Raw genomic sequence first — 72,089 nt, forward strand, 5'->3', positions numbered from 1 at the left:
TAAATTATGTTCTTCCTGGTATCGTTACTCTACTGGTAACTCCCCAGAAGAATCTGGATTGTGGTGAGGGAACAGAGAAAAAATCTAATTTAGGACCTGCACTTAGGAATGTGGTAGGCAGCTGTATATCAGGGAGTATCCCTTCTGAGAATAAGATCAGCTGGAGAATGTTAAGGTAATTACATCGAGGAAAGGTGAATGTACTGGGAAATCCACCGAAGAATCTGATTTGTGGTTAGGGGAGAGAGATAAAAGCTCATTTAGGAACGAAGTGAACATATACGGTAGTTAGCTGTTTATCAGTAAGTATCTCCACTGAGATTAAGAAAAGCAGTAGCTTAATAAATTAAGTACTTCCTGGTATGGTTACGGTACTGGTAACTACTCAAAAGGATCTGGATTGTGGTGAGGGAACAGAAAAAAAAGCTCATTTAGGACCTGCACTTACGAAGGTGGTAGGCAGCTGTATATCAGGGAGTATCCCTTCTGCGAATAAGAACAGCTGGAGTTTGTTAAGGTAATTACATCGAGGAAAGTTTAATGTACTGGGAACTCCTCAGAAGAATCTGATTTGTGGTGAGGGGCGAGAGATAAAAGCTCATTTAGGAACGACATGAACTTTTTGGGTAGGTAGCAGTTTATCAGTAAATATCTCCACTGAGATTAAGAAAAGCAATAGCTTAATAAATTATGTACTTCCTGGTATGGTTATTGTACTGGTAACTCCCCAAACGAATCTGGATTGTGGTGAGGGAACAGAGAAAAAAGCTCATTTAGGACCTGCTCTTACGAAGGTGGTAGGCAGCTCTATATCAGGGAGTATCCCTTCTGAGAATAAGAACAGCTGGAGCTTGGTAAGGTAATTACATCGAGGAAAGGTTAATGTACTGGGAACTTCTCAGAAGAATCTGATTTGTGGTGAGTGGGCAGAGATAAAAGCTCATTTAGGAACGACATTCACATACTGTGTAGGTAGCTGTTTATCAGTAAATATCTCCACTGAGATTAAGAAAAGCAGTAGCTTAATAAACTAAGTACTTGCTGGTATGGTTAATGTACTGGTAACTCCCCAAAAGAATCTGGATTGTGGTGAGGGAACAGAGAAAAAAGCTCATTTAGGACCTTTTTATCAGTAAATATCTCCACTGTTTCACATCCGCCTCGACCAACAAGGAAGACACAACGCCGGATTCTTCTCTAAGCAGTTTATTCCAGAACCTTGAAACAGTCATTTCTCCCTCTTCCTTTGTCTCCCGGGGGGCTTCTCCCCCCCGCTCGGTGGCTTCCCCCCTTCGGGGGCTTCCCGCCTGGCCTTAAGTGCAAACTGGGTAGCCAATCCCGGTAAGCTACGTGGGGATTACCGATAGGTCCAGGTACGCGGAAGCAAGCCAGAGTCCAAGCTTTAACCTTATTAGGAGTTGTTTATCACAGAGAGCACTCGCTGTCGGGAGGGCAAAGGGCGGAAGCCGGCGCCATTTCAGAAAGCAGCTGCTCGCAGCTCTCTACAGTTCCCCCCTTTTTATTTTCTGAGCGGCAGGCAAGAGTAGAGGTCAGATCTCTGTGAATGTTATTTGAGGGACATTGTTCTGGCCTTCACTTAGGTGGCGCCTTCCCAAGGACTACCAGACCAGTCCGATGCCTTTTTTACAGAGGTGGGGCCTAGGGCCTCTATCCACATGCAATCTAACATGCTCTTCTTGGGGCTCGCGCCGGGATGCGTCTCCCAAGTGCAGTGCGCTAGCCTCGCATCCTGCACTATTTCTTAAGTGTGGCAAGCCACACATGGGGGGACTCTCCGGCCTCCATGGCAGTAAAGGCTTGCACAAGCATGGCTGTATTGCGACACTGGAAGCCTAATTTGGCAAATGCACCACAGGCACACCAGGATGACCATGGCCAGAAGGCCTATAAGGGCCCCCAACCCCGCCCACTCCTTCAGATGGTTCATGGCGTTTAAAATCCAGGAGGACAGCCCGTCCGCCAACCTGGCGTCCACACGAGTTGAATTTACGGTAGTGATGGCGACCCTCAGTTGCTCCATCAGCACATCAAATTTTCCTGTCCAGTTCCCTAAAAGATAACTAGACAATTGTTTAGACAAATTTGCAGCATAGGTGTAATTATCATACTGAATACTTTTCACGCATAGACCAGCGTATTTCCACTGACAGCCAAGCTGGGCAATTTGCCAAAGCGTGTCAATCTGTTCCTGTACCAGGTCCACCCGTTGGTTAAGGACCATCAGTCCCCCTTTCAACTGGGCACCACTCCATTCCCAGCACTCTGCTGGCTAATTAGAGAAAAGTCTCTCACATGGACATTTGTTTGCCCGGGCTGGCTTCGAACCGCAGATTCAGATCAGTGAGTCTTATAAGGGGCCACTTTACTCCAATTATAAGCAACAAGGTGGTCCACACAGAAGTAGTTTTTAAGCATGCTCTCTTACCTGGAACTTATTAAGGATCAGTATTAGATCTCGACAAACTTGTAGGAATAACCTGTGGGCCTGCTGGAAACTGTTACAAAAAAAAACCTGCAAAGAAGCTGGAATGGCAATTAAACATTTTGGTAGCCATAATTCTCCTTTTCTCACTTTGCAATAATTATTTAGGACAATTTTACTTCCAAATTTCTTATCTAGAAATGTATTCTTGATTTCCAAAGCCTTTTTAACACTAACACAACACTTTAGCTTTTATCTGCATCGGAAAAACCAGCTCAAAGGCAATCTGAAAGCAGGTGCTGCCCTTTGCCTACGGGCTGCTTGTTTCAAAAGAGCCTCTTTTTTTTTTTCAGTCCCACTTACTGCATGGCATGAAGACCTTTGAATTTTTCCTTAAACTTAGTTTTGCATCATACTGCAGTCTTGAACATGTTCACACTCACACATGCACACACACATACAATTTCAAAAGATCTTAAAGCGTGCAGAATAAGCATCGGCCATACATTTTAAGACAAAAACCTTTAACAAATGATTTTAGCATTCTCCAGCCTCATTTCCAGGGCTTGATAGTTTTAGTAAAACATTTTAGCGCACCAAACAATTTTCTGCTTAAGAAGGCTGGGTGGGGGTCCCCCTAAGAGTTCTTTTTTGTGAACACTCTCACTGATTGACTGATTGTGGGCTGTCACCTGTACATCTTTCCAGTGAGCGAAAGTCAAGTCCAGGGGAGTGGAAGGAACGTTCCCCATCATCCGTTTCTCAGTCAGGCACAGCGCAAGAAAGAAACACACAAAAATATACTTACAAACAACACAGAGATGACAGCGCGGCATGGTGTGGTCACTCCCTGCCACCTGTCCCCCAGTCTCCCCAGGATACCACGGTGAGGCTCCCCGAAACTGCAAACCAGGGGGCGACTGTGTCACATTCATCCAAAAATCTCTCCAAAGTACTCTTCTTTATGTTTAACTTCTTCGAGTGCAACAGCTCGTTATGAGCCAAATAATTGGGTGCGAGGCGCCCATAATTATAAGGTTTTGCTTTTGCTTTAGCCCGTTCCTCTTAACCTCTTTCCCTTGCCACCCAAGGGTTCCTGCTCCTCCTTTATCTACAGTGAGGAGCCTATTTTCTTTTCCCGCTCTCGTCGCGGATCCCCTTCTTTTCCGGGGACTTACCGGTGCACTACCCTGGCTGCAGAGAGTTCTGAATCCTTATAGAAACGGTGTTCCCCGTACGGGCCACCACTTGGCGCGTCCGCCTCGGCCAGCAAGGAAGACACAACGCCGGATTCTTCTCTAAGCAGTTTATTCCAGAACCTTGAAACTGTCTTTTCTCCCACTTCCTTTCTCTCCTGGGGGGATTCCCCCCCGCCCCGGGGGCTTCCCCCCCTCATGGGCTTCCCGTTTGGCCTTAAGTGCAAACTGGGTAGCCAATCCCAGTAAGCTACGTGGGGATTACCGATAGGTCCAGGTACGAGGAAGCAAGCCAGATTCCAAGAATTAACCATATTAGGAGTTGTTTATCACAGAGAGCACTCGCCGTCGAGAGGGCAGAGGGCGGAAGCCGGCGCCATTTCAGGGCTCAGCTGCTCGAAGCTCTCTACACCACTGAGATTAAGAAAAGCAGTAGCTTAATAAATTAAGTACTTCCTGGTATGGTTACTGTACTGGTTACTCCCCAAAAGAATCTGGATTGAGGTGAGGGAACAGAGAAAAGAGCTCATTTAGGACCTGCACTTACGAAGGTGTTAGGCACCTGTATATCAGGGAGTATCCCTTCGGAGAATAAGAACAGCTGGAGATTGTTAAGGTAATTACATCGAGGAAAGGTTAATGTACTGGGAACTCCTCAGAAGAATCTGATTTGTGGTGAGTGGAGAGAGATAAAAGCTCCCTTAGGAAGGACATGAACATACTGGGTAGGTAGCTGTTTATCAGTAAATATCTCCACTGTGTCACATCTGCCTCGGCCAGCAAGGAAGACACAACGCCGGATTCTTCTCTAAGCAGTTTATTCCAGAAACTTGAAACAGTCTTTTCTCCCTCTTCCTTTCTCTCCCGGGGGGTTCCCCCCGCTCGTGTGCTTCCCCCCCTCGGGGGCTTCCCGCTTGGCCTTAAGTGCAAACTGGGTAGCCAATACCGGTAAGCTACGTGGGGATTACCGATAGGTCCAGGTACGAGGAAGCAAGCCAGAGTCCAAGAATTAAACATATTAGGAGTTGTTTATCACAGAGAGCACTCGCCGTCGGGAGGGCGGAGGGCAGAAACCGGAGCCATTTCAGGGCGCAGCTGCTCGCAGCTCTCTACACCACTGAGATTAAGAAAAGCAGTAGCTTAATAAAAATGTACTTCCTGGTATGGTTACTGTACTGGTTACTCCCCAAAAGAATCTGGATTGAGGTGAAGGAACAGAGAAAAGAGCTCATTTAGGACCTGCACTTACGAAGGTGGTAGGCAGCTGTATATCAGGGAGTACCCCTTCTGAGAATAAGAACAGCTGGAATTGGTTAAGGTAATTACATCGAGGAAAGGTTAATGTACTGGGAACGCCTCAGAAGAATCTGATTTGTGGTGAGGGGAGAGAGATAAAAGCTCATTTAGAAACGACATGAACATACTGGGTAGGTACCTCTTTATCAGAAAATATCTCCAATGACATTCAGAAAAGCAGTAGCTTAATAAATTAAGTACTTCCTGGTATGGTTACTGTCCTGGTAACTCCCCAAATGAATCTGGATTGTGGTGAGGGAACACAGATAAAAGGTCATTTAGGACCTGCACTTACGAAGGTGTTAGGCAGCTGTATATCAGGGAGTATCCCTTCTGAGTATAAGAACAGCCACAGCTTGTTAAGGTAATTACATCGAGGAAAGGGTAATGTACTGGGAACTCATCACAAGAATCTGATTTTTGGAGAGGGGGGGGGATAAATGCTCGTTTGGAACGACATGAACAGACTGGGTAGGTAGCTGCTTATAAATAAATATCACCACTGAGAATAAGAAAAGCAGTAGCTTAATAAATTTTGGTGAGGGAACAGAGAAAATAGCTCATTTAGGAACGACATGAACATACTGGGTAGGTAGCTGTTTGTCAGTAAATAACTCCACTGAGATGAAGAAAAGCCATAGCCTCATAAATTTAGTACTTCCTGGTATGGTTACTGTACTGGTAACGCCCCAAAAGAATCTGGACTGTGGTGAGGGACCAGAGAAAAAAGGTCATTTTTGACCTGCACTTACGAAGGTGGTAGGTAGCTGTATATCAGGGAGTATCACTTCTGAGAATAAGAACAGCTGGAGCTTGTTAAGGTAATTACATCGAGGAAAGGTTAATGTACTGGGATCTCCTCAGAAGAATCTGATTTGTGGTGAGGGGAGAGATAAAATCTCATTTAGGAACGACATGAACATACTAGGTAGGTAGCTGTTTATCAATAAATATCTCCACTGAGATTAAGAAAAGCAGTAGCGTAATAAATTAAGTACTTCCTGGTATGGTTACTGTACTGGTAACTCCCCAAAAGAATATGGACTGTTGTGTGGGAACAGAGAAAAAAGCTCATTTAGGACCTGCACTTACGAAGTAGGTAGGGAGCTGTATATCAGGAAGTATCCCTTCTGAGAATAAGAACAGCAGGAGCTTGTTAAGGAAATTACATCGAGGAAAGGTTAATATGTTGGGAACTCCTCAGAAGAATCTGATTTGTGGTGAGGAGAGAGAGATAAAATCTCATTTAGGAACGACATGAACATACTGGGTAGGTAGCTGTTTATCAGTAAATATCTCCACTGAGATTAAGAAAAGCAGTAGCTTAATAAGTTAAGTACTTCCTGGTATGGTTACTGTCCTGGTAACTCCCCAAATAATCTGGATTGTTTTGAGGGAACACAGAAAAAAGGTCATTTAGGACCTGCACTTACGAAGGTGTTAGGCAGCTGTATATCAGGGAGTATCCCTTCTGCGAATAAGAACAGCTGGAGTTTGTTAAGGTAATTACATCGAGGAAAGTTTAATGTACTGGGAACTCCTCAGAAGAATCTGATATGTGGTGAGGGGCGAGAGATAAAAGCTCATTTAGGAACGACATGAACTTTTTGGGTAGGTAGCAGTTTATCAGTAAATATCTCCACTGAGATTAAGAAAAGCAGTAGCTTAATAAATTATGTACTTCCTGGTATGGTTATTGTACTGGTAACTCCCCAAACGAATCTGGATTGTGGTGAGGGAACAGAGAAAAAAGCTCATTTAGGACCTGCACTTACGAAGGTGGTAGGCTGCTGTCTATCAGGGAGTATCCCTTCTGAGAATAAGAACAGCTGGAGCTTTTTAAGGTAATTAAATTGAGGACAAGTTAATGTACTGGGAACTCCTCAGAAGATTCTGATTTACGGTGAGGGGAGAGAGATAAAAGCTCATTTAGGAACCACATGAACATCCTGGGTAGGTTGCTGTTTATCAGTAAATATCTCCACTGATATTAAGAAAAGCAGTAGCTTCATCAATTAAGTACTTCCTCGTATGCGTACTGTACTGGTAATTCCCCAAAAGAATCTGGATTGTGGTGGGGGACAGAGAAAAAAGCTCATATAGGACCTGCACTTACGAAGGTGGTAGGCAGCTGTATATCAGGGAGTATCCCTTCTGAGAATAAGAACAGCTGGAGTTTGTTAAGGTAATTACATCGAGGAAAGTTTAATGTACTGGGAACTCCTCAGAAGAATCTGATTTGTGGTGAGGGGCGAGAGATAAAAGCTCATTTAGGAACGACATGAACTTACTGGGTAGGTAGCAGTTTATCAGTAAATATCTCCACTGAGATTAAGAAAAGCAGTAGCTTAATAAATTATGTACTTCCTGGTATGGTTATTGTACTGGTAACTCCCCAAATGAATCTGGATTGTGGTAAGGAAACAGAGAAAAAAGCTCATTTAGGACCTGCACTTACGAAGGTGGTAGGCAGCTCTATATCAGGGATTATCCCTTCTGAGAATAAGAACAGCTGGAGCTTGGTAAGGTAATTACATCGAGGAAAGGTTAATGTACTGGGAACTTCTCAGAAGAATCTGATTTGTGGTGAGTGGACAGAGATAAAAGCTCATTTAAGAACGACATGAACATACTGGATAGGTAGCTGTTTATCATTAAATATCTCCACTGAGATTAAGAAAAGCAGTAGCTTAATAAACTAAGTACTTGCTGGTATGGTTAATGTACTGGTAACTCCCCAAAAGAATCTGGATTGTGGTGAGGGAACAGAGAAAAAAGCTCATTTAGGACCTGTTTATCAGTAAATTTCTCCACTGTGTCACATCCGCCTCGGCCAGCAAGGAAGACACAGCGCCAGATTCTTCTCTATGCAGTTTATTCCAGAACCTTGAAACAGTCTTTTTTCCCTCTTCCTTTCTCTCCCGGTGGGCTTCTCCCCCCCTTCGGGGGCTTCCCCCCTTCGGGGGCTTCCCGCCTGGCCTTAAGTTCAAACTGGGTAGCCAATCCCGGTAAGCTACGTGGGGATTACCGATAGGTCCAGGTACACGGAAGCAAGCCAGAGTCCAAGCTTTAACCTTATTAGGAGTTGTTTATCACAGAGAGCACTCGCTTTCGGGAGGGCGAAGGGCGGAAGCCGGCGCCATTTCAGAAAGCAGCTGCTCGCAGCTCTCTACAGTTCCCCCCTTTTTATTTTCTGAGCGGCAGGCAAGAGTAGAGGTCAGATCTCTGTGAATGTTATTTGAGGGACATTGTTCTGGCCTTCACTTAGGTGGCGCCTTCCCAAGGACTACCAGACCAGTCCGATGCCTTTTTTACAGAGGTGGGGCCTAGGGCCTCTATCCACATGCAATCTAACATGCTCTTCTTGGGGCTCGCGCCGGGATGCGTCTCCCAAGTGCAGTGCGCTAGCCTCGCATCCTGCACTATTTCTTAAGTGTGGCAAGCCACACATGGGGGGACTCTCCGGCCTCCATGGCAGTAAAGGCTTGCACAAGCATGGCTGTATTGCGACACTGGAAGCCTAATTTGGCAAATGCACCACAGGCACACCAGGATGACCATGGCCAGAAGGCCTATAAGGGCCCCCAACCCCGCCCACTCCTTCAGATGGTTCATGGCGTTTAAAATCCAGGAGGACAGCCCGTCCGCCAACCTGGCGTCCACACGAGTTGAATTTACGGTAGTGATGGCGACCCTCAGTTGCTCCATCAGCACATCAAATTCTCCTGTCCAGTTCCCTAAAAGATAACTAGACAATTGTTTAGACAAATTTGCAGCATAGGTGTAATTATCATACTGAATACTTTTCACGCATAGACCAGCGTATTTCCACTGACAGCCAAGCTGGGCAATTTGCCAAAGCGTGTCAATCTGTTCCTGTACCAGGTCCACCCGTTGGTTAAGGACCATCAGTCCCCCTTTCAACTGGGCACCACTCCATTCCCAGCACTCTGCTGGCTAATTAGAGAAAAGTCTCTCACAGGGACATTTGTTTGCCTGGGCTGGCTTCGAACCGCAGATTCAGATCAGTGAGTCTTATAAGGGGCCACTTTACTCCAATTATAAGCAACAAGGTGGTCCACACAGAAGTAGTTTTTAAGCATGCTCTCTTACCTGGAACTTATTAAGGATCAGTATTAGATCTCGACAAACTTGTAGGAATCACCTGTGCTTCTCTGTGGGCCTGCTGGAAACTGTTACAAAAAAAAAAAACCTGCAAAGAAGCTGGAATGGCAATTAAACATTTTGGTAGCCATAATTCTCCTTTTCTCAATTTGCAATAATTATTTAGGACAATTTTACTTCCAAATTTCTTATCTAGAAATGTATTCTTGATTTCCAAAGCCTTTTTAACACTAACACAACACTTTAGCTTTTATCTGCATCGGAAAAACCAGCTCACAGGCAATCTGAAACCAGGTGCTGCCCTTTGCCTACGGGCTGCTTGTTTCAAAAGAGCTTCTTTTTTTTTTTTCCAGTCCCACTTACTGCATGGCATGAAGACCTTTGAATTTTTTCCTTAAACTTAGTGTTGCATCATACTGCAGTCTTGAACATGTTCACACTCACACATGCACACACACATACAATTTCAAAAGATCTTAAAGCATGCAGAATAAGCATCGGCCATACATTTTAAGACAAAAACCTTTAACAAATGATTCTAGCATTCTCCAGCCTCATTTTCCAGGGCTTGATAGTTTTAGTAAAACATTTTAGCGCACCAAACAATTTTCTGCTTAAGAAGGCTGGGTGGGGGTCCCCCTAAGAGTTCTTTTTTGCGGACACTCTCACTGATTGACTGATTGTGGGCTGTCACCTGTACATCTTTCCAGTGAGCGAAAGTCAAGTCCAGGGGAGTGGAAGGAACGTTCCCCATCATCCGTTTCTCAGTCAGGCACAGCTCAAGAAAGAAACACAAAAAATAGACAAACAAACAACACAGAGATGACAGCGCGGCATGGTGTGGTCACTCCCTGCCACCTGTCCCCCAGTCTCCCCAGGATACCACGGTGAGGCTCCCCGAAACTGCAAACCAGGGGGCGACTGTGTCACCTTCATCCAAAAATCTCTCCAAAGTACTCTTCCTTATGTTTAACTTCTTCGAGTGCAACAGCTCGTTAAGAGCCAAAAAAATTGGGTGCGAGGCACCCATAATTATAAGGTTTTGCTTTTGCTTTAGCCCGTTCCTTTAAACCTCTTTCCCTTGCCACCCAAGGGTTCCTGCTCTTCCTTTATCTACAGTGAGGAGCCTATTTTCTTTTCCCTCTCTTGTCGCGGATCCCCTTCTTTTCCGGGGACTTACCGGTGCACCACCCTGGCTGCAGAGAGTTCTGAATCCTTATAGAAACGGTGTTCCCCATACGGGCCACCACTTGGCGCGTCCGCCTCGGCCAGCAAGGAAGACACAACGCCGGATTCTTCTCTAAGCAGTTTATTCCAGAACCTTGAAACAGTCTTTTCTCCCTCTTCCTTTCTCTCCCGGGGGGCTTCCCCCGTGCTCGTGTGCTTCCCCCTCAAGGGGGCTTCCCGCTTGGCCTTAAGTGCAACCTGGGTAGCCAATCCCGGTAAGCTACGTGGGGATTACTGATAGGTCCAGGTACGAGGAAGCAAACCAGAGTCCAAGAATTAAACATATTAGGAGTTGTTTATCACAGAGAGCACTCGCCGTCGGGAGGGCGGAGGGCGGAAGCCGGAGCCATTTCAGGGCGCAACTGCTCGCAGCTCTCTACAACACTGAGATTAAGAAAAGCACTAGCTTAATAAATAAGTACTTCCTGGTATGGTTACTGTACTGGTTACTCCCCAAAAGAATCTGGATTGAGGTGAGGGAACAGAGAAAAGAGCTCATTTAGGACCTGGACTTACGAAGGTGGTAGGCAGCTGTATATCAGGGAGTATCCCTTCGGAGAATAAGAACAGCTGGAGTTTGTTAAGGTAATTACATCGAGGAAAGGTTAATGTACTGGGAACTCCTCAGAAGAATCTGATTTGTGGTGAGGGGAGAGAGATAAAAGCTCATTTAGAAACGACATGAACATACTGGGTAGGTAGCAGTTTATCAGTAAATATCTCCACTGAGATTAAGAAAAGCAGTAGCTTAATAAATTATGTACTTCCTGGTATGGTTATTGTACTGGTAACTCCCCAAATGAATCTGGATTATGGTGAGGGAACAGAGAAAAAAGCTCATTTAGGACCTGCACTTACGAAGGTGGTAGGCAGCTCTATATCAGGGATTATCCCTTCTGATATTAAGAACAGCAGGAGCTTGGTAAGGTAATTACATCGAGGAAAGGTTAATGTACTGGGAACTTCTCAGAAGAATCTGATTTGTGGTGAGTGGACAGAGATAAAAGCTCATTTAGGAACGACATTCACATACTGTGTAGGTAGCTGTTTATCAGTAAATATCTCCACTGAGATTAAGAAAAGCAGTAGCTTAATAAACTAAGTACTTGCTGGTATGGTTAATGTACTGGTAACTCCCCAAAAGAATCTGGATTGTGGTGAGGGAACAGAGAAAAAAGCTCATTTAGGACCTGTTTATCAGTAAATTTCTCCACTGTGTCACATCCGCCTCGGCCAGCAAGGAAGACACAGCGCCAGATTCTTCTCTAAGCAGTTTATTCCAGAACCTTGAAACAGTCTTTTTTCCCTCTTCCTTTCTCTCCCGGGGGGCTTCTCCCACCCCTCGGGGGCTTCCCCCCTTCGGGGGCTTCCCGCCTGGCCTTAAGTGCAAACTGGGTAGCCAATCCCGGTAAGCTACGTGGGGATTACCGATAGGTCCAGGTACGCGGAAGCAAGCCAGAGTCCAAGCTTTAACCTTATTAGGAGTTGTTTATCACAGAGAGCACTCGCTGTCGGGAGGGCAAAGGGCGGAAGCCGGCGCCATTTCAGAAAGCAGCTGCTCGCAGCTCTCTACAGTTCCCCCCTTTTTATTTTCTGAGCGGCAGGCAAGAGTAGAGGTCAGATCTCTGTGAATGTTATTTGAGGGACATTGTTCTGGCCTTCACTTAGGTGGCGCCTTCCCAAGGACTACCAGACCAGTCCGATGCCTTTTTTACAGAGGTGGGGCCTAGGGCCTCTATCCACATGCAATCTAACATGCTCTTCTTGGGGCTCGCGCCGGGATGCGTCTCCCAAGTGCAGTGCGCTAGCCTCGCATCCTGCACTATTTCTTAAGTGTGGCAAGCCACACATGGGGGGACTCTCCGGCCTCCATGGCAGTAAAGGCTTGCACAAGCATGGCTGTATTGCGACACTGGAAGCCTAATTTGGCAAATGCACCACAGGCACACCAGGATGACCATGGCCAGAAGGCCTATAAGGGCCCCCAACCCCGCCCACTCCTTCAGATGGTTCATGGCGTTTAAAATCCAGGAGGACAGCCCGTCCGCCAACCTGGCGTCCACACGAGTTGAATTTACGGTAGTGATGGCGACCCTCAGTTGCTCCATCAGCACATCAAATTCTCCTGTCCAGTTCCCTAAAAGATAACTAGACAATTGTTTAGACAAATTTGCAGCATAGGTGTAATTATCATACTGAATACTTTTCACGCATAGACCAGCGTATTTCCACTGACAGCCAAGCTGGGCAATTTGCCAAAGCGTGTCAATCTGTTCCTGTACCAGGTCCACCCGTTGGTTAAGGACCATCAGTCCCCCTTTCAACTGGGCACCACTCCATTCCCAGCACTCTGCTGGCTAATTAGAGAAAAGTCTCTCACATGGACATTTGTTTGCCCGGGCTGGCTTCGAACCGCAGATTCAGATCAGTGAGTCTTATAAGGGGCCACTTTACTCCAATTATAAGCAACAAGGTGGTCCACACAGAAGTAGTTTTTAAGCATGCTCTCTTACCTGGAACTTATTAAGGATCAGTATTAGATCTCGACAAACTTGTAGGAATCACCTGTGCTTCTCTGTGGGCCTGCTGGAAACTGTTACAAAAAAAAAAACCTGCAAAGAAGCTGGAATGGCAATTAAACATTTTGGTAGCCATAATTCTCCTTTTCTCACTTTGCAATAATTATTTAGGACAATTTTACTTCCAAATTTCTTATCTAGAAATGTATTCTTGATTTCCGAAGCCTTTTTAACACTAACACAACACTTTAGCTTTTATCTGCATCGGAAAAACCAGCTCACAGGCAATCTGAAACCAGGTGCTGCCCTTTGCCTACGGGCTGCTTGTTTCAAAAGAGCCTCTTTTTTTTTTCCAGTCCCACTTACTGCATGGCATGAAGACCTTTGAATTTTTCCTTAAACTTAGTTTTGCATCATACTGCAGTCTTGAACATGTTCACACTCACACATGCACACACACATACAATTTCAAAAGATCTTAAAGCATGCAGAATAAGCATCGGCCATACATTTTAAGATAAAAACCTTTAACAAATGATTTTAGCATTCTCCAGCCTCATTTTCCAGGGCTTGATAGTTTTAGTAAAACATTTTAGCGCACCAAACAATTTTCTGCTTAAGAAGGCTGGGTGGGGGTCCCCCTAAGAGTTCTTTTTTGCGGACACTCTCACTGATTGACTGATTGTGGGCTGTCACCTGTACATCTTTCCAGTGAGCGAAAGTCAAGTCCAGGGGAGTGGAAGGAACGTTCCCCATCATCCGTTTGTCAGTCAGGCACAGCTCAAGAAAGAAACACAAAAAAATAGACAAACAAACAACACAGAGATGACAGCGCGGCATGGTGTGGTCACTCCCTGCCACCTGTCCCCCAGTCTCCCCAGGATACCACGGTGAGGCTCCCGAAACTGCAAACCAGGGGGCGACTGTGTCACCTTCATCCAAAAATCTCTCCAAAGTACTCTTCCTTATGTTTAACTTCTTCGAGTGCAACAGCTCGTTAAGAGCCAAAAAAATTGGGTGCGAGGCACCCATAATTATAAGGTTTTGCTTTTGCTTTAGCCCGTTCCTCTAAACCTCTTTCCCTTGCCACCCAAGGGTTCCTGCTCCTCCTTTATCTACAGTGAGGAGCCTATTTTCTTTTCCCTCTCTTGTCGCGGATCCCCTTCTTTTCCGGGGACTTACCGGTGCACCACCCTGGCTGCAGAGAGTTCTGAATCCTTATAGAAACGGTGTTCCCCGTACGGGCCCCCACTTGGTGCGTCCGCCTCGGCCAGCAAGGAAGACACAACGCCGGATTCTTCTCTAAGCAGTTTATTCCAGAACCTTGAAACAGTCTTTTCTCCCTCTTCCTTTCTCTCCCGGGGGGCTTCCCCCGCGCTCGTGTGCTTCCCCCTCACGTGGGCTTCCCGCTTGGCCTTAGGTGCAACCTGGGTAGCCAATCCCGGTAAGCTACGTGGGGATTACTGATAGGTCCAGGTACGAGGAAGCAAGCCAGAGTCCAAGAATTAAACATATTAGGAGTTGTTTATCACAGAGAGCACTCGCCGTCGGGAGGGCGGAGGGCGGAAGCCGGAGCCATTTCAGGGCGCAACTGCTCGCAGCTCTCTACAACACTGAGATTAAGAAAAGCACTAGCTTAATAAATAAGTACTTCCTGGTATGGTTACTGTACTGGTTACTCCCCAAAAGAATCTGGATTGAGGTGAGGGAACAGAGAAAAGAGCTCATTTAGGACCTGGACTTACGAAGGTGGTAGGCAGCTGTATATCAGGGAGTATCCCTTCGGGGAATAAGAAGAGCTGGAGTTTGTTAAGGTAATTACATCGAGGAAAGGTTAATGTACTGGGAACTCCTCAGAAGAAGCTGATTTGTGGTGAGGGGAGAGAGATAAAAGCTCATTTAGAAACGACATGAACATACTGGGTAGGTAGCAGTTTATCAGTAAATATCTCTACTGAGATTAAGAAAAGCAGTAGCTTAATAAATTAAGTACTTCCTGGTATTGTTACTGTACTGGTAACTCCCCAAAAGAATCTGGATTGTGGTGAGGGAACGGAGAAAAAAGCTCATTTAGGACCTGCAGTTACGAAGGTGGTAGGCAGCTGTATATCAGGGAGTATCCCTTCTGAGAATAAAAACAGCTGGAGCTTGTTTTGGTAATTACATCGAGGAAAGGTTAATGTAATGTGAACTCCTCAAAAGAAACTGATTTGTGGTGAGGGGAGAGAGATAAAAGCTCATTTAGAAACCACATGAACATCTGGGTTGGTAGCTGTTTATCAGTAAATATCTCCACTGAGATTAAGAAAAGCAGTAGCTTAATAAATTAAGTACTTCCTCGTATGCCTACTGTACTGGTAACTCCACAAAAGAATCTGGATTGTGTGAGGGAACAGAGAAAAAAGCTCATTTAAATCCTGCACTTACGAAGGTGGTAGGCAGCTGTATATCAGGGAGTATCCCTTCTGAGAAAAAGAACAGCTGGACCTTGTTAAGGTAATTACATCGTGGAAAGGTTATTGTACTGGGAACTCCTCAGAAGAATCTGATTTGTGGATAGCGGAGAGAAGTAAAAGCTCATTTAGGAATGACATGAACAATCTTGGTTACGTAGCTGTTTATCAGTAAATATGTCCACTGAGATTAAGAAAAGCAGTAGCTTAATAAATTAAATACTTCCTGGTATGATTACTGTACTGGTAACTCCTGAAAAGAGGCTGGATTGTGGTGAGGGAACAGAGAAAAAACTCAGTTAGGATCTGCACTTACGAAGGGGGTAGGCAGCGGTATATCAGGGAGTATCCCTTCTGAGAATAAGAACATCTGGATCTTGTTAATGTAATTACATCGAGGAAAGGTTAATGTACTGGGAACTCCTCAGAAGAATCTGATTTGTGGTGAGGGGAGTGAGATATAAGCTCATTTAGGAACGACATGAACATATTGGGTGGGTAGCTGTTTTTCAGTAAATATCTGCACTGAGATTAAGAAAAGCAGTAGCTTAATAAATTAAGTACTTCCTGGTATGGTTACTGGACTGGTAACCCCCCAAAAGAATCAGGATTGTGGTGAGGGAACAGAGAAAAAAGCTCATTTAGGACGTGCCCTTACGAAGGTGGTAGGCAGCTGTATATCAGGGAGTATCCCTTCTGAGAATAAGAACAGCTGGAGCAAATTAAGGTAAATACATCGAGGAAAGGTAAATGTACTGGTAACTCCTCAGAAGAATCAGATTTTTGGAGAGGGGAGAGAGATAAAAGCTCATTTAGGAACGACATGAACATAATGGGTAGGTAGCGTTTTATCAGTAAATATCTCAACTGAGATTAAGAAAAGCAGTAGCTTAATAAATTTAGTACTTCCTGGTATGCTTACGGTACTGGGACCTCCACAAAAGAATCTGGATTGTGGTGAGGGAACAGAGAAAAAAGCTCATTTATGACCTGCACTTACGAAGGTTTTAGGCAGCTGTTTATCAGGGGGTATCCTTTCTGAGAACAAGTACAACTGGAGCGTCTCAAGGTAATTACATCGAGGAAATGTTAATGTACTGCGAACTCCTCAGAAGAATCTGATCTGTGGTGAGGGTGGAGAGATAAATGCTCATTTAGGAACGACATGAACATACTGGATAGGTAGCTGTTTATCAGTAAATATCTCCACTGAGATTAAGAAAACCAGTAGCTTAATAAACAAAGTACTTCCTTGTATGGTTACTGTACTGGAAACTCCCCAAAAGAATCTGGATTGTGGTGAGGGAACAGAGAAAAAAGCTCATTTGGGACCTTCACTTACGAAGGTGGTAGGCAGCTGTATATCAGGGAGTATCCCTTCTGAGAATAAGAACAGCTGGAGTTTGTTAAGGAAATTACATCGAGGAAAGGTTAATGTACTGGGAACTCCTCAGAAGAATCTTATTTGTGGCGAGTGGACAGAGATAAAAGCTCATTTAGGAACGACATTCACATACTGTGTAGGTAGCTGTTTATCAGTAAATATCTCCACTGAGATTAAGAAAAGCAGTAGCTTAATAAACTAAGTACTTGCTGGTATGGTTAATGTACTGGTAACTCCCCAAAAGAATCTGGATTGTGGTGAGGGAACAGAGAAAAAAGCTCATTTAGGACCTGTTTATCAGTAAATTTCTCCACTGTGTCACATCCGCCTCGGCCAGCAAGGAAGACACAGCGCCAGATTCTTCTCTAAGCAGTTTATTCCAGAACCTTGAAACAGTCTTTTTTCCCTCTTCCTTTCTCTCCCGGGGGGCTTCTCCCACCCCTCGGGGGCTTCCCCCCTTCGGGGGCTTCCCGCCTGGCCTTAAGTGCAAACTGGGTAGCCAATCCCGGTAAGCTACGTGGGGATTACCGATAGGTCCAGGTACGCGGAAGCAAGCCAGAGTCCAAGCTTTAACCTTATTAGGAGTTGTTTATCACAGAGAGCACTCGCTGTCGGGAGGGCAAAGGGCGGAAGCCGGCGCCATTTCAGAAAGCAGCTGCTCGCAGCTCTCTACAGTTCCCCCCTTTTTATTTTCTGAGCGGCAGGCAAGAATAGAGGTCAGATCTCTGTGAATGTTATTTGAGGGACATTGTTCTGGCCTTCACTTAGGTGGCGCCTTCCCAAGGACTACCAGACCAGTCCGATGCCTTTTTTACAGAGGTGGGGCCTAGGGCCTCTATCCACATGCAATCTAACATGCTCTTCTTGGGGCTCGCGCCGGGATGCGTCTCCCAAGTGCAGTGCGCTAGCCTCGCATCCTGCACTATTTCTTAAGTGTGGCAAGCCACACATGGGGGGACTCTCCGGCCTCCATGGCAGTAAAGGCTTGCACAAGCATGGCTGTATTGCGACACTGGAAGCCTAATTTGGCAAATGCACCACAGGCACACCAGGATGACCATGGCCAGAAGGCCTATAAGGGCCCCCAACCCCGCCCACTCCTTCAGATGGTTCATGGCGTTTAAAATCCAGGAGGACAGCCCGTCCGCCAACCTGGCGTCCACACGAGTTGAATTTACGGTAGTGATGGCGACCCTCAGTTGCTCCATCAGCACATCAAATTCTCCTGTCCAGTTCCCTAAAAGATAACTAGACAATTGTTTAGACAAATTTGCAGCATAGGTGTAATTATCATACTGAATACTTTTCACGCATAGACCAGCGTATTTCCACTGACAGCCAAGCTGGGCAATTTGCCAAAGCGTGTCAATCTGTTCCTGTACCAGGTCCACCCGTTGGTTAAGGACCATCAGTCCCCCTTTCAACTGGGCACCACTCCATTCCCAGCACTCTGCTGGCTAATTAGAGAAAAGTCTCTCACATGGACATTTGTTTGCCCGGGCTGGCTTCGAACCGCAGATTCAGATCAGTGAGTCTTATAAGGGGCCACTTTACTCCAATTATAAGCAACAAGGTGGTCCACACAGAAGTAGTTTTTAAGCATGCTCTCTTACCTGGAACTTATTAAGGATCAGTATTAGATCTCGACAAACTTGTAGGAATCACCTGTGCTTCTCTGTGGGCCTGCTGGAAACTGTTACAAAAAAAAAAACCTGCAAAGAAGCTGGAATGGCAATTAAACATTTTGGTAGCCATAATTCTCCTTTTCTCACTTTGCAATAATTATTTAGGACAATTTTACTTCCAAATTTCTTATCTAGAAATGTATTCTTGATTTCCAAAGCCTTTTTAACACTAACACAACACTTTAGCTTTTATCTGCATCGGAAAAACCAGCTCACAGGCAATCTGAAACCAGGTGCTGCCCTTTGCCTACGGGCTGCTTGTTTCAAAAGAGCCTCTTTTTTTTTTCCAGTCCCACTTACTGCATGGCATGAAGACCTTTGAATTTTTCCTTAAACTTAGTTTTGCATCATACTGCAGTCTTGAACATGTTCACACTCACACATGCACACACACATACAATTTCAAAAGATCTTAAAGCATGCAGAATAAGCATCGGCCATACATTTTAAGATAAAAACCTTTAACAAATGATTTTAGCATTCTCCAGCCTCATTTTCCAGGGCTTGATAGTTTTAGTAAAACATTTTAGCGCACCAAACAATTTTCTGCTTAAGAAGGCTGGGTGGGGGTCCCCCTAAGAGTTCTTTTTTGCGGACACTCTCACTGATTGACTGATTGTGGGCTGTCACCTGTACATCTTTCCAGTGAGCGAAAGTCAAGTCCAGGGGAGTGGAAGGAACGTTCCCCATCATCCGTTTGTCAGTCAGGCACAGCTCAAGAAAGAAACACAAAAAAATAGACAAACAAACAACACAGAGATGACAGCGCGGCATGGTGTGGTCACTCCCTGCCACCTGTCCCCCAGTCTCCCCAGGATACCACGGTGAGGCTCCCGAAACTGCAAACCAGGGGGCGACTGTGTCACCTTCATCCAAAAATCTCTCCAAAGTACTCTTCCTTATGTTTAACTTCTTCGAGTGCAACAGCTCGTTAAGAGCCAAAAAAATTGGGTGCGAGGCACCCATAATTATAAGGTTTTGCTTTTGCTTTAGCCCGTTCCTCTAAACCTCTTTCCCTTGCCACCCAAGGGTTCCTGCTCCTCCTTTATCTACAGTGAGGAGCCTATTTTCTTTTCCCTCTCTTGTCGCGGATCCCCTTCTTTTCCGGGGACTTACCGGTGCACCACCCTGGCTGCAGAGAGTTCTGAATCCTTATAGAAACGGTGTTCCCCGTACGGGCCCCCACTTGGTGCGTCCGCCTCGGCCAGCAAGGAAGACACAACGCCGGATTCTTCTCTAAGCAGTTTATTCCAGAACCTTGAAACAGTCTTTTCTCCCTCTTCCTTTCTCTCCCGGGGGGCTTCCCCCGCGCTCGTGTGCTTCCCCCTCACGTGGGCTTCCCGCTTGGCCTTAGGTGCAACCTGGGTAGCCAATCCCGGTAAGCTACGTGGGGATTACTGATAGGTCCAGGTACGAGGAAGCAAGCCAGAGTCCAAGAATTAAACATATTAGGAGTTGTTTATCACAGAGAGCACTCGCCGTCGGGAGGGCGGAGGGCGGAAGCCGGAGCCATTTCAGGGCGCAACTGCTCGCAGCTCTCTACAACACTGAGATTAAGAAAAGCACTAGCTTAATAAATAAGTACTTCCTGGTATGGTTACTGTACTGGTTACTCCCCAAAAGAATCTGGATTGAGGTGAGGGAACAGAGAAAAGAGCTCATTTAGGACCTGGACTTACGAAGGTGGTAGGCAGCTGTATATCAGGGAGTATCCCTTCGGGGAATAAGAAGAGCTGGAGTTTGTTAAGGTAATTACATCGAGGAAAGGTTAATGTACTGGGAACTCCTCAGAAGAAGCTGATTTGTGGTGAGGGGAGAGAGATAAAAGCTCATTTAGAAACGACATGAACATACTGGGTAGGTAGCAGTTTATCAGTAAATATCTCTACTGAGATTAAGAAAAGCAGTAGCTTAATAAATTAAGTACTTCCTGGTATTGTTACTGTACTGGTAACTCCCCAAAAGAATCTGGATTGTGGTGAGGGAACGGAGAAAAAAGCTCATTTAGGACCTGCAGTTACGAAGGTGGTAGGCAGCTGTATATCAGGGAGTATCCCTTCTGAGAATAAAAACAGCTGGAGCTTGTTTTGGTAATTACATCGAGGAAAGGTTAATGTAATGTGAACTCCTCAAAAGAAACTGATTTGTGGTGAGGGGAGAGAGATAAAAGCTCATTTAGAAACCACATGAACATCTGGGTTGGTAGCTGTTTATCAGTAAATATCTCCACTGAGATTAAGAAAAGCAGTAGCTTAATAAATTAAGTACTTCCTCGTATGCCTACTGTACTGGTAACTCCACAAAAGAATCTGGATTGTGTGAGGGAACAGAGAAAAAAGCTCATTTAAATCCTGCACTTACGAAGGTGGTAGGCAGCTGTATATCAGGGAGTATCCCTTCTGAGAAAAAGAACAGCTGGACCTTGTTAAGGTAATTACATCGTGGAAAGGTTATTGTACTGGGAACTCCTCAGAAGAATCTGATTTGTGGATAGCGGAGAGAAGTAAAAGCTCATTTAGGAATGACATGAACAATCTTGGTTACGTAGCTGTTTATCAGTAAATATCTCCACTGAGATTAAGAAAAGCAGTAGCTTAATAAATTAAATACTTCCTGGTATGATTACTGTACTGGTAACTCCTGAAAAGAGGCTGGATTGTGGTGAGGGAACAGAGAAAAAACTCAGTTAGGATCTGCACTTACGAAGGGGGTAGGCAGCGGTATATCAGGGAGTATCCCTTCTGAGAATAAGAACATCTGGATCTTGTTAATGTAATTACATCGAGGAAAGGTTAATGTACTGGGAACTCCTCAGAAGAATCTGATTTGTGGTGAGGGGAGTGAGATATAAGCTCATTTAGGAACGACATGAACATATTGGGTGGGTAGCTGTTTTTCAGTAAATATCTGCACTGAGATTAAGAAAAGCAGTAGCTTAATAAATTAAGTACTTCCTGGTATGGTTACTGGACTGGTAACCCCCCAAAAGAATCAGGATTGTGGTGAGGGAACAGAGAAAAAAGCTCATTTAGGACGTGCCCTTACGAAGGTGGTAGGCAGCTGTATATCAGGGAGTATCCCTTCTGAGAATAAGAACAGCTGGAGCAAATTAAGGTAAATACATCGAGGAAAGGTAAATGTACTGGTAACTCCTCAGAAGAATCAGATTTTTGGAGAGGGGAGAGAGATAAAAGCTCATTTAGGAACGACATGAACATAATGGGTAGGTAGCGTTTTATCAGTAAATATCTCAACTGAGATTAAGAAAAGCAGTAGCTTAATAAATTTAGTACTTCCTGGTATGCTTACGGTACTGGGACCTCCACAAAAGAATCTGGATTGTGGTGAGGGAACAGAGAAAAAAGCTCATTTATGACCTGCACTTACGAAGGTTTTAGGCAGCTGTTTATCAGGGGGTATCCTTTCTGAGAACAAGTACAACTGGAGCGTCTCAAGGTAATTACATCGAGGAAATGTTAATGTACTGCGAACTCCTCAGAAGAATCTGATCTGTGGTGAGGGTGGAGAGATAAATGCTCATTTAGGAACGACATGAACATACTGGATAGGTAGCTGTTTATCAGTAAATATCTCCACTGAGATTAAGAAAACCAGTAGCTTAATAAACAAAGTACTTCCTTGTATGGTTACTGTACTGGAAACTCCCCAAAAGAATCTGGATTGTGGTGAGGGAACAGAGAAAAAAGCTCATTTGGGACCTTCACTTACGAAGGTGGTAGGCAGCTGTATATCAGGGAGTATCCCTTCTGAGAATAAGAACAGCTGGAGTTTGTTAAGGAAATTACATCGAGGAAAGGTTAATGTACTGGGAACTCCTCAGAAGAATCTTATTTGTGGCGAGGGGAGAGAGATAAAAGCTCATTTAGGAACGACATGAACATACTGGGTAGGTAGCTGTTTTTCAGTAAATATCTGCACTGAGATTAAGAAAAGCAGTAGCTTAATAAATTAAGTACTTCCTGGTATGGTTACTGGACTGGTAACCCCCCAAAAGAATCAGGATTGTGGTGAGGGAACAGAGAAAAAAGCACATTTAGGACGTGCCCTTACGAAGGTGGTAGGCAGCTGTATATCAGGGAGTATCCCTTGTGAGAATAAGAATAGCTGGAGCTTGTTATGATAATTACATCGAGGAAAGGTTAATGTACTGTGAACTCCTCAGAAGAATATGATTTTCGGCGACGGGAGAGAGATTAATGCTCATTTAGGAACGACATGAACATACTGGGTAGGTAGCTGTTTATCAGTAAATATCTGCACTGAGATTAAGAAAAGCAGTAGCTTAATAAATTAAGTACTTCCTGGTATGGGTACTGTACTGGTAACTCCTCAAAAGAACCTGGATTTTGGTGAGGGAACAGAGAAAAAAGCTCATTTAGGACCTGCACTTACGAAGGTGGTAGGCAGCTGTATATCAGGGAGTATCCCTTCTGAGAATAAGAACAGCTGGAGCATATTAAGGTAATTACATTGAGGAAAGGTAAATGTACTGGGAACTCCTCAGAAGAATCTGATTTTTGGTGAGGGGAGAGAGATAAAAGCTCATTTATGAACGACATGAACATAATGGGTAGGTAGCGGTTTATCAGTAAATATCTCCACTGAGATTAAGAAAAGCAGTAGCTTAATAAATTAAGTACTTCCTCGTATGGTTACTGTACTGGTAACTCCCCAAAGAATCTGGATTGTCGTGAGGGAACAGAGGAAATAGCTCATTTAACACCTGCACTTACGAAGGGGGTAGGCAGCTGTATATCAGGGAGTATCCCTTCTGAGAATAGAAACTGCTGGAGAATGTTAATGTAATTACACAGGGGAAAGGATAATGTACTGGGAACTCCTCAGAAGAATCTGATTTGTGTTGAGGGGAGAGAGATAAAAGCTCATTTAGGAACGACATGTACATGCTGCGTAGGTAGCTGTTTATAAGTAAATATCTCCACTGAGATTAAGACAACCAGTACCTTAATAAATTAAGTACATCCTGGTATGGTTACTGTACTGGTTACTCCCCAAAAGAATCTGGATTGTGGTGAGGGAACACAGAAAAAATCTCATTTAGCACCTGCACTAACGAAGGAGATAGGCAGCTGTATATCAGGGAGTATCCCTTCTGAGAATAAGAACAGCCACAGCTTGTTAAGGTAATTGTATCGAGGAAAGGTTAATGTACTGGGAACTCATCAGAAGAATCTGATTTTTGGAGAGGGGGGGGATAAATGCTCATTTGGAACGACATGAACATACTGGGTAGGTAGCTGTTCATAAGTAAATATCACCACTGAGAATAAGAAAAGCAGTAGCTTAATAAATTTTGGTGAGTGAACAGAGAAAATAGCTCATTTAGGAATGACATGAACATACTGGGTAGGTAGCTGTTTATCAGTAAATAACTCCACTGAGATTAAGAAAAGCCATAGCCTCATAAATTTAGTACTTCCTGGTATAGATACTGTACTGGTAACGCCCCAAAAGAATCTGGATTGTGAAGAGGGACCAGAGAAAAAAGGTCATTTAGAACCTGCACTTATGAAGGTGGTAGGTAGGTGTATATCAGGGAGTATCACTACTGAGAATAAGAACAGCTGGAGCTTGTTAACGTAATTACGTCGAGGAAAGGTTAATGTACTGGGATCTCCTCAGAAGAATCTGATTTGTGGTGAGGGGAGAGAAATAAAATCTCATTTAGGAACGACATGAACATACTGGGTATGTAGCTGTTTATTAATAAATATCTCCACTGAGATTAAGAAAAGCAGTAGAGTAATAAATTAAGTACTTCCTGGTATGGTTTCTGTACTGGTTACTCCCCAAAAGAATATGGATTGTTGTGTTGGAACAGAGAAAAAAGCTCATTTAGGACCTGCACTTACGAAGGTGGTAGGCAGCTGTATGTCAGGGAGTATCCCTTCTGAGAATAAGAACAGCTGGAGCTTGTTGAGGTAATTACATCGAGGAAAGGTTAATGTAGTGGGAACTTCTCAGTAGAATCTGATTTGTGGTGAGGGGAGAGAGATAAAAGCTCATTTAGCAACGACATGAACATACTGGGAAGGTAGCTGTTTATCAGTAAATATCTCCACTGAGATTAAGAAATGCAATAGCTTAATAAATTAAGGCCTTCCTGGTAAGTTTACTGTCCTGGAAACTCCCCTAAAGAATCTAGATTGTAGGGAGGGAACAGAGAAGAAAGCTTACAAAGGACCTGCACTTAAGACAGTGGTAGACAGCTGTATATCAGGGAGTATCCCTTTTGAGAATAAGAACAGTGGAGCTTGTTAAGGTAATTACATCGAGGAAAGGTTAATGTACTGGGAAATACTCAGAAGAATATGATTTGTGGTGAGGGGGAGACATAAAAGCTCATTTAGGAACGACATGAACATACAGGTTAGGTAGCTGTTTATCTGTAAATTTCTCCACTGAGATTAAGAAAAGCAGTAGCTGAATAAATTAAGTACTCCTGGTATGGTTCCTGTACTGGTAACTCCCCAAAAGAATCTAGATTGTGGTGAGGGAACAGAGAAAAAACCTCAATTATGGCCTGCACTCATGCAGGTGGTAGGCAGCTGTATATCAGGGAAAATCCCTTCTGAGAATAAGAACAGCTGGAGCTTGTTAAGTTAATTACATAGAAGAAAGGTTAATGTACTGGGAACTCCTCAGAAGAATCTGATTTGTGGTGAGGGGCGAGAGATAAAAGCTCATTTAGGAACGACATGAACATACTGGGTAGGTATTTGTTTATCAATAAATATCTCCACTGAGATTAAGAAAAGCAGTAGCTTAATAAATTAAGTACTTCCTGGTATGGTTACTGTACTGGTAACTCCTCAAAATAATCTGGATTGTGGTGAGGGAACAGATAAAAATGCTCATTTAGGACCTGCAGTTACGAAGGTGGTAGGCTGCTGTATATCAGGGAGTATCCCTTCTGAGAATAAGAACAGCTGGAGCTTGTTAAGGAAATTTCATCGAGGAAAGGTTAATGTACTGGGAACTCCTTAGAAGAATCTGATTTGTGGTGAGGCGAGAGATAAAAGCTCATTTAGGAACGACATGAACATACTGGGTAGGTATTTGTTTATCAATAAATATCTCCACTGAGATTAAGAAAAGCAGTAGCTAAATAAATTAAGTACTTCCTCGTATGCCTACTGTACTGGTATCTCCCCAAAAGCATCTGGATTGTGGTGAGGGAACAGAGAAAAAAGCTCATTTAGGACCTGCACTTACGAATGTGGTAGGCAGCTGTATATCAGGGAGTATCCCTTCTGAGAATAAGAAGAGCTGGAGCTTGTTAAGGTAGTTCCATCGAGGAAAGGTTAATGTACTGGGAATTCCTCAGAAGAATCTGATTTGTGGTGAGGGATGAGAGATAAAAGCTCATTTAGGAACGACATGAACATACTGGCTAGGTAGCTGTTTATCAATAAATATCTCCACTGAGATTAACAAAACCAGTAGCTTAAAAAATTAAGTACTTCCTGGTATGGTTACTGTACTGGGAACTCCCCAAAAAATCTGGATTGTGGTGAGAGAACGGAGAAAAAAACTGATTTAGGACCTGCACTTAACAAGGTAGTAGGCAGCTACATATCAGGGAGTATCCCTTCTGAGAATAAGAACCACTGGAGCTTGTTCAGGTAATTACATCGAGGAAAGGTTAATATACTAGGAACTCCTGCCGAAGAATCTGATTTGTTGTGAGGGGAGAGAGATAAAGCTCATTTAATAACGACATGAACATACTGTGTAGGTAATTCTTTATCAGGAAATATCTCCACTGAGATTAAGAAAAGGAGTAGCTTAATAAATTAAGTACTTCCTGGTATGGTTTCTGGACTGGTTACTCCCCAAAAACATCTGGATTGTGGTGAGGGAACAGAGAAAGAAGCTCATTTAGGACCTGCACTTACGAAGGTGGTACGCAGCTGTATATCAGGGAGTATCCATTCTGAGAATAAGAACAGCTGTAGCTTGTTAAGGTAATTTCATCGAGGAAAGGTTAATGTACTGGGAACTCCTCAGAAGAATCTGATTTGTGGTGAGGTGAGAGAGATAAAAGCTCATTTCGGAAAGACATGAATATCCTGGGTAGGTAGCGGTTTGTCAGTAAATATCTCCACTGAGATTATGAAAAGCAGTAGCTTAAGAAATTAAGTCCTTCCGAGTATGGTTACTGTACTGGTAACGCTCCAAAAGCATCTGGATTGTGGTGAGGGAATAGAGAAAAAAGCTCATTTAGGAACTGCATTTACGAATGTGGTAGGCAGCTGTATATCAGGGAGTATCCCTTCTGAGAATAAGAACAGCTGTAGCTTGTTAAGGTAATTTCATCGAGGAAAGGTTAATGTACTGGGAACTCCTCAGAAGAATCTGATTTGTGGTGAGGCGAGAGAGATAAAAGCTCATTTACGAACGACATGAACATACTGGGTAGGTAGCTGTTTATCAGTACATATCTCCACTGAGATTAAGAAAAGCAGTAGCTTAATAAATTAAGTACTTCCTGGTATGGTTACTGTACTGGTAACTCCTCAAAATAATCTGGATTGTGGTGAGGGAACAGAGAAAAAAGCTCATTTAGGACCTGCAGTTACGAAGGTGGTAGGCTGCTGTATATCAGGGATTATCCCTTCTAAGAACAAGAACAGCTGGAGCTTGTTAAAGTAATTACATCGAGGAAAGTTTATTGTACTGGGAACTCCTCAGAATAATTTTATTTCTGGTGAGGGGAGAGAGATAAAAGATCATTTAGTAACGACATGAACATACTGGGTAGGGAGCTGTTTATCAGTAAATTTCTCCACTGAGATTAAGAAAAGCAGTAGCTGAATAAATTAAGTACATTATGGTATGGTTACTGTACTGGTAACTCCTCAAAAGAATCTGGATTGTGGTGAGGGAACAGAGAAAATCGCTCAATTAGGACCTGCACTTATGAAGGTGGTAGGCAGCTGTATATCAGGGAGTATCCCTTCTGAGATTAAGAACAGCTGGAGCTTGTTATGGTAATTACGTCGAGGAAAGGTTAATATACTGGGAATTCCTCAGAAGAATGTGATTTGTGGTGAGGCGAGAGAGATAAAAGCTCATTTAGGATTGACATGAACATACTGGGTAGGTAGCTGTTTATCAGTAAATATCTCCACTGAGATTAAGAAAAGCAGTAGCTTAATAAATTAAGTACTTCCTCGTATGCCTACTGTACTGGTAACTTCCCAAAAGCATCTGGATTGTGGTGAGGGAACAGAGAATAAAGCTCATTTAGGACCTGCACTTACGAATGTGGTAGGCAGCTGTATATCAGGGAATATCCTTTCTGAGAATAAGAACAGCTGGAGCTTGTTAAGGTAATAACATCGAGGAAAGTTTAATGTACTGGGAACTCCTCAGAAGAACCTGATTCGTGGCGAGGGGAGAGAAATAAAAGCTCATTTACGAACGACTTGAACATACTGGGTTGGTAGCTGTTTATCAGTAAATATCTCCACTGAGATTAAGAAAAGCAGTAGCTTAATAAATTAAGTACTTCCTGGTATGGTTACTGTACTGGTAACTCCTCAAAATAAACTGGATTTTGGTGAGAGAATAGAGAAAAGAGCTCAATTAGGAACTGCACTTACGAAGGTGGTAGGCTGCTGTATATCAGGGAGTATCCCTTCTAAGAACAAGAACAGCTGGAGTTGTTAAGGTAATAACATCGAGGAAAGTTTATTGTACTGGGAACTCCTCAGAAGAATCTGATTTCTGGTGAGGGGAGAGAGATAAAAGATCATTTAGGAACGACATGAACATACTGAGTAGGTAGCTGTTTATCAGTAAATTTCTCCACTGAGATTAAGAAAAGCAGTAGCTGAATAAATTAAGTACATTATGGTATGGTTACTGTACTGGTAACTCCTCAAAAGAATCTGGATTGTGGTGAGGGAACAGAGAAAATTGCTCAATTAGGACCTGCACTTATGAAGGTGGTAGGCAGCTTTATATCAGGGAGTATCCCTTCTGAGAATAAGAACAGCTGGAGGTTGTTAAGGTAATTACATGGAGAAAAGGTTAATGTACTGGGAACTCCTCAGCAGAATCTGATTTGTGGTGAGGCGAGAGAGATAAAAGCTAATTTAGGAATGACATGAACATACTGGGTAGGTAGCTGTTTATCCGTAAATATCTCCACTGAGATTAAGAAAAGCAGTAGCTTAATAAATTAAGTATTCCTCATATGCCTACTTTATTGGTAACTCCCCAAAAGCATCTGGATTGTGGTGAGGGAACAGAGAAAAAAGCTCATTTAGGACCAGCACTTACGAATGTGGTAGGCAGCTGTATATCAGGGAGTATCCCGTCTGAGAATAAGAACAGCTGGAGCTTGTTAAGGTAATTACATCGAGGAAAGGTTAATGTACTGGGAACTCCTCAGTAGAATCTGATTTGTGGTGAGGGGAGAGAGATAAAAGCTCATTTAGGAACGACATGAACATACTGGCTAGGTAGCTGTTTATCAATAAATAACTCCACTGAGATTAACAAAAGCAGTAGCTTAATAAATTAAGAACTTCCTGGTATGGTTACTGTACTGGTAACTCCCCAATAGAATCTGGATGGTGGTGAAGGAACAGAGAAAAAAGCTCATTTAGGACCTGCACTTACAAAGGTGGTAGGCAGCTGTATATCAGGGAGTATCCCTTCTGAGAATAAGAACAGCTGGAGCTTGTTAAGGTAATTACATCGAGGAAAGTTTAATGTACTGGGAACTCCTCAGTAGAATCTGATTTGTGGTGAGGGGAGAGAGATAAAAGCTCATTTAGGAACGACATGAACATACTGGCTAGGTAGCTGTTTATCAATAAATAACTCCACTGAGATTAACAAAAGCAGTAGCTTAATAAATTAAGAACTTCCTGGTATGGTTACTGTACTGGTAACTCCCCAATAGAATCTGGATGGTGGTGAAGGAACAGAGAGAAAAGCTCATTTAGGACCTGCACTCACAAAGGTGGTAGGCAGCTGTATATCAGGGAGTATCCCTTCTGAGAATAAGAACAGCTGGAGCTTGTTAAGGTAATTACATCGAGGAAAGGTTAATGTACTGGGAACTCCTCAGAAGAATCTGATTTGTGATGAGGGGAGAGAGATAAAAGCTCATTTAGGAACGACATGAACATACTGGGTATGTAGCTGTTTATTAGTAAATATCTTCACTGAGATTAAGAAAAGCAGTAGCTTAATAAATTAAGTACTTCCTGGTATGGTTACTGTACTGGTAACTATCCAAAAGAATCTGGGCTTTATTGAGGGAACAGAGAAAAAAGCTCATTTAGGACCTGCACATATGAAGTTGGTAGGCAGCTGTACATCAGGCAGTATCCCTTCTGAGAATAAGAACAGCTGGAGCTTGTTAAGGTAATTACATCGAGGAAAGGTTAATGTACTGGGAAATCCTCAGAAGAATCTGATTTGTGGTGAGGGGAGAGAGATAAAATCTCATTTATGAACGACATGACCATATTGGGTAGGTAACTGTTTATCAGTAAATATCTCCACTGAGATTAAGGAAAGCAGTAGCTTAATAAATTAAGTACTTCCCCTGCCGGCCATCTTGCAGGGGAGCAGGAATCCTGACTGAGGGGCGGCGGGGATCAGGAAAAGGAAAAATAAGGCAAGAGAAAAAAGACAAGAGACAAAGATGGGGTACGGGAGGTCTGCAGCCATAAGGTTGAACCTCAAGACTGCAGCAACTGTTTATTCTTAACTTCCAGCTTATATGCAGTTTTGGAACCAGAGAATAGCATAGGGTTGTTAAAATTTAAGAACACACAGGGCTTTGAAGTTGGCAAACATTTGATTATGGTAATCACAGGAATAGGTAGATTAACATAGGAATCTACTCCGGCGGACATATCAAGGTGCATACAATGGCAAAGCAATTCCAGATAGTGGCCGTGAGCAAAGGTCCTTGCATCTGGTATATCCTAGCGATAACAGCACAGCCCGTGGTAAGGATGAATCTAGCTGTAAGTTTGGCTCCCGACATTCCGGCGACATCAGCACGGCCAGAGGTCAGGATGAGCTTAGCTGCTCGCTCAGCTCCCGACAGTTCCCCCGTCTTTTTTATTAAAAGAAGCGAACCCGCCTGTCTTAGGTGGGTTGGGTACCCCAGCCTGCCTTACCCGTCTTAGGGAACAGCTTCAGATCAGTGCTGAAGGCCCTGTCTTAGGCCGGTCTAGGGTGGCACCGCCTCATACCCGTCTCTGGCTGCGGTTCCTCTCAGGGGAAAGTTCATTTACTTGGACCTTATGCAGCTGGCTGGATAAACTTATGAAACAGTTTTGCAATATGCGTACAATGGAAGGAAGGCATAGGCAAGCCATCAGCAAAAGTATCCCTGGGCCGAGCAATGTCATTAGCAGCCCCTTAACGTTAGTTAAGGAAGGGACATATTGTTGCAGTTGTTTAAACAGTTCTTTTGCTGATTTTGCCACTTTAGAGTCCAAAGGCGGAGCTTGTTCTAGTCCGGCTATTTGTCTATGGAGTTGAAAGAGATCTAAGGACAAGTTATTATGGTGCCAAATGCCATTTAGATGTGCTACAACTTGTTCCCAATGATAGCTTGACCCATTATACTTATGGAGCGTCACACGAAAAAAGTCAAACACAGCATGTCAGCGTACCCGTTGCAAAGTTTGTAAGGCACGAATTTGTTCTCCCAGAGACAACACAGATTCATAAAATGCTTCTAATTTTTGTTCTACCTTATCATCAATCCTGCCTTGAAAGTGCAGGGCTTGCGTGGTATTATGAGCAAGCTGATTAACATGGTGAGCTGTCTGCACATTTTGTGTTAAAGCCACAGTAGCCGCTGCAGCAGAGGCAGCTAAGGAAATAAAGGCTACAATGCCTGCTATTAATAGCCCTACAAATCGTCTAGGGCGTATAAGTTCTTTTAAATGTTTTAACACTTGAATACCTGTTTCTTCATACCAAGCTTCAGATAAGTTTACAGGAAGCATAACAAATGGTGGTTGCTTAATAATAATTACAGAATCAGTAAGACCACTATACAAGCAATTTGTAAAAGAACAGTTAGTGCAGGTAACATAGAAGTACATGGCTTCTATAGAAATATTAAAAGGTCCATACATAATAGCATAAGGGGGTGTTACACAACTCATAATATTTTTTAAAGAAGTAGAAGTGGGCCAGGAGATATTGTCTAGGGCAGCCGGTAACATCCAAACATGGTGTTGAGGTCGTCCATTCATCCACCACAGACCTGGGTTGAACTTATTGGTGAGATTAGCTCCAGACCAGTCCATCAGCTGAGAATTAGTTCCTGAAATATTGGTTATAAAAGGGTGATCATGTCTACACTTTACAGGGTGCAGTTCTCCCGTGGATTCTACAATTTGAGAGGAGTTGATGCAGCAAGGTATCATGAAGGATGAGGTAGAATTGGCTCGTACAGGAAACCCAGTAGGCAATGAAGTCATTTGTATACTATATACTTGACTTTTATCAGGAATCCAAATTCTATAGTTTATGGATTGCATCACAGTACAGCCTGGAATATAACTGTTGGAGTCAGTTGTAAAACATAAAGGGGTTCCAATGCCAGAAGCTGCAAAGTCTCCCATTTTAACGTGTTGGACAAAAGGGTCTGGAGCTGTACTGTACGCTGATCTGTTGACATGGACGAACACCTCAGCTCCCTCCCAGGTCGCAGGGTATACAATCGGTGGATCTGGCACGTAAGCCCAGTGGGTCAGCGCTTGTACCGTTCCACAATGCAAACACAACGCTCAGGTAGCCAGCGGGCATCATTTTCATCCTGTGAAAAAACACAGACATGTCCTCGACCCCATGTCATTACCGGATCGGGCCTGTGCCAAGCACTTGTTAAAGGATCTCTCCACTTAACTTGGGCAAAAGCTCTTTGCTCTCTCTTTTCCCAGAACCGCTGTGCTGCGGAGTGGCCATTGCAATCCAAATTTAAAAAAATTAGTACGAATAAAGTATAAGAAAGTATATTAACAGGAGAGAAGGGGTATAGTCCCCCCCCTTTTAATTTAGAAATTTGGTGTTTTAACAAACCGTTGGCCCGTTCGACAATTCCTTGACCATGAGGGTTATAGGGAATTCTTGTAGAGTGAACAATTTGGTAAGATTTGCAAAAAGTTTGAAAAGCTCGTCCAACATATCCCGGACCATTATCAGTTTTAATTTGTTTACGAAGTCCCATAGTAGCAAAGCAGTGTAAGGCATGGGAGATACAATGTTTGCCAGCTTCCCCGCTAAGAGGAGTAGCCATATTAAAATTAGAGTAAGTGTCTATTGTAACATGGACAAAGCAGAGCTGTCCAAAAGAGAGGATGTGGGTAACATCCATTTGCCACACATGGTTAGCCGCTAAGCCTCAAGGATTAATCCCATTGGAGGGCACAGGCAGGAAGGTAGCACAGTGGAGACAAGTTTTTACAATTTGACAAGCTGCTTCACGAGTAATATGAAATTGCTGACGTAAGGCACGACTGTTTTGATGGTGGGCAGCATGCGATTGCTTTGCCAAGTCAATTTGAGAAAGAAAAATTTGGGTAGCCTCATCCGTAATAGCAATGCCCTCACTTAATGGTCCAGGAAGCTTAGTATGGGCACGTATAAATCCAAAAAAAACACGGACAGGTGCGAGAGCGAAGAAGAAGTTGTATCTGGCGAAAAAGAGTTTGGATAGTGGAATTAGCTGTACCAAGAAAAGGGACAGTTTCAATGACCTGAAGGGCTCGAATAACATAATGACTATCTGAATATAAATTAAAGGCTTTAGTAGGTAAAAGAGTAAGGGCCTCTAAAACTGCTTGAAGTTCAACTTCCTGGGAAGAAGAAAGCCCAGTGTCCCAAGATCTAGTTTCACCATCAATAGTAAGAGCTGCTGTTCCATTAGAGGATCCGTCTGTAAACACCAAGGCAGCCATAGAGAGAGGAGATAGAGATACACTCTGAGGAAATATAAAAGTGTAAGAAGAGGCAAAGTGAAGTAACTTGTTAGAGGGATAATGATGTGAACTTGTGCCCACAAAATTGGCCCAAGCAATGGCCCAGGAATCACAATGAATATAAAGCCATTCTTGCTGCTGCAAAGTATAGGGGATATAAATAACCTGTGGATCTCGTCCAAGATGCATTCACGATTCCACACGGCACATATGGACTAAGGTGGCTACCAATTCATAATAAGGAGTTAACACTTTTGAAGGAGTAGCAGGCAAGGAAAGCCACAAAAGGGGTCCCTTCTGCCAGAGGACCACTGTTGAACAATGAGGTGTAGTTAAAATATAAGCTTCCCAAGGGGCTGAGTAATCTATATAATTTACATGTTTGGAAGAAATGGCAGAATTTACTATGCTCAAGGCTTTGGCTGCTTTAGTTGTCATTTCTCTGGGGGACGTAGGGTCAGGGTCCCCCTTTAGCATATCAAACAAGGGTTTTAATTCAGCTGTGGACAATTTAAGATAAGGGCAAAGCCAATTAATATCTCCCAGAAATTTTGAAAATCATGCAAAGTACGCAAATGAGAAGTCTTAACCTGTAATTTCTGGCTAGTAGAATAATAAGGACCCAAAATATGACCAAGAGGGATTTTTATTTTTCTCTGCCTGGGCTGGCTTTGAATTATCCAAAGAGTCTTAGCCATAAAAGCCCTTTTTATTTCCAATTAAACCAATAGGAGAACAAAAGGAGTAGAGTTTACCTGTTAGTTGCTAAGAATTGACCACCAAGTAGTTGCCAGAGTTTTGCTGTAACACTTAAAGAACGGCAGACTGAATGGGGTCCAAGTGTCATTAAATCTAGTCATATTATTTAACCTTACCTTGCTGGCACGTGAAAGAGAAAACAAATGAATAACAATAAAAGTCTCAGCTTCAGTCGATCTGAAGTGGCTGTGTCTTCCATCCCAAATTAGCAGGCCAGCAGGAGAGATGGTTTGCATCTGGATAATTCTTTAGTAGAGTTCCCTGGATAGGCTGTCACATTTCCTGCTTGTTGCCTGTAAATTTCTACACAGACTGGTTAAGGGTATTTTTAAACAGATTTTAGAAGGCTTGGGCCTTTAACCATCTTTCTAGTCACAAAATCCACACAGATTGAAGGCCAACCAAGTCTGCTCTCTGTAGCAGTTTCTGAATCACAAACAACTCCCAGTTTGGGAGCCGACTGTGGAGGCAGCTTTCTGTAGCCATAGACTGCCTCGGTCCACTCAGCTAGCACACATGTCAACCTGTATCCTATAAAGCAAAATGTTAATTTTGGGTCCAGAAAATTTAGGTTAATAGTCACATCTGTGCAGTTATTTCAAAATGACTCTGGTCCCTTGATCTTAAAGAGTTTGAGAGCACCGCGAAAAAAGAGAAGAAAAAAAATATGGAGAAGCAAAATCTTAATCTATACCAAAGAATTGTCAGGATTAGATGTACACTTGACTCTTAGCATAGATAGACATAAAGAATAACACACTGGTTGTACATCATTGCACTTATATCACGTGCTGTATATTAAAACCTTTTGGAGTTTTTCTTAGACACATTTGTTTGCTCCCAAACATATCAGTTTAGGCTTAAAACCTGTTTTGTGTTTTGTTTTTAAGTTTTACCAACACATAGACATAGACATAGACATACATACACATACAGACAATGTGCACACGTTTTGGGGCGAGCTTAGAATTGTTCTTTAATTGGCCATGTAAGTTTTTCTGGAATTCCAGTGGCAAATGATATTATTTTGCCTATATTCTAGAACCACGTGGTTAGATAATAAACAAACAAACAAACAAAAAAACCTTTTCAGCAAACCAAAATTTTCAGATCATCCGAGAAGCCACATTTTGAGAAACCAGTTTAGCTCACAAAGCGAGTATATGGGAGACAGGATATGAACACAGACAGTGAGCTCACAGTAAGACACCTTCATCTTCTAGCATTTGAATTGGAAGGCACCTTTGAAATGCAAGGTTACAGGACTCTGCCCAGCCTCCAGGAATTTGGCATGCTTGTTACCTGGGGGATGGGCAGGCTTTCACTCCATCCAATCCTATTGTCTACCATGTGCTCAATGCTAGAGAAAGTTTATGATTTAGCCAAACAAGCAGAATTTAAATGAATCTCCAAAACTTAAACATCAATAACAAGAATAGAAAACCTTTGAGTCTTTTAAAGCAGATGTTAAACAAATATCAATACCCATCCTATGTCACAGGCAGGCAGGCAGAGTTTAGAGGGAGACAGAAAAAGATACAGAGAGAACTTCATCTGCCTGAGCGCTCATAGAAGTTAGGTAAGTCCTGCAAAATATTCCAAATATATATGATTGGGCTCAAACTTGAGCAGCTTTCCTGAAACAATTTAGACTTGACAAGCAACCTGCTGAGCTGAACTAGAGATCAGTTATCTCCAAACACCCACAATTGCTGATCTCCTTGACCTAGCCCAGTGGATTTATGGAAAAATGTAAGCTCCAGGCTAATGGTCACTCACCCTGGTTGTGGTTTCAAATCTGTCCTGGTGGATGGAAATAGAGCGCTCGGTCAGGAGAAGTTACCTCGGTGGTGTTAGCATTTCTCTAGCCTCAGGTTCCTCCCCTCTGCTAGCAGCCTGCACCTAGGAGAGCTGTAAGTCTGCCAGGACTCCCTTTAAAGGAGTTTGTTGTTCTGGATGAAGCTGTGACAATAGAGCTATAACTGATTTTAAAATAGTCTCAACATAGGTCAATCTATCTTTAATAGGCTTATTGAATAATTTCTCCTCAGAGTCTGAGCCATCTGAGTCTTCCTTAATGTCTAGCTCAGTGGGTTCAGGTCTTGTTAATTTTCTCAGCTCTTCCCAGGAAGCAGCATACGCTCCCAGAGCTGGGCAACACTCATCAGGTCCCTGTTCAGTTTCTCCAATCGACTGATCGAATTTAATCTATTCATGGCTAAGATCTAAGCAATCTTGGACAGATACCAAAGAATAATAGCATCCACTGAGGTTTTCTCAGGGCCAGTTGCATCATAATGTTCCCTTCTTTTATATTTTATTTATTTATTTTTTTTCAATTTTCTAGCAAGTTATTGGTTCCTTCCTCCAGGAACTGGGGGCATGCTTTCTCAATAAAATAAAAGAAACGTTCTAAGTTACATTGGCCAACTTTCACTGCCCGGGCATTAAGCATGCTTTTGGGGGCCTGCATGTATAGCATGCGGCTATTACCTTGTCCCATAATTTATTACTCCTGACAATACACTCTCCTCCCGCTCTCCTTCCCAAGTATTCGGACGTCCTTACCTGAGCGGGGGTCACCCGCCATCGATCCCAGGCCTTCAGGTCCCTGTCGGGCGCCAAACCTACCGGGCCAGCCGGCAGGGGAGCAGGAATCCTGACTGAGGGACGGTGGGGATCAGGAAAAGGAAAAATAAGGCAAGAGAAAAAAGACAAGAGACAAAGATGGGGTACGGGAGGTATGCAGCCATAAGGTTGAACCTCAAGACTGCAGCAACAGTTTATTCTTAACTTCCAGCTTATATGCAGTTTTGGAACCAGAGAATAGCATAGGGTTGTTAAAATTTAAGAACACACAAGGCTTTGAAGTTGGCAAACATTTGATTATGGTAAACACAGGAAAAGGTAGATTAACATAGGAATCTATTCCGGCGGACATAGCAAGGTGCAGACAATGGCAAAGCAATTCCAGATAGTGGCCGTGAGCAAAAGTCCTTGCATCTGGTACATCCTAGCGAGAACAGCACAGCCCGTGGTAAGGATGAATCTACCTGCAAGTTTGGCTCCCGGGATTCCGGCGACATCAGCATGGCCAGAGGTCAGGATGAGCTTAGCTGCTCGCTCAGCTCCCAACACTTCCTGGTATGGTTACTGTCCTGGTAACTCCCGAAAAGAATCTGGATTGTGGTGAGGGAACAGAGAAAAAAGCTCATTTAGGACCTGCAAATACGAAGGTGGTAGGCAGCTGTATATCAGGGAGTACCCCTTTTGAGAATAAGAACAGCTGGAGCTTGTTAAGGTAATTACATCGAGGAAAGTTAATGTACTGTGAACTCCTCAGAAGAATGTGATTTGTGGTGAGAGGAGAGAGATAAAAGCTCATTTAGGAACGACATGAAGATACTGGGTAGGTAGCTGTTTATCAGTAAATGTCTCCACTGAGATTAAGAAAAGCAGTAGCTTAATAAATTAAGTACTTCCTGGTACGGTTACTGTACTAGGAACTCCCCAAAAGAATCTGGATTGTGGGGAGGGAACAGAGAAAAAAGCTTATTTAGGACCTGCACTTACGAAGGTTGTAGGCAGCTGTATATCAGGGAGTATCCCTTCTGAGAAAAAGAACAGCTGGAGCTTGTTAACGTAATTACATCGATTAAAGGTTAATGTACTGGGAACTCCTCAGAAGAATCTGATTTGTGGTGAGGGGAGAGACATAAAAGCTCATTTAGGAACGAAATGAACATACTGGGTAGGTAGCTGTTTATCAGTAAATATCTCCACTGAGATTAAGAAAAGCAGTAGCTTAATAAATTAAGTACTTCCTGGTATAGTTACTGTACTGGTTTCTCCTGAAAAGAATCTGGATTGAGGTGAGGGAACAGAGAAAAGAGCTCACTTAGGACCTGCACTTACGAAGGTGGTAGGCAGCTGTACATCAGGGAGTATCCCTTCTGAGAATAAGAACAGATGGAGCTTGTTAAGGTAATTACATCGAGAAAAGGTTAATGTAGTGGGAACTCCTCAGAAGAATCTGATTTGTGGTGAGGGGAGAGAGATAAATCTCATTTAGGAACGACATGAACATACTGAGTAGGTAGCTGTTTATCAGTAAATATCTCCACTGAGATTAAGAAAAGCAGTAGCTTAATAAATTAAGTACTTCCTGGTATGGTTACTGTACTGGTAACTCCCCAAAAGCATCTGGATTGTGGTGAGGGAACAGAGAAAAAAGCTCATTTAGGACCTGCACTTACAAAGGTGTTAGGCAGCTGTATATCAGGGGGTATCCCTTCTGAGAATAAGAACAGCTGGAGCTTGTTAAGGTAATTACATCGAGGAAAGGTTAATGTACTGGGAACTCCTCAGAAGAATCTTATTCTTGGTGAGGTGAGAGAGATAAAAGCTCATTTAGGAACGACATGAACATACTGGGTAGGTAGCTGTTTATCAGTAAATATCTCCACTGAGATTAAGAAAAGCAGTAGCTTAATAAATTAAGGCCTTACTGGTATGTTTACTGTCCTGGAAACTCCCCAAAAGAATCTGGATTGTGGTGAGGGAACAGAGAAAAAAGCTCAATTAGGACCTGCACTTAAGAAGGTGGTAGGCAGCTACATATCAGGGAGTATCCCTTCTGAGAATAAGAACCACTGGAGCTTGTTAAGGTAATTACATAGAGGAAAGTTTAATATACAAGGAACTCTTCCGAAGAATCTGATTTGTTGTGAGGGGAGAGAGATAAAGCTCATTTAATAACGACATGAGCATACTGTGTAGGTAGCTGTTGATCAGGAAATATCTCCACTGAGATTAAGAAAAGGAGTAGCTTAATAAATTAAGTACTTCCTAGTATGGTTTCTGGACTGGTTACTCCCCAAAAACATCTGGATTGTGGTGAGGGAACAGAGAAAGAAGCTCATTTATGACCTGCACTTACGAAGGTGGTATGCAGCTGTATATCAGGGAGTATCCATTCTGAGAATAAGAACAGCGGGGGCTTGTTAAGGTAATTAAATTGAGGAAAGGTAAATGTACTGGGAACTCATCAAAAGAATCTGATTTGTGGTGAGGGGAGAGAGTTAAAAGCTCATTTAGGAAAGACATGAACATACTGGGTAGGTAACTGTTTATCAGTAAATATCTCCACTGAGATTAACAAAAGCAGTAGCTTAATAAATTAAGTACTTCCTCCTATGCCTACTGTACTGGGAACTGCCAAAAGAATCTGGATTGTGGTGAGGGAACAGAGAAAAAAGCTCATTGAAGACCTGCACTTACGAAGGTGGTAGGCAGATGTTTATCAAGGAGTATCCCTTCTGAGAATAAGAACAGGTGGAGCTTGTTGAGGTAATTACATCGAGGAAAGTTTAATGTACTGCGAACTTCTCAGAAGAATCTGATTTGTGGTGAGGGAAGAGACATAAAAGCTTATTTAGCAACGAAATGAACATACAGGGTAGGTAGCTGTTTATCAGTTAATATCTCCACTGAGATTAAGAAATGCAGTAGCTTAATAAATTAAGGCCCTACTGGTATGTTTACTGTCCTGGAAACTCCCCAAAAGAATCTGGATTGTGGTGAGGGAACAGAGAAAAAAGCTCAAATAGGACCTGCACTTATGAAGGTGGTAGGCAGCTGTATATCAGGGAGTATCCCTTCTGAGAATAAGAACAGCTGGAGCTTGTTAAGGTGGTTACATGGAAGAAAGGTTAATGTACAGGGAAGTCCTCAGAAGAATCTGATTTGTGGTGAGGCGAGAGAGATAAAAGCTCATTTAGGTACGACATGAACATACTGGGTAGGTAGCTGTTTATCAGTAAATATCTCCACTGAGATTAACAAAAGCAGTAGCTTAATAAATTAAGTACTTCCTGCTATGGTTACTGTACTCGTAACTCCCCAAAAGAATCTGGATTGTGGTGAGGGAACAGAGAAAAAAGCTCATTTAGGACCTGCACTTACGAAGGGGGTAGGCAACTGTACATCATGGAGTATCACTTATGAGAATAAGAACAGCTGGGGCTTGTTAAGATAATTACATGGAGGAAAGGTTAATGTACTGGGCACTCCTCAGAAGAATCTGATTTGTGGTGAGGGGAGAGAGATAAAATCTCATTTAGGAACGACATGAACATACTGGGTAGGTAGCTGTTTATCAGTAAATATCTAAACTGAGAATATGAAAACCAGTAGCTTAATAAATTAAATACTTCCTGGTATGGTTACTGTACTGGTAACTCCCCAAAAGAATCTGGATTTTGGTGAGTTAACAGAGAAAAAACTCATTTAGGACTTGCACTTATGAAGGTAATACGCAGCTGTATATCAGGGAGTATCCATGTGAGAGTAAGAAGAGCTGGAGCTTGTTAAGGAAATTACATCGAGGAAAGGATAATGTACTGGGAACTCCTCAGAAGAATCTGATTTGTGGTGAGGGGGGAGAGATAAAAGCTTATTTAGGCACGACATGAACATACTGGGTCGGTAGCTGTTTATTAGTAAATATCTCCACTGAGATTAAGAAAAGCAGTAACTGAATAAATTAAGTACTTCCTTGGATGGTTACTATACTGGTAACTCCCCCAAATAATCTGGATTGTGGTGAGTTAACAGAGAAAAAAGCTCATATATGACCTGCAGTTATGAAGGTGTTAGGCAGCTGTATATCAGGGTTATCCCTTCTGAGAATAAGAACTGCTGGAGCTTGTTAAGGTAATTACATCGAGGAAAGGTAAATGTACTGGGAACTCCGCAGAAGAATCTGATTTGTGGTGAGGGGAGAGAGATTGAATCTCACTTAGGAACGACATGAACATGCTGCGTAGGTAGCTGTTTATCAGTAAATATCTCCACTGAGATTAAGAAAAGCAGTAGCTTAATAAATTAAGTACTTCCTGGTATGGTTACTGTACTGGTAACTCCCCAAAAGAATAGGGATTGTGGTGAGGGAACAGAGAAAAAAGCTCATTTAGGATATGCACTTACGAAGGGGCTAGGCAGCTGTGTATCAGGGAGTATCCCTTCTGAGAATAAAAACAGCTGGAGCTTGTTAAGGTAATTACACAGGGGAAAGGATAATGTACTGGGAACTCCTCAGAAGAATCTGATTTGTGGTGAGGGGAGAGAGATAAAAGCTGATTTAGGAACGACATGAACATGCTGCGTAGGTAGCTGTTTATCACTAAACATCTCTACTGAGATTAAGAAAAGCAGTAGCTTAATAAATTAAGTACTTCCTGGTATGGTTACTGTACTGGTAACTCCCCAAAAGAATCTGGATTGTGGTGAGGGAAAGGAGAAAAAAGCTCATTTAGGACCTGCACTTACGAAGGGGTTAGGCAGCTGTATATCAGGGAGTATCCCATCTGAGAATAAAAACAGCTAGAGCTTGTTAAGGGAATTACACAGGGGAAAGGATAATGTACTGGGAACTCCTCAGAAGAATCTGATTTGTGGTGACGGGAGAGAGATAAAAGCTCATTTAGGAACGAGATGAACTTGCTGCATAGGTAGCTGTTTATCACTAAATATCTCCACTGAGATTAAGAAAAGCAGTAGCTTACAAATCAAAGAAAGGTTGGGCAAATGGGACTGCATCAAACTCCAGAGCTTCTGCACGGCAAAGGACATAGCTCTCAAGATAAACAGAAAGCCCACAGGCTGGGATGAGATCTTTACCGGACATTCAACAGACAAAGGCCTCATCTCTAAAATATATGCAGAACTAAAAAAATTACCTTCTTCCAAAACAAAACCGCAAAGAACAAATAGCCCCCTCATCAAGTGGGCTAAAGACTTACAAAGAATCTTCTCTGATGAGGAAATGAGAATTGCAAATAGACACATGAAAAAATGCTCTACCTCACTGGCCATAAAGGAAATGCAAATCAAAACAACATTGAGATTCCATCTCACCCCAGCAAGAATGTCATATATCAAGACAACTAATAATAACAATTGTTGGAGGGGATGTGGCCAAAACGGAACCCTACTTCATTGTTGGTGGGAATGTAAACTGGTTCAGCCATTCTGGCAAGCAGTATGGTGATTCCTCAGAAGGCTCAATATAGAACTCCCCTATGACCCAGCAGCCCCACTGTTGGGTATCTATCCAAAAGCCCACAAACAAAATCACAGTAATGCCACCAGCACAACAATGTTCATCGCAGCACAATTTGTCATAGCGAGAATCAAGAACCAACCCAGATGCCCCTCCATAGATGAATGGATCAGGAAAATGTGGTACATTTACACAATGGAATTTTATGCCTCTATCAGAAAGAATGACATTGTTCCATTTGTAAGGAAATGGAAGGACTTGGAAAAAGTTATACTAAGTGAAGTGAGCCAGACCCAAAGAAACATGGACTCTATGGCCTCCCTTATTGGGAATAATTAGAACCGGCTTAGACAAGCCATAGCAGAGCATCACAAGGCCCAATAGCTATACCCTTAGGAACACATAAGATGATGCTAAGTGAAATGAATTCCATGTTATGGAAACAAGTGATATATCACAGTTGTAACTACTTTCAACGTCCTATGTGTATGTGTAGTTTCTATTATTGATGATGTTCTTGTATCACCTTCCTATGGTTTTACCAACATTATGTCCGTAATCTTATCTGAGTATATTGGAAACCGTGTTTACTGGTATTGGAAGTAGGAAATTCAAAGGGAATATGAAATTTGAGAGACACAGGGTAAAAAAAAAATAAATAACTACAAAAGCAATACTTGCAAAACTGTTTGGTGTAAGTGAACTGAACTCCTGGGGGGGGGGAGGGAAAAGGGGGGAGGGAGGGGGCAATGAGGGACAAGCCAACAAACAGAACAAGAAATTCATGCAATGCCCAACGTATGATATTGTAACCTCTCTGTCCATCAGTTCATAATAAAAATTTGAGAAAAAAAAAAAGCAGTAGCTTAATAAATTAAGTACTTCATGGTATGGTTACTGTACTGGTAACTCCCCAAAAGAATCTGGATTGTGGTGTGGGAACAGAGAAAAAAGCTCATTACGATCTGCACTAACGAAGGGGGTAGGCAGCTGTATATCAGGGAGTATCCCTTGTGAAAATAAAAACAGCTGGAGCTTGTTAAGGTAATTACACAGGGGAAAGGATAATGTACTGGGAACTCCTCAGAAGAACCTGATTTATGGTGACGGGAGAGAGATAAAAGCTCATTTAGGAACGACATGAACATGCTGCATAGGTAGCTGTTTATCAGTAAATATCTCCACTGAGATTAAGAAAAGCAGTAGCTTAATAAATTAAGAACTTCCTGGTATGGTTACTGTACTGGTAACTCCCCAGAAGAATCTGGATTGTGGTGAGGGAACAGAGAATAAACCTCATTTAGGACCTGCACTTAAGAAGGGGGTAGGCAGCTGTATATCAAGGAGTATCCCTCTGAGAATAAAAACAGCCGGAGCTTATTAAGGTAATTACGCAGGGGAAAGGATAATGTACTGGGAACTCCTCAAAAGAATCTGATTTGTGGTGAGGGGAGAGAGATAAAAGCTCATTTAGGAACGACATGAACATGCTGCATAGGTAGCTGTTTATCAGTAAATATCTCCACTGAGATTAAGAAAAGCAGTAGCTTAATAAATTAAGTACTTCCTGGTATGGTTACTGTACTGGTAACTCCCCAAAAGAATCCGGATTGTGGTGAGGGAACAGAGAAAAAAGCTCATTTCGGACCTGCACTTACGAAGGGGGTAGGCAGCTGTATATCAGGGAGTATCTCTTCTGAGAATAAAAACAGCTGGAGCTTGTTAAGTTAATTACACAGGGGAAAGGATAATGTACTGGGAACTCCTCAGAAGAATCTGATTTGTGGTGAGGGGAGAGAGATAAAAGCTCATTTAGGAACGACATGAACGTGCTGAGTAGGTAGCTGTTTATCAGTAAATATCTCCACTGAGATTAAGAAAAGCCGTAGCTTACAAATCAAACAAAGGTTGGGCAAATGGGACTGCATCAAACTCCGGAGCTTCTGCATGGCAAAGGACATAGCTCTCAAGATAAACAGAAAGCCCAAATACTGGGAGAAGATCTTTACCGGACATTCAACAGACAAAGGCCTCATCTCTAAAATATATGCAGAACTAAAAAAAATTACCTTCTTCCAAAACAAAACCGCAAAGAACCAATAGCCCCCTCATCAAGTGGGCTAAAGACTTACAAAGAATCTTCTCTGATGAGGAAATGAGAATGGCCAATAGACATATGAAAAAATGCTCTACATCACTGGCCATAAAGGAAATGCAAATCAAAACAACATTGAGAATCCATCTCACCCCAGCAAGAATGTCATATATCAAGAAAACTAATAATAACAATTGTTGGAGGGGATGTGGCCAAAAGGGATCCCTACTTCATTGTTGGTGGGAATGTAAACTGGTTCAGCCACTCTGGCAAGCAGTATGGAGATTCCTCAGAAGGCTCAATATAGAACTCCCCTATGACCCAGCAGCCCCACTGTTGGGTATCTATCCAAAAGCCCACAAACAAAATCACAGTAATGCCACCAGCACAACAATGTTCATCGCAGCACAATTTGTCATAGCGAGAAGCTGGAACCAACCCAGATGCCCCTCCATAGATGAATGGATCAGGAAAATGTGGTACATTTACACAATGGAATTTTATGCCTCTATCAGAAAGAATGACATTGTTCCATTTGTAAGGAAATGGAAGGACTTGGAAAAAGTTATACTAAGTGAAGTGAGCCAGACCCAAAGAAACATGGACTCTATGGCCTCCCTTATTGGGAATAATTAGTACCGGCTTAGGCAAGCCATAGCAGAGCATCACAAGGCCCAATAGCTATACTCTTAGGAACACATAAGATGATGCTAAGTGAAATGAAATCCATGTTATGGAAACAAGTGATATATCACAGTTGTAACTACTTTCAACGTCCTATGTGTATGTGTAGTTTCTACTATTGATGATGTTCTTGTATCACCTTCCTATGGTTGTACCTACATTATGTCCGTAATCTTATCTGAGTATAATGGAAACCGTGTTTACTGGTATTGGAAGTAGGAAATTCAAAGGGAATATGAAATTTGAGAGACACAGGGTAAAAAAAAAAAGAAATAACTACAAAAGCAATACTTGCAAAACTGTTTGTTGTAAGTGAACTGAACACCTGGTGGGGGAGAGAAAGGGGGGGAGGGAGGGGGGAATGAGGGACAAGGCAACAAACAGAACAAGAAATTTATGCAATGCCCAACGTATGATACAGTAACCTCTCTGTACATCAGTTTGATAATAAAAATTTGAAGAAAAAAAAAGAAAAGCAGTAGCTTAATAAATTAAGTACTTCCTGGTATGGTTACTGTACTGGTAACGCCCCAAAAGAATCAGGATTGTGGTGAGGGAACAGAGAAAAAAGCTCATTTAGGACCTGCAATTACGAAGGTGGTAGGCAGCTGTATATCAGGGAGTATCCCTTCTGAGAATAAAAACAGCTGGAGCTTGTTAAGGTAATTACACAGGGGAAAGGATAATGTACTGGGAACTCCTCAGAAGAATCTGATTTGTGGTGAGGGGAGAGAGATAAAAGCTCATTTAGGAACGACATGAACATGCTGCGAAGGTAGCATTTTATCAGTAAATATCTTCATTGAGATTAAGAAAAGCAGGAGCTTAATAAATTTAGTACTTCCTGGAATGGTTACTGTACTGGTAACTCCCCAAAAGAATCCCGATTGTTGTGAGGGAACAGAGAAAAAATCTCACTTAGGACCTGCACTTACGAAGGGGGTAGGTAGCTGTATATCAGGGAGTATCCCTTCTGAGAATAAAAACAGCTGGAACTTGTTTAGTTAATTACACAGGGGAAAGGATAATGTACTGGGAACTCCTCAGAAGAATCTGATTTGTGGTGAGGGGAGAGAGATAAAAGCTCATTTAGGAACGAAATGAACACGTTGCATAGTTAGCTGTTTATCAGTAAATATCTCCACTGAGATTAAGAAAATCAGTAGCTTACAATTCAAAGAAAGGTTGGGCAAATGGGACTGCATCAAACTCCAGAGCTTCTGCACGGCAAAGGACATAGCTATCAAGATAAACAGAAAGCCCACAGACTGGGAGGAGATCTTTACCGGACATTCAACAGACAAAGGCCTCATCTCTAAAATATATGCAGAACTAAAAAAATTACCTTCTTCCAAAACAAAACCGCAAAGAACCAATAGCCCCCTCATCAAGTGGGCTAAAGACTTACAAAGAAACTTCTCTGATGAGGAAATGAGAATGGCCAATAGACATATGAAAAAATGCTCTACATCACTGGCCATAAAGGAAATGCAAATCAAAACAACATTGAGATTCCATCTCACCCCAGCAAGAATGTCATATATCAAGAAAACTAATAATAACAATTGTTGGAGGGGATGTGGCAAAAAGGGAACCCTACTTCATTGTTGGTGGGAATGTAAACTGGTTCAGCCACTCTGACAAGCAGTATGGAGATTCCTCAGAAGGCTCAATATAGAACTCCCCTATGACCCAGCAGCCCCACTGTTGGGTATCTATCCAAAAGCCCACAAACAAAATCACAGTAATGCCACCAGCACAACAATGTTCATCGCAGCACAATTTGTCATAGCGAGAAGCTGGAACCAACCCAGATGCCCCTCCATAGATGAATGGATCAGGAAAATGTGGTACATTTACACAATGGAATTTTATGCCTCTATCAGAAAGAATGACATTGTTCCATTTGTAAGGAAATGGAAGGACTTGGAAAAAGTTATACTAAGTGAAGTGAGCCAGACCCAAAGAAACATGGACTCTATGGCCTCCCTTATTGGGAATAATTAGTACCGGCTTAGGCAAGCCATAGCAGAGCATCACAAGGCCCAATAGCTATACTCTTAGGAACACATAAGATGATGCTAAGTGAAATGAAATCCATGTTATGGAAACAAGTGATATATCACAGTTGTAACTACTTTCAACGTCCTATGTGTATGTGTAGTTTCTACTATTGATGATGTTCTTGTATCACCTTCCTATGGTTGTACCTACATTATGTCCGTAATCTTATCTGAGTATATTGGAAACCGTGTTTACTGGTATTGGAAGTAGGAAATTCAAAGGGAATATGAAATTTGAGAGACACAGGGTAAAAAAAAAGAAATAACTACAAAAGCAATACTTGCAAAACTGTTTGGTGTAAGTGAACTGAACACCTGGGGGGGGGGGAGAGAAAAGGGGGGAGGGAGGGGGGAATGAGGGACAAGGCAACAACAGAACAAGAAATTTATTCAATGCCCAACGTATGATACAGTAACCTCTCTGTACATCAGTTTGATAATAAAAATTTGAGAAATAAAAGAAAGCAGTAGCTTAATAAATTAAGTACTTCCTGGTATGGTTACTGTACTGGTAACTCCCCAAAAGAATCTGGATGTGGTGAGGGAACAGAGAAAAAAGGTCATTTAGGACCTGCACTAACGACTGCGGTAGGCAGCTGTATATCAGGGAGTATCCATTCTGAGAATAAAAACAGCTGGAGCTTGTTAAGGTAATTACACAGGGGAAAGGATAAAGTACTGCGAACTCCTCAGAAGAATCTGATTTGTGGTGAGGGGAGAGACATAAACGTTCGTTTAGGAACGACATGAACATGCTGCATAGGTAGCTGTTTATCAGTAAATATCTCCACTGAGATTAAGAAAAGCAATAGCTTAATAAATTAAGAACTTCCTGGTATGGTTACTCTACTGGGAACTCCCCAAAAGAATCTGGATTGTGGTGAGGGAACAGAGAAAAAAGCTCATTTAGGACCTGCACTTACGAAGGGGGTAGGCAGCTGTATATCAGGGAGTATCCCTTCTGAGAATAAAAACAGCTGGAGCTTGTTAAGGTAATTACACAGGGGAAAGGATAATGTACTGGGAACTCCTCAGAAGAATCTGATTTGTGGTGAGGGGAGAGAGATAAAAGCTCATTTAGGAACGACATGAACGTGCTGCGCAGGTAGCTGTTTATCAGTAAATATCTCCACTGAAATTAAGAAAAGCAGTTGCTTACAAATCAAAGAAAGGTTGGGAAAAACGGGACTGCATCAAACTCCAGAGCTTCTGCATGGCGAAGGACATAGCTCTCAAGATAAAGAGAAAGCCAACAGACTGGGAGAAGATCTTTACCGGACATTCAACAGACAAAGGCCTCATCTCTAAAATATATGCAGAACTAAAAAAATTACCTTCTTCCAAAACAAAACCGCAAAGAACCAATAGCCCCCTCATCAAGTGGGCTAAAGACTTACAAAGAATCTTCTCTGATGAGGAACTGAGAATGGCCAATAGACATATGAAAAAATGCTCTACATCACTGGCCATAAAGAAATGCAAATCAAAACAACATTGAGAATCCATCTCACCCCAGCAAGAATGTCATATATCAAGAAAACTAATAATAACAATTGTTGGAGGGGATGTGGCCAAAAGGGATCCCTACTTCATTGTTGGTGGGAATGTAAACTGGTTCAGCCACTCTGGCAAGCAGTATGGAGATTCCTCAGAAGGCTCAATATAGAACTCCCCTATGACCCAGCAGCCCCACTGTTGGGTATCTATCCAAAAGCCCACAAACAAAATCACAGTAATGCCACCAGCACAACAATGTTCATCGCAGCACAATTTGTCATAGCGAGAAGCTGGAACCAACCCAGATGCCCCTCCATAGATGAATGGATCAGGAAAATGTGGTACATTTACACAATGGAATTTTATGCCTCTATCAGAAAGAATGACATTGTTCCATTTGTAAGGAAATGGAAGGACTTGGAAAAAGTTATACTAAGTGAAGTGAGCCAGACCCAAAGAAACATGGACTCTATGGCCTCCATTATTGGGAATAATTAGTACCGGCTTAGGCAAGCCATAGCAGAGCATCACAAGGCCCAATAGCTATACTCTTAGGAACACATAAGATGATGCTAAGTGAAATGAAATCCATGTTATGGAAACAAGTGATATATCACAGTTGTAACTACTTTCAACGTCCTATGTGTATGTGTAGTTTCTACTATTGATGATGTTCTTGTATCACCTTCCTATGGTTGCACCCACATTATGTCCGTAATCTTATCTGAGTATATTGGAAACCATGTTTACTGGTATTGGAAGTAGGAAATTCAAAGGGAATATGAAATTTGAGAGACACAGGGTAAAAAAAAAAAAATAACTACAAAAGCAATACTTGCAAAACTGTTTGGTGTAAGTGAACTGAACACCTGGGGGGGGGAGGGAAAAGGGGGGAGGGAGGGGGCAATGAGGGACAAGCCAACAAACAGAACAAGAAATTCATGCAATGCCCAACGTATGATATTGTAACCTCTCTGTCCATCAGTTCATAATAAAAATTTGAGAAAAAAAAAAGCAGTAGCTTAATAAATTAAGTACTTCATGGTATGGTTACTGTACTGGTAACTCCCCAAAAGAATCTGGATTGTGGTGAGGGAACAGAGAAAAAAGCTCATTACGATCTGCACTAACGAAGGGGGTAGGCAGCTGTATATCAGGGAGTATCCCTTGTGAAAATAAAAACAACTGGAGCTTGTTAAGGTAATTACACAGGGGAAAGGATAATGTACTGGGAACTCCTCAGAAGAATCTGATTTATGGTGACGGGAGAGAGATAAAAGCTCATTTAGGAACGACATGAACATGCTGCATAGGTAGCTGTTTATCAGTAAATATCTCCACTGAGATTAAGAAAAGCAGTAGCTTAATAAATTAAGAACTTCCTGGTATGGTTACTGTACTGGTAACTCCCCAGAAGAATCTGGATTGTGGTGAGGGAACAGAGAATAAGCCTCATTTAGGACCTGCACTTAAGAAGGGGGTAGGCAGCTGTATATCAAGGAGTATCCCTCTGAGAATAAAAACAGCCGGAGCTTATTAAGGTAATTACGCAGGGGAAAGGATAATGTACTGGGAACTCCTCAAAAGAATCTGATTTGTGGTGAGGGGAGAGAGATAAAAGCTCATTTAGGAACGACATGAACGTGCTGAGTAGGTAGCTGTTTATCAGTAAATATCTCCACTGAGATTAAGAAAAGCCGTAGCTTACAAATCAAACAAAGGTTGGGCAAATGGGACTGCATCAAACTCCGGAGCTTCTGCATGGCAAAGGACATAGCTCTCAAGATAAACAGAAAGCCCAAATACTGGAAGAAGATCTTTACCAGACATTCAACAGACAAAGGCCTCATCTCTATAATATATGCAGAACTAAAAAAATTACCTTCTTCCAAAACAAAACCGCAAAGAACCAATAGCCCCCTCATCAAGTGGGCTAAAGACTTACAAAGAAACTTCTCTGATGAGGAAATGAGAATGGCCAATAGACATACGAAAAAATGCTCTACATCACTGGCCATAAAGGAAATGCAAATCAAAACAACATTGAGATTCCATCTCACCCCAGCAAGAATGTCATATATCAAGAAAACTAATAATAACAATTGTTGGAGGGGATGTGGCAAAAAGGGAACCCTACTTCATTGTTGGTGGGAATGTAAACTGGTTCAGCCACTCTGACAAGCAGTATGGAGATTCCTCAGAAGGCTCAATATAGAACTCCCCTATGACCCAGCAGCCCCACTGTTGGGTATCTATCCAAAAGCCCACAAACAAAATCACAGTAATGCCACCAGCACAACAATGTTCATCGCAGCACAATTTGTCATAGCGAGAAGCTGGAACCAACCCAGATGCCCCTCCATAGATGAATGGATCAGGAAAATGTGGTACATTTACACAATGGAATTTTATGCCTCTATCAGAAAGAATGACATTGTTCCATTTGTAAGGAAATGGAAGGACTTGGAAAAAGTTATACTAAGTGAAGTGAGCCAGACCCAAAGAAACATGGACTCTATGGCCTCCCTTATTGGGAATAATTAGTACCGGCTTAGGCAAGCCATAGCAGAGCATCACAAGGCCCAATAGCTATACCCTTAGGAACACATAAGATGATGCTTAGTGAAATGAACTCCATGTTATGGAAACAAGTGATATATCACAGTTGTAACTATTTTCAACGTCCTATGTGTATGTGTAGTTTCTATTATTGATGATGTTCTTGTATCACCTTCCTATGGTTGTACCTACATTATGTCCGTAATCTTATCTGAGTATATTGGAAACCGTGTTTACTGGTATTGGAAGTAGGAAATTCAAAGGGAATATGAAATTTGAGAGACACAGGGTAAAAAAAAAGAAATAACTACAAAAGCAATACTTGCAAAACTGTTTGGTGTAAGTGAACTGAACACCTGGGGGGGGGGAGAGAAAAGGGGGGAGGGAGGGGGGAATGAGGGACAAGGCAACAACAGAACAAGAAATTTATTCAATGCCCAACGTATGATACTGTAACCTCTCTGTACATCAGTTTGATAATAAAAATTTGAGAAAAAAAAGAAAGCAGTAGCTTAATAAATTAAGTATTTCCTGGTATGGTTACTGTACTGGTAACTCCCCAAAAGAATCTGGATGTGGTGAGGGAACAGAGAAAAAAGCTCATTTCGGACCTGCACTTACGAAGGGGGTAGGCAGCTGTATATCAGGGAGTATCCATTCTGAGAATAAAAACAGCTGGAGCTTGTTAAGTTAATTACACAGGGGAAAGGATAATGTACTGGGAACTCCTCAGAAGAATCTGATTTGTGGTGAGGGGAGAGAGATAAAAGCTCATTTAGGAACGAAATGAACACGTTGCATAGTTAGCTGTTTATCAGTAAATATCTCCACTGAGATTAAGAAAATCAGTAGCTTACAATTCAAAGAAAGGTTGGGCAAATGGGACTGCATCAAACTCCAGAGCTTCTGCACGGCAAAGGACATAGCTCTCAAGATAAACAGAAAGCCCACAGACTGGGAGGAGATCTTTACCGGACATTCAACAGACAAAGGCCTCATCTCTAAAATATATGCAGAACTAAAAAAATTAACTTCTTCCAAAACAAAACCGCAAAGAACCAATAGCCCCCTCATCAAGTGGGCTATAGACTTACAAAGAAACTTCTCTGATGAGGAAATGAGAATGGCCAATAGACATATGAAAAAATGCTCTACATCACTGGCCATGAAGGAAATGCAAATCAAAACAACATTGAGATTCCATCTCACCCCAGCAAGAATGTCATATATCAAGAAAAATAATAATAACAACTTTTGGAGGGGATGTCTCCAAATGGGAACCCTACTTCATTGTTGGTGGGAATGTAAACTGGTTCAGCCACTCTGGCAAGCAGTATGGAGATTCCTCAGAAGGCTCAATATAGAACTCCCCTATGACCCAGCAGCCCCACTGTTGGGTATCTATCCAAAAGCCCACAAACAAAATCACAGTAATGCCACCAGCACAACAATGTTCATCGCAGCACAATTTGTCATAGCGAGAAGCTGGAACCAACCCAGATGCCCCTCCACAGATGAATGCATCAGGAAAATGTGGTACATTTACACAATGGAATTTTATGCCTCTATCAGAAAGAATGACATTGTTCCATTTGTAAGGAAATGGAAGGACTTGGAAAAAGTTATACTAAGTGAAGTGAGCCAGACCCAAAGAAACATAGACTCTATGGCCTCCCTTATTGGGAATAATTAGTACCGGCTTAGGCAAGCCATAGCAGAGCATCACAAGGCCCAATAGCTATACTCTTAGGAACACATAAGATGATGCTAAGTGAAATGAAATCCATGTTATGGAAACAAGTGATATATCACAGTTGTAACTACTTTCAACGTCCTATGTGTATGTGTAGTTTCTATTATTGATGATGTACTTGTATCACCTTCCTATGGTTGTACCTACATTATGTCCGTAATCTTATCTGAGTATATTGGAAACCGTGTTTACTGGTATTGGAAGTAGGAAATTCAAAGGGAATATGAAATTTGAGAGACACAGGGTAAAAAAAAAAGAAATAACTACAAAAGCAATACTTGCAAAACTGTTTGTTGTAAGTGAACTGAACACCTGGGGGGGGAGAGAAAGTGGGGGAGACAGGGGGGAATGAGGGACAAGGCAACAAACAGAACAAGAAATTTATGCAATGCCCAACGTATGATACGGTAACCTTTCTGTACATCAGTTTGATAATAAAAATTTGAGGAAAAAAAAAAGAAAAGCAGTAGCTTAATAAATTAAGTACTTCCTGGTATGGTTACTGTAATGGTAACTCCCCAAAAGAATCTGGATTGTGGTGAGGGAACAGAGAAAAAAGCTCATTTAGGATCTGCACTAACGAAGGGGGTAGGCAGCTGTATATCAGGGAGTATCCCTTCTGAAAATAAAAACAGCTGGAGCTTGTTAAGGTAATTACACAGGGGAAAGGATAATGTATGGGGAACTCCTCAGAAAAATCTGATTTGTGGTGAGGGGAGAGAGATAAAAGCTCATTTAGGAACGACATGAATATGCTGCGAAGGTAGCTGTTTATCAGTAAATATCTCCACTGAGATTAAGAAAAGCAGGAGCTTAATAAATTAAGTACTTCCTGGAGTGTTTACTGTACTGGTAACTCTTCAAAAGAATCCGCATTGTGGTGAGGGAACAGAGAAAAAAGCTCATTTAGGACCTGCACTTACGAAGGTGGTAGGCAGCTGTATATCAGGGAGTATCCCTTCGGAGAATAAAAACAGCAGGAGCTTGTTAAGTTAATTACACAGGGCAAAGGATAATGTACTGGGAACTCCTCAGAAGAATCTGATTTGTGGTGAGGGGAGAGAGATAAAAGCTCATTTAGGAACGACATGAAAGTGCTGCGTAGGTAGCTGTTTATCAGTAAATATCTCCACTGAAATTAAGAAAAGCAGTAGCTTACAAATCAAAGAAAGTTTGGGAAAACGGGACTGCATCAAACTCCAGAGCTTCTGCATGGCGAAGGACATAGCTCTCAAGATAAAGAGAAGGCCAACTGACTGGGAGTAGATCTTTACCGAACATTAAACAGACAAAGGTCTCATCTCTAAAATATATGCAGAACTAAAAAAATTACCTTCTTCCAAAACAAAACCGCAAAGAACCAAATAGCCCCCTCATCAAGTGGGCTAAAGACTTACAAAGAATCTTCTCTGATGAGGAAATGAGAATGGCCAATAGACATATGAAAAAATGCTTTACATCACTGGCCATAAAGGAAATGCAAATCAAAACAACATTGAGAATCCATCTCACCCCAGCAAGAATGTCAAATATCAAGAAAAGTAATAATAACAATTGTTGGAGGGGATGTGGCCAAAAGGGATCCCTACTTCATTGTTGGTGGGAATGTAAACTGGTTCAGCCACTCTGGCAAGCAGTATGGAGATTCCTCAGAAGGCTCAATATAGAACTCCCCTATGACCCAGCAGTCCCACTGTTGGGTATCTATCCAAAAGCCCACAAACAAAATCACAGTAATGCCACCAGCACAACAATGTTCATCGCAGCACAATTTGTCATAGCGAGAATCAAGAACCAACCCAGATGCCCCTCCATAGATGAATGGATCAGGAAAATGTGGTACATTTACACAATGGAATTTTATGCCTCTATCAGAAAGAATGACATTGTTCCATTTGTAAGGAAATGGAAGGACTTGGAAAAAGTTATACTAAGTGAAGTGAGCCAGACCCAAAGAAACATAGACTCTATGGCCTCCCTTATTGGGAATAATTAGTACCGGCTTAGGCAAGCCATAGCAGAGCATCACAAGGCCCAATAGCTCTACTCTAAGGAAGATATAAGATGATGCTAAGTGAAATGAAATCCATGTTATGAAACAAGTGATATATCACAGTTGTAACTACTTTCAAAGTCCTATGTGTATGTGTAGTTTCTATTATTGATGAGGTTCTTGTATCACCTTCCTATGGTTGTACCTACATTATGTCCGTAATCTTATCTGAGTATATTGGAAACCGTGTTTACTTGTATTGGAAGTAGGAAATTCAAAGGGAATATGAAATTTGAGAGACACAGGGTAAAAAAAAAAGAAATAACTACAAAAGCAATACTTGCAAAACTGTTTGGTGTAAGTGAACTCAACACCTGGTGGGGGAGAGAAAGGGGGGGAGGGAGGGGTGAATGAGGGACAAGGCAACAAACAGAACAAGAAATTTATACAATGCCCAACGTATGATACAGTAACCTCTCTGTACATCAGTTTGATAATAAAAATTTGAGGAAAAAAAAAAAGAAAAGCAGTAGCTTAATAAATTAAGTACTTCCTGGTATGGTTACTGTACTGTTAACGCCCCAAAAGAATCTGGATTGTGGTGAGGGAATAGAGAAAAAAGCTCATTTAGGACCTGCAATTACGAAGGTGGTAGGCAGCTGTATATCAGGGAGTATCCCTTCTGAGAATAAAAACAGCTGGAGCTTGTTAAGGTAATTACACAGGGGAAAGGATAATGTACTGGGAACTCCTCAGAAGAATCTGATTTGTGGTGAGGGGAGAGAGATAAAAGCTCATTTAGGAACGACATGAACATGCTGCGAAGGTAGCTTTTTATCAGTAAATATCTCCACTGAGATTAAGAAAAGCAGGAGCTTAATAAATTTAGTACTTCCTGGAATGGTTACTGTACTGGTAACTCCCCAAACGAATCCCGATTGTTGTGAGGGAACAGAGAAAAAATCTCACTTAGGACCTGCACATACCAAGGGGGTAGGTAGCTGTATATCAGGGAGTATCCCTTCTGAGAATAAAAACAGCTGGAGCTTGTTAAGCTAATTACACAGGGAAGAGGGTCATGTACTGGGAACTCCTCAGAAGAATCTGATTTGTGGTGAGGGGAGAGAGATAAAAGCTCATTTAGGTACGACATTAACATGCTGCATAGGTAGCTGTTTATCAGTAAATATCTAGACTGAGATTATGAAAAGCAGTACCTTAATAAATTAAGTACTTCCTGGTATGGTTACTGTACTGGTAACTCCCCAAAAGAATCTGGATTGTGGTGAGGGAACAGAGAAAAAAGCTCATTTATGACCTGCACTTACGAAGGGGGTAGGCAGCTGTATATCAGGGATTATCCCTTCTGAGAATAAAAACAGCTAGAGCTTGTTAAGGTAATTACACAGGGGAAAGGACAATGTACTTTGAACTCCTCAGAAGCATCCGATTTGTGATGAGGGGAGAGAGATAAAAGCTCATTTAGGATCGACATGAAAATGCTGCATAGATAGCTGTTTATCAGTAAATATCTCCACTGAGATTAAGAAAAGCAGAAGCTTAATAAATTAAGTACTTCCTGGTATGTTTACTGTACTGGTAACTCCCGAAAAGAATCTGGATTGTGGTGAGGGAACAGAGAAAAAAACTCATTTAGGACCTGCACTTACGAAGTGGGTAGGCAGCTGTATATCAGGGAGTAAACCTTCTGAGAAAAAAAACAGCTGGAGCTTGTTAAGGTAATTACACAGGGGAAAGGATAATGTACTGGGAACTCCTCAGAAGAACCTGCTTTGTGGTGAGGGGAGAGAGATAAAAGCTCATTTAGGAACGACATGTACATGATGCGTAGGTAGTTGTTTATCAGTAAATATTTCCGCTGAGATTAAGAAAAGCAGTAGCTTAATAAATTAAGTACTTCCTGGTATGTTTACTGTACTGGTAACTCCCCAAAAGAATCCGGATTCTGGTGAGGGAACAGAGAAAAAAGCTCATTTAGGACATGCAATTACGAAGGGGGTATGCAGCTGTATATCAGGGAGTAAACCTTCTGAGAATAAAAACAGCTGGAGCTTGTTAAGGTAATTACACAGGGGAAAGGATAATGTACTGGGAACTGCTCAGAAGAATCTGATTTGTGTTGAGGGGAGAGAGATTAAAGCTTATTTAGGAACGACATGAACATGCTGCCTTGGTAGCTGTTTATCAGTAAATATCTCCACTGAGATTATGAAAAGCAGTAGCTTAATAAATTAAGTACTTCCTGGTATGGTTACTGTACTGGTAACTCCCCAAAAAATCTGGATTGTGCTGAGGGAAAGGAGAAAATAGCTCATTTATGACCTGCACTTACGAAGGATGTAGGCAGCTGTATATCAGGGAGTAAACCTTCTGAGAATAAAAACAGCTGGAGCTTGTTAAGGTAATTACACAGGGGAAAGGATAAGGTACCGGAAACTCCTCAGAAGAATCTCATTTGTGGTGAGGGGAGAGAGATAAAAGCTCATTTAGGAACGACATGTAAATGATGCATATGTAGCTGTTTATCAGTAAATATCTTCACTGAGATTAAGAAAAGCAGTAGCTTAATAAATTAAGTACTTCCTGGTATGGTTACTGTACTGGTACCTCCCCAAAAGAATCTGGATTGTGGTGAGGGAACAGAGAAAAAAGCTCATTTAGTACCTACACTTACGAAGGGGTTAGGCAGCTGTATATCAGGGAGTATCCCTTCTGAGAATAAAAACAGCTGGAGCTTGTTAAGGTAATTACACAGGGGAAAGGATAATGTACTGGGACCTCCTCAGAAGAATCTGATTCGTGGTGAGGGGAGAGAGATAAAAGCTCATTTAGGAACGACATGAAAATGCTGCATAGGTAGCTGTTTATCAGTAAATATCTCCACTGAGATTTAGAAAAGCAGTAGCTTAATAAATTAAGTACTTTCTTGTATGATTACTGTACTGGTAACTCCCCAAAAGAATCTGGATTGTGGTGAGGGAACAGAGAAAAAAGCTCATTTACTACCTGCCCTTACGAAGGGGGTAGGCAGCTGTATATCAGGGAGTAAACCTTCTGAGAATACAAACAGCTGGAGCTTGTTAAGGTAATTACACAGGGGAAAGGATAATGCACTGGGAACTCCTCAGAAGAATCTGATTTGTGTTGAGGTGAGAGAGATAAAAGCTCATTAAGGAACGACATGAACATGCTGCGTAGGTAGCTATTTATCAGTAAATATCTCCACTGAGATTAAGAAAAGCAGTAGCTTAATAAATTAAGTACTTCCTGGTATGATTACTGTACTGGTAACTCCCCAAATGAATCTGGATTGTGGTGAGGGAACAGAGAAAAAAGCTCATTTAGGACCTGCACTTACGAGTGGGGTAGGCAGCTGTATATTAGGGAGTAAACCTTCTGAGAATAAAAATAGCTGGAGCTTGTTAAGGTAATTACACATGGGAAAGGATAATGTACTGGGAACTCCTCAGAAGAATCTGATTTGTGGTGAAGTGAGAGAGATAAAAGCTCATTTAGGAACGACATGAACATGCTGCATAGGTAGCTGTTTATCAGTAAATATCTTCACTGAGATTAAGAAAAGCAGTACCTTAATAAATTAAGTACTTCCTGGTATGGTTACTGTACTGGTAACTCCCCAAAAGAATCTGGATTGTGGTGAGGGAACACATAAAAAAGCTCATTTAGGACTTGCACTTACGAAGGGGGTAGGCAGCTGTATATCAGGGATTATCCCTTCTGAGAATAAAAACAGCTGGAGCTTGTGAAGGTAATTACACAGGGGAGAGGATAACGTACTGGGTACTCCTCAGAAGAATCTGATTTGTGGTGAGGGGAGAGAGATAAAAGCTCATTTAGGAACGACATGAACATGCTGCATAGGTAGCTGTTTATCAGTAAATATCTTCACTGAGATTAAGAAAAGCAGTAGCTTAATAAATTAAGTACTTCCTGGTATTGTTACTGTACTGGTAACTCCCAAAAATAATCTGGATTGTGGTGAGGGAACAGAGAAAAAAGCTCATTTAGGACCTGCACTTACGAAGTGGGTAGGCAGCTGTATATCAGGGAGTAAACCTTCTGAGAATAAAAACAGCTGGAGCTTGTTAAGATAATTACACAGGGGAAAGGATAATGTACTGGGAACTCCTCAGAAGAATCTGATTTGTGGTGAGGGGAGAGAGATAAAAGCTTATTTAGGAACGACATGAATATGCTGCATAGGTAGCTGTTTATCAGTAAATATCTCCACTGAGTTTAAGAAAAGCACTACCTTGATAAATTAAGTACTTCCTGGTATGGTTACTGTACTGGTAACTCCCCAAAAGAATCTGGATTGTGGTGAGGGAACAGAGAAAAAAGCTCTCTTAGGACCTGCACTTAAGAAGGGGGTAGGCAGCTGTATATCAGGGAGTAAACCTTCTGAGAATAAAAACAGCTGGAGCTTGTTAAGGTAATTACACAGGGGAAAGGATAATGTACTGGGAACTCCTCAGAAGAATCTGATTTGTGGTGAGGGGAGAGAGATAAAAGCTCATTTAGTTCTGCGTATATTTTAGAGATGAGGCCTTTGTATGTTGAATGTCCGGTAAAGATCTTCTCCCAGTCTGTGGGCTTTCTGTTTATCTTGAGAGCTATGTCCTTTGCCGTGCAGAAGCTCTGGAGTTTGATGCAGTCCCATTTGTCCAACCTTTCTTTGATTTGTAGCCTTTCAGGGTCTTTGTTAAGGAAGTTCTGTCCTGTGCCAAGGAGCCCAAGTGTTTCTCCTACTCCTTCCTTTAGTGTCTTCAGGGTGCCTGTTTTGATTTCAAGGTCTTTAATCCATTTGGAATTGATTTTGGTGCAGGGTGATATATAAGGATCTAGTTTTAGTTTGTTGCATGTGTTGAGCCAGTTTTGCCAGCACCACTTGTTAAAGAGGCTATCTTTCTTCCATACTATTGTTTTAGCGCCTTTATCAAAGATTAAGTAGGCATAGTTCTGTGGGTTTAATTCTGGGTCTTCAATTCTGTTCCATTGGTCTTCAGGCCTGTTCCGGTGCCAATACCAAGCTGTTTTTATTACTATAGCTTTATAATACAGCTTGAAGTTGGGTATTGTAATTCCTCCAGCACTGTTCTTTCTGCTTAGGAGTGTTTTTGCTATTCTAGGTCTTTTATTGTTCCATATGAATTTCTGGATTGCTTCCTCTATTTCATTAAAGAATGGTGTTGGGATATTAATGGGTATTGCATTGAATTTGTAGATAGCCTTTGGCAATATTGCCATTTTGATTACATTAATCCTCCCAATCCAGGAGCATGGGAGGTTTTTCCATTTTCTTAGTTCTGACTTAATTTCATTTTTCAAGCTTTTAAAGTTCTCTTCAAAGAGGTCTTTCACTTCTTTGGTTAAGGTTATTCCTAGGTATTTTATGTTTTTGGGGGCTATTGCAAAAGGAGTTGCTTTCCTGATTTCAGCCTCGGTCTTCGGGTTGTTAGCATAGAGAAAGGCCGTTGATTTTTGAAGGTTTATTTTATATCCTGCAACTTTGCCAAAGTTTTGTATCAGCTCTAGTAGCTTGGGGGTAGAGTCTATGGGATTCTTTAGGTATAGGATCATGTCATCTGCGAAGAGTGAAAGTTTAACTTCATCTTTTCCTATTTGGATCCCCTTTATATTCTCTTCTTGCCTAATTGCTCTGGCTAGGAATTCTAGTACTATGTTGAAGAGCAGGGGAGAGAGTGGACATCCCTGCCTTGTTCCTGATTTTAAAGGGAATGGCTTTAGTTTTTCACCATTTAGAGTTATGCTTGCTGTTGGTTTGTCATAAACTGCCTTGATTATATTCAGGAATGTTCCCTGGAATCCCAGTTTTTCCAGGGCTTTTAGCATAAATGGGTGCTGGATTTTATCGAACGCTTTTTCCGCATCCAGCGATAAAACCATGTGGTTCTTTACCTTGCTCCGGTTGATGTGGTGGATTACATTTATTGACTTGCGTATATTAAACCAGCTTTGCATCCCTGGGATGAATCCAGTTTGATCGTGTTGTATGATTTTTTTGATGACCTGTTGAAGTCGATTGGCCAGAATTTTGTTGAGAATTTTTGCATCTATGTTCATCAGGGAGATTGGTCTGTAGTCCTCTTTCCGTGATGAGTCTCTGCCTGGTTTTGGGATGAGGGTTATACTGGCTTCATAAAATGAGTCTGGCAGTGAACGTTCTCTTTCAATTTCATTGAAGAGTTTGAGAAATATTGGAGTGAGTTCTGTTTTGAAGGCCATGTAGAATTCTGCGGTGAATCCATCTGGACCTGGGCTTTTCTTGGATGGGAGATCATTTATTGCTGTTTCTATTTCAATACTGGATATGGGTCTGTTTAGAAGGTTTAAGTCTTCATAGTTGAGTTTGGGGGTATCAATTTTTTCTAGGAAATCATCCATTTCTTCCAAGTTCTCGAATTTGTTGGCATAAAGGTTTGCAAAATAGTCCCTTATTATTTTCTGAATTTCGGTTATTTCTGTGGTGATGCTACCTGTTTCATCTCTTATCTTGTTTATTTGAGTGTGCTGCCTTCGTTTTTTGGTCAGGTTTGCCAGGGGTCTGTCTATCTTGTTGATTTTTTCAAAGAACCAACTCTTTGTTTTGTTGATCCTTTCGATGGTTTTTTTCGTCTCTAATTGATTTAATTCTGATTTGATTTTAATTATTTGCTTCCATCTATTGACTTGGGGTTTGGCTTGCTGTTCTCTCTCCAGAAAATTAAGGTGCTTCCTTAAATTACTGAGTTGCTGTTTCTCCAGTTTGTTGATGTATGTACTCAGAGATATAAATTTTCCTCTGAGTACTGCCTTTGCTGTGTCCCAAAGGAGCTGGTACTTTGTGCCCTCAACTTGGTTGAAGTCCATAAACCTTTGAATTTCTGTTTTAATTTCTTCAATGATCCACTGATGGTTCAGCAGTGTGTTCTTTAGTCGCCATGAATTGTGGGATTTTCTGTGGTGGCTGAATGAGTTGAGCTCTAATTTTATTCCATTGTGGTCTGAAAGAATGCAGGGAATGATTTTGATACTTCTGAATCTTCCAAAACAAAACTGCAAAGAACCAATAGCCCCCTCATCAAGTGGGCTAAAGACTTGCAAAGAAACTTCTCTGATGAGGAAATGAGAATGGCCAATAGACATATGAAAAAATGCTCTACATCACTGGCCATAAAGGAAATGCAAATCAAAACAACATTGAGATTCCATCTTACCCCAGCAAGAATGTCATATATCAAGAAAACTAATAATAACAATTGTTGGAGGGGATGTGGCCAAAAGGGAACCCTACTTCATTGTTGGTGGGAATGTAAACTGGTTCAGCCACTCTGGCAAGCAGTATGGAGATTCCTCAGAAGGCTCAATATAGAACTCCCCTATGACCCAGCAGCCCCACTGTTGGGTATCTATCCAAAAGCCCACAAACAAAATCACAGTAATGCCACCAGCACAACAATGTTCATCGCAGCACAATTTGTCATAGCGAGAAGCTGGAACCAACCCAGATGCCCCTCCATAGATGAATGGATCAGGAAAATGTGATACATTTACACAATGGAATTTTATGCCTCTATCAGAAAGAATGACATTGTTCCATTTTTAAGGAAATGCAAGGACTTGGAAAAAGTTATACTAAGTGAAGTGAGCCAGACCCAAAGAAACATGGACTCTACGGCCTCCCTTATTGGGAATAATTAGTACAGGTTTAGGCAAGCCATAGCAGAGCATCACAAGGCCCAATAGCTATACCCTTAGAAACACATAAGATGATGCTAATAGAAATGAACTCCATGTTATGGAAACAAGTGATATATCACAGTTGTAACCACTTTCAACGTCCTATGTGTATGTGTAGTTTCTATTATAGATAATGTTTTGTATCACCTTCCTATGTTTGTACCTACACTATCTCTGTAATCTTATCTGAGTATATTGGAAACCGTGTTTACTGGTATTGGAAGTAGGAAATTCAAAGGGAATACCAAATTCGAGAGACACAGGGTAAAAAAAGAGAAATAACCACAAAAGCAATACTTGCAAAACTGTTTGGTGTAACTGAACTGAACACCAGGGGGGAGGAGGGAAAGGGGGGAGGTAGGGGGCATGAGGGACAAGGCAACAAACGGTACAAGAAATGTATCCAATGCCCAACGTATGTTTCTGTAACCTCTCTGTACGTCAGTTTGATAATAAAAATTTGAGGGAAAAAAAAAAAACTGGAAGTGGAGTTGTGGCTCAAAGTGGTAGAGCACTAGCCTTGAACAAAAGAACTCAGGGACAGTGCCCAGGCCCTGAGTTCAAGCCCCACAACCAATAACAACAAAAAAGAATAAAAAATGGAAACTAAAGCGCTATACAAAGAGTCAATGAAACATTAAAAGGTGCTCTTTGAAAAATCAAAACAACAAATAAAATTCAGAAACTCATGAAGTAATTCTGTAAAAACATATATTCAAATAACCTGGAAAATCTAGAATAAATGGATACATTTCTAGGTACAGTTGACCTTCCAAAACTGACCCAAGAAGAAACAAACTACTTAAACAAGCCTATAAAAAGACAAAATACCGAGAAAAAAAAAGCTCATTTAGGAACGACATGAACATGCTGCATAGGTAGCTATTTATCAGTAAATATCTCCACTGAGATTAAGAAAAGCAGTAGCTTAATAAATTAAGTATTTCCTGGTATGGTTATTGTACTGGTAACTCCCCAAAAGAATCTTGATTGTGGTGAGGGAACAGAGAATAAAGCTCATTTACGACCTGCACTTACGAAGGGGGTAGGCAGCTGTATATCAGGGAGTAAACCTTCTGAGAATAAAAACAGCTGGAGCTTGTTAAGGTAATTACACAGGGGAAAGGATAATGTACTGGGAACTCCTCAGAAGAATCTGATTTGTGGTGAGGGGAGAGAGATAAAAGCTCATTTAGGAACGACATGAAAATGCTGCATAGGTAGCTGTTTATCAGTAAATATCTCCACTGAGATTAAGGAAAGCAGTAGCTTAATAAATTAAGTACTTCCTGGTATGGTTACTGTAATGGTAACTCCCCAAAAGAATCTGGATTGTGGTGAGGGACAGAGAAAAAAGCTCATTTAGGACCTGCAATTACGAAGGGGGTAGGCAGCTGTATATCAGGGAGTAATCCTTCTGAGAATAAAAACAGCTGGAGCTTGTTAAGGTAATTACACAGGGGAAAGGATAATGTACTGGGAACTCCTCAGAAGAATCTGATTTGTGGTGAGGGGAGAGAGATAAAAGCTCATTTAGGAACGACATGAACATGCTGCATAGGTAGCTGTTTATCAGTAAATATCTCCACTGAGATTAAGAAAAGCAGTAGCTTAATAAATTAAGTACTTCCTGGTATGGTTACTGTAGTGTTAACTCCCCAAAAGAATCTGGATTGTGGAGAGGGAACAGAGAAAAAAGCTCATTTAGGACCTGCACTTACGAAGGGGGTAGGCAGCTGTATATCACGGAGTAAACCTTCTGAGAATAAAAACAGCTGGAGCTTGTTAAGGTAATTACACAGGGGAAAGGATAATGTACTGGTAACTCCCCAAAAGAATCTGATTTGTGGTGAGGGGAGAGAGAAAAAAGCTCATTTAGGACCTGCACTTACGAAGGGGGTAAGCAGCTGTATATCAGGGAGTAAACCTTTTGAGAATAAAAACAGCTGGGGCTTGTTAAGGTAATTACACAGGGGAAAGGATAATGTACTGTGAACTCCTCAGAAGAATCTGATTTGTGGTGAGGGGAGAGAGAGAAAAGCTCTTTTAAGAACGACATTAAAATGCTGCATACGTAGCTGATTATCAGGAAATATCTCCACTGAGATTAAGAAAAGCAGTAGCTTAATAAATTAAGTACTTCCTGGTATGGTTACTGTACTGGTAACTTCCCAAAAGAATCTGGATTTTGGTGAGGGAATAGAGAAAAAGCCTCATTTAGGACCTGCACTTACGAAGGGGGTAGGCAGCTGTATATCAGGGAGTATCCCTTCTGAGAATAAAAACAGCTGGAGCTTGTTAAGATAATTACACAAGGGAAAGGATAATGTACTGGGAACTCCTCAGAAGAATCTGATTTGTGGTGAGGGGAAAGAGAAAAAAGCTCATTTAGGAACGACATGCATATGCTGCATAGGTAGCTGTTTTTCAGTAAATATCTCCACTGAGATTAAGAAAAGCAGTAGCTTAATAAATTAAGTACTTCCTGGTATGGTTACTGTACTGGTAACTCCCCAAAAGAATCTGGATTGTGGTGAGGGAACAGAGAAAAAAGCTCATTTAGGACCTGCACTTACGAAGGGGGTAGGCAGCTGTATATCAGGGAGTATCCCTTCTGAGAATAAAAACAACTTGAGCTTGTTAACGTAATTACACATGGGAAAGCATAATGTACTGGGAACTCCTCAGAAGAATCTGATTTGTGGTGAGGGGAGAGAGATAAAAGCTCATTTAGGAACGACATGAACATGCTGCGTAGGTAGCTGTTTATCAGTAAATATCTCCACTGAGATTAAGAAAAGCAGTAGCTTAATAAATTAAGTATTTCCTGGTATGGTTACTGTACTGGTAACTCCCCAAAAGAATCTGGATTGTGGTGAGGGAACAGAGAAAAAAGCTCATTTAGGACCTGCACTTATGAAGGGGGTAGGCATCTGTATATCTGGGAGTAAAACATCTGAGAATAAAAACAGCTGGAGCTTGTTAAGGTAATTACACATTGGAACGGATAATGTACTGGGAACTCCTGAGAAGAATCTGATTCCTGGTGAGGGGAGAGAGATAAAAGCTCTTTTAGGAACGACATGAACATGCTGCGTAGGTAGCTGTTTATCAGTAAATATCTCCACTGAAATTAAGAAAAGCAGTAACTTAATAAATTAAGTACTTCCTGGTATGGTTACTGTACTGGTAACTCCCCAAAAGAATCTTGATTGTGGTGAGGGAACAGAGAAAAAAGCTCATTTACGACCAGCACTTACGAAGGGGGTAGGCAGCTGTATATCAGGGAGTAAACCTTCTGAGAATAAAAACAGCTGGAGCTTGTTAAGGTAATTACACAGGGGAAAGGATAATGTACTGGGAACTCCTCAGAAGAATCTGATTTGTGGTGAGGGGAGAGAGATAAAAGCTCATTTAGGAACGACATGAAAATGCTGCATAGGTAGCTGTTTATCAGTAAATATCTCCACTGAGATTAAGGAAAGCAGTAGCTTAATAAATTAAGTACTTCCTGGTATGGTTACTGTAATGGTAACTCCCCAAAAGAATCTGGATTGTGGTGAGGGACAGAGAAAAAAGCTCATTTAGGACCTGCAATTACGAAGGGGGTAGGCAGCTGTATATCAGGGAGTAATCCTTCTGAGAATAAAAACAGCTGGAGCTTGTTAAGGTAATTACACAGGGGAAAGGATAATGTACTGGGAACTCCTCAGAAGAATCTGATTTGTGGTGAGGGGAGAGAGATAAAAGCTCATTTAGGAACGACATGAACATGCTGCATAGGTAGCTGTTTATCAGTAAATATCTCCACTGAGATTAAGAAAAGCAGTAGCTTAATAAATTAAGTACTTCCTGGTATGGTTACTGTAGTGTTAACTCCCCAAAAGAATCTGGATTGTGGAGAGGGAACAGAGAAAAAAGCTCATTTAGGACCTGCACTTACGAAGGGGGTAGGCAGCTGTATATCACGGAGTAAACCTTCTGAGAATAAAAACAGCTGGAGCTTGTTAAGGTAATTACACAGGGGAAAGGATAATGTACTGGTAACTCCCCAAAAGAATCTGATTTGTGGTGAGGGGAGAGAGAAAAAAGCTCATTTAGGACCTGCACTTACGAAGGGGGTAAGCAGCTGTATATCAGGGAGTAAACCTTTTGAGAATAAAAACAGCTGGGGCTTGTTAAGGTAATTACACAGGGGAAAGGATAATGTACTGTGAACTCCTCAGAAGAATCTGATTTGTGGTGAGGGGAGAGAGAGAAAAGCTCTTTTAAGAACGACATTAAAATGCTGCATACGTAGCTGATTATCAGGAAATATCTCCACTGAGATTAAGAAAAGCAGTAGCTTAATAAATTAAGTACTTCCTGGTATGGTTACTGTACTGGTAACTTCCCAAAAGAATCTGGATTTTGGTGAGGGAATAGAGAAAAAGCCTCATTTAGGACCTGCACTTACGAAGGGGGTAGGCAGCTGTATATCAGGGAGTATCCCTTCTGAGAATAAAAACAGCTGGAGCTTGTTAAGATAATTACACAAGGGAAAGGATAATGTACTGGGAACTCCTCAGAAGAATCTGATTTGTGGTGAGGGGAAAGAGAAAAAAGCTCATTTAGGAACGACATGCATATGCTGCATAGGTAGCTGTTTTTCAGTAAATATCTCCACTGAGATTAAGAAAAGCAGTAGCTTAATAAATTAAGTACTTCCTGGTATGGTTACTGTACTGGTAACTCCCCAAAAGAATCTGGATTGTGGTGAGGGAACAGAGAAAAAAGCTCATTTAGGACCTGCACTTACGAAGGGGGTAGGCAGCTGTATATCAGGGAGTATCCCTTCTGAGAATAAAAACAACTTGAGCTTGTTAACGTAATTACACATGGGAAAGCATAATGTACTGGGAACTCCTCAGAAGAATCTGATTTGTGGTGAGGGGAGAGAGATAAAAGCTCATTTAGGAACGACATGAACATGCTGCGTAGGTAGCTGTTTATCAGTAAATATCTCCACTGAGATTAAGAAAAGCAGTAGCTTAATAAATTAAGTATTTCCTGGTATGGTTACTGTACTGGTAACTCCCCAAAAGAATCTGGATTGTGGTGAGGGAACAGAGAAAAAAGCTCATTTAGGACCTGCACTTATGAAGGGGGTAGGCATCTGTATATCTGGGAGTAAAACATCTGAGAATAAAAACAGCTGGAGCTTGTTAAGGTAATTACACATTGGAACGGATAATGTACTGGGAACTCCTGAGAAGAATCTGATTCCTGGTGAGGGGAGAGAGATAAAAGCTCTTTTAGGAACGACATGAACATGCTGCGTAGGTAGCTGTTTATCAGTAAATATCTCCACTGAAATTAAGAAAAGCAGTAGCTTAATAAATTAAGTACTTCCTGGTATGGTTACTGTACTGGTAACTCCCCAAAAGAATCTTGATTGTGGTGAGGGAACAGAGAAAAAAGCTCATTTAGGACCTGCACTTACGAAGGGGTTAGGCTGTTGAACCTGGGTAACTGCAGTCGAAATCAGGACCCGGGGGATGCAAGGCGAGTGAACCAATGCATACTTTATTCCAAGAGGGCCAGGGTTTATATAGGGTTAGAAACCAATTTTACAATTACAGGGTAAATGATCAATACAGCATGACATTTGTCTCAAATACAGAAGTGGAGGAAATATCCTACTGTGAGGGCAGGGACTTGATACAAATGCATTTCTAATTACAGGAGGTAGTGATTACAAAGATTATTGATATCAAAACAAGGAACTGTATACAACCGAGGTAGAACTAATTATCTCCTAGCTACTATCTCCTTAAGGCTAGATAACATCAATCTTGACTTCTCCAAATACTTGTGAAATAACAGTGAGGAGACTTTCCTGTTTACAGTGAGAATCTAGGGAGAAGACTTTCCTGTTTACAGTGAGAATCTAGTGAGGAGACTTTCCTGTTTACAGAGAGAATCTAACAATAAAGTCAGCTGGTCTAGCAAGTCTCCTCAGGGAGACTTGCTAAGTAGGGGGAAAAAGGAGATTCTCACAACAACTGGTGGCTTCCTTTCGCCCACAAACACCAGAAACTCCTTTCTGGGAATGTGTTCCCAAGGGCCTATTAGTGTGCTAATGAGGCCTCAGAGTAACCGTGCCGGGGCTAAGTTATTCCACTGGTTGGAGACTTTAATTCTCCAACAGTAGGCAGCTGTATATCAGGGAGTATCACTTCTGAGAATAAAAACAGCTGGAGATTGTTAAGGTAATTACACAGGGGAAAGGATAATGTACGGGGAACTCCTCAGAAGAATCTGATTTGTGTTGAGGGGAGAGATATAAAAGCTCATTTAGGAACGACATGAAAATGCCGCATAGGTAGCTGTATATCAGTAAATATCTCCACTGAGATTAAGACAAGCAGTAGCTTAATAAATTAAGTACTTCCTGGTGTGGATAATGTACTGGTAACTCCCCAAAAGAATCTGGATTGTGGTAAAGGAACAGAGAAAAAAGCTCATTTAGGACCTGCACTTACGAAGGGGGTAGGCAGCTGTATATCAGGGAGTATCCCTTCTGAGAATAAAAACAGCTGGAGCTTGTTAAGGTAATTACACAGGGGAAAGGATAGTGTACTGGGAACTCCTCAGAAGAATCTGATTTGTGGTGAGGGTAGAGAGATAAAAGCTCATTTAGGAACTTCATGAAAATGCTTCATAGGTAGCTGTTTATCAGTAAATATCTCCACTGAGATTAAGAAAAGCAGTAGCTTAATAAATTAAGTACTTCCTGGTATGGTTACTGTACTGGTAACTCCCTAAAAGAATCTGGATTGTGGTGAGGGAATAGAGAAAAAAGCTCATTTAGGACCTGCACTTACGAAGGGGGTAGGCAGCTGTATATCAGGGAGTATCCCTTCTGAGAATAAAAACAGCTAGAGCTTGTTAAGGTAATTACACAGGGGAAAGGATAATGTACTGGGAACTCCTCAGAGGAATCTGATTTGTGGTGAGGGGAGAGAGAGAAAAGCTCATTTAGGAACTTCATGAAAATGCTTCATAGGTAGCTGTTTATCACTAAATATCTCCACTTTGATTAAGAAAAGCAGTAGCTTAATAAATTAAGTAATTCCTGGTGTGTTTACTGTACTGGTAACCCCCCAAAAGAATCTGGATTGTGGTGAGGGAACAGAGAAAAATGCTCATTTAGGACCTGTACTTACGAAGGTGGTAGACAGTTGTATATCATGGAGTAAACCTTCTGAGAATAAAAACAGCTGGAGCTTGTTAAGGTAATTACACAGGGGAAAGGATAATGTACTGGGAACTCCTAAAAAGTATCTGATTTGTGGTGAGGGGAGAGGGATAAAAGCTCATTTAGGGAAGACATGAAAATGCTGCGTAGGTAGATCTTTATCAGTAAATATCTCCACTGAGAATAAGAAAAGCAGTAGCTTAATAAATTAAGTACTCCCTGGTATGGTTACTGTACTGGTAACTCCCCGAAAGAATGTGGATTGTGGTGAGGGAACAGAGATAAAAGCTCATTTAGGACCTGCACTTACGAAGATGGTAGGCAGCTGTATATCAGCGAGTTTCCCTTCAAAGAATAAGAATAGCTGGAGCTTGTTAAGGTAATTACATCGAGGAATGGTTAATGTACTGGGAACTCCTCACAAGAATCTGATTTGTGGTGAGGGGAGAGAGATAAAAGCTCATTTAGGAACGACATGAACACACTGGGTAGGTAGCTATTTATCAGTATATATCTCCACTGAGATTAAGAAAAGCAGTAGCTTAATAAACTAAGTACTTCCTGGTATGGTTACTGTACTGGTAACTCCCCAAAAGAATCTGGATTGTGGTGAGGGAACAGAGAAAAAAGCTCATACATGACCTGCACTTACGAAGGTGGTAGGCAGCTGTATATCAGGGAGTATCCCTTCTGAGAATAAGAACAGCTGGAACTTGTTAAGGTTATTAAACCTTGGAAAGGTTAATGTACTGGGAACTCCTCAGAAGAATCTGATTTGTGTTGAGGGGCGAGAGAGAAAAGCTCATTTAAGAACGACATGAACATACTGGGTAAGTAGCTGTTTATCAGTAAATATCTCTAGTGATATTAAGAAAAGCGGTAGCTTAATAAATTAAGTACTTCCTGGTATGGTTACTGTACTGGTAACTCCCCAAAAGAATCTGGATTGTGGTGAGGGAACAGAGAAAAAAGCTCATTTAAGACCTGAACTTACGAAGGTGGTAGGCAGCTGTATATCAGGGAGTATCCCTTCTGAGTTTAAGAACAGCTGGTGCTTGTTAAGGTTTTTAAATCTTGGAAAGGTTAATGTACTGGGAACTCCTCAGAAGAATCTGATTTGTGGTGAGGGAACAGAGAAAAAAGCTCATTTAGGACCTGCAATTACGAAGGTGGTTGGCAGCTGTATATCAGGGAGTATCCCTTCTGAGAATAAGAACAGCTGGAGCTTGTTAAGGTAATTAAATTGAGGAAAAGTTAATGTACTGGGAACTCCTCACAAGAATCTCATTTGTGGTGAGGGGAGAGAGATAAAAGGTCACTTACGAACGACATGAACATACTGGGTAGGTATCTGTTTATGAGTAAATATCTCCACTGACAATGAGAAAAGCAGTAGCTAATTAAATTAAGTACTCCCTGGTATGGTTACTGTACTGGTACCTCCCCAAATGAATCTGGATTGTGGTGAGGGAACAGAGAAAGAAGCTCATTTAGGACCTGCACTTACTAAGGTGGTAGACAGCTGTATATCAAGGAGTGTTCCTTGTGAGAATAAGAACAGCTGGAGATTGTTAAGGTAATTACATCGAGGAAAGTTTAATGTACTGGGAACTCCTCAGAAGAATCTGATTTGTGGTGAGGGGAGAGATATAAAAGCTCAATTACGAACGACATGAAGATACTGGGTAGGTAGATGTTTATCAGTAAATATCTCCACTGAAATTAGGAAAAGCAGTAGCTTAATAAATTATGTACTTCCTGGTATGGTTACTGTACTGGTAACTCCCCAAAAGAATCTGGATTGTGGTGAGGGAACAGAGAAAAAAACTCTTAGGAACCGCACTTACAAAGGTGGTAGGCAGCTCTACATCAGGGAGTATCCCTTCTGAGAATAAGAACAGCTGGAGCTTGTTAAAGTAATTACATCGAGGAAAGGATAATGTACTGGGAACTCCTCAGAAGAATCTAATTTGTGGTGAGGGGAGAGAGATAAAAGCTCATATAGAAACGAATTGAACATACTGGGTCGGTAGCTGTTTATCAGTAAATATCTCCACTGAGATTAAGAAAAGCAGTAGCTTAATAATTTAAGTACTTGCTGGTATGGTTACTGTACTGGAATCTCCCCAAAAGAATCTAGATTGTGGTGAGGGAACAGAGAAAAAAGCTCATTACGACACGCTCTTAGAAAGGGGTAGGCAGCTGTATATCAGGGAGTATCCCTTTTGAGAATAAGAACAGCTGGAGCTTGTTAAGGTAA

Source organism: Perognathus longimembris, chromosome 22 (genome assembly GCF_023159225.1).
Source record: "Perognathus longimembris pacificus isolate PPM17 chromosome 22, ASM2315922v1, whole genome shotgun sequence".
In the NCBI taxonomy this organism is placed as follows: domain Eukaryota; kingdom Metazoa; phylum Chordata; class Mammalia; order Rodentia; family Heteromyidae; genus Perognathus; species Perognathus longimembris.